At 43.5% G+C, this 60,185-nt stretch overlaps 6 protein-coding genes, 1 long non-coding RNA gene and 1 pseudogene across 10 annotated transcripts; 4 read left to right on the top strand and 4 right to left on the bottom strand.

The window, feature by feature from the left end:
• LOC101785835 overlaps nt 1-2,456 on the top strand; it is a 6,061-nt pseudogene extending 3,605 nt beyond the window's left edge.
• A 349-nt stretch (nt 2,457-2,805) lies between these two features.
• LOC101781926 (disease resistance protein RPP13) lies at nt 2,806-13,835 on the bottom strand. 2 transcript variants are annotated; one of them, XM_022827698.1, is made up of 3 exons: nt 13,656-13,835; nt 6,006-6,834; nt 2,806-5,309 (listed from the first exon to the last, which is right to left on the bottom strand). In XM_022827698.1, the coding sequence occupies exons 2-3, from the start codon at nt 6,827-6,829 to the stop codon at nt 3,245-3,247; spliced, it is 2,889 nt and encodes a 962-aa protein (XP_022683433.1). In that variant the 5' UTR covers nt 6,830-6,834; nt 13,656-13,835; the 3' UTR covers nt 2,806-3,244. The 2 variants fall into 2 exon arrangements, with proteins under 2 accessions (XP_022683433.1, XP_014660914.1); XM_014805428.2 differs by lacking the exon at nt 13,656-13,835 and having other exon boundaries at nt 6,006-7,005.
• Nucleotides 10,376-13,684, bottom strand: LOC106804109 (disease resistance protein RPP13). Of its 3 annotated transcripts, none has more exons than XM_014805426.2 (3): nt 13,432-13,684; nt 12,818-13,326; nt 10,376-12,619 (listed from the first exon to the last, which is right to left on the bottom strand). In XM_014805426.2, exons 1-3 carry the CDS (start codon nt 13,648-13,650, stop codon nt 10,564-10,566), a joined length of 2,784 nt encoding a protein of 927 aa, XP_014660912.1. In that variant the 5' UTR covers nt 13,651-13,684; the 3' UTR covers nt 10,376-10,563. The 3 variants fall into 3 exon arrangements, with proteins under 3 accessions (XP_014660912.1, XP_014660913.1, XP_014660911.1); XM_014805427.2 differs by having other exon boundaries at nt 12,818-13,337; nt 13,432-13,658; XM_014805425.2 differs by having other exon boundaries at nt 12,818-13,684.
• Nucleotides 13,836-28,445: 14,610 nt separating the features above from the next.
• Nucleotides 28,446-31,369, top strand: LOC101781519 (endo-1,3;1,4-beta-D-glucanase). Its single transcript, XM_004972436.3, has 7 exons — nt 28,446-28,704; nt 28,829-28,850; nt 30,189-30,306; nt 30,439-30,526; nt 30,656-30,745; nt 30,829-30,929; nt 31,044-31,369. Exons 1-7 carry the CDS (start codon nt 28,482-28,484, stop codon nt 31,179-31,181), a joined length of 780 nt encoding a protein of 259 aa, XP_004972493.1. The 5' UTR covers nt 28,446-28,481; the 3' UTR covers nt 31,182-31,369.
• Nucleotides 31,370-37,553: 6,184 nt separating this feature from the next.
• Nucleotides 37,554-40,331, top strand: LOC101781125 (endo-1,3;1,4-beta-D-glucanase). Its single transcript, XM_004972435.3, has 7 exons — nt 37,554-37,809; nt 37,931-37,952; nt 39,108-39,228; nt 39,367-39,454; nt 39,557-39,646; nt 39,756-39,856; nt 39,965-40,331. The coding sequence occupies exons 1-7, from the start codon at nt 37,590-37,592 to the stop codon at nt 40,103-40,105; spliced, it is 783 nt and encodes a 260-aa protein (XP_004972492.1). The 5' UTR covers nt 37,554-37,589; the 3' UTR covers nt 40,106-40,331.
• Nucleotides 40,332-51,528: 11,197 nt separating this feature from the next.
• On the bottom strand, nt 51,529-52,716 carry LOC111257614. Its single transcript, XR_002678133.1, has 3 exons — nt 52,575-52,716; nt 52,232-52,485; nt 51,529-52,110 (listed from the first exon to the last, which is right to left on the bottom strand). It is a non-coding gene; the product is annotated as an uncharacterized LOC111257614 (long non-coding RNA).
• LOC101780723 (xyloglucan endotransglucosylase/hydrolase protein 24) lies at nt 52,623-54,105 on the top strand. The gene is made up of 3 exons (XM_004972434.2): nt 52,623-53,042; nt 53,140-53,339; nt 53,634-54,105. Exons 1-3 carry the CDS (start codon nt 52,755-52,757, stop codon nt 54,013-54,015), a joined length of 870 nt encoding a protein of 289 aa, XP_004972491.1. The 5' UTR covers nt 52,623-52,754; the 3' UTR covers nt 54,016-54,105.
• Nucleotides 54,106-58,203: 4,098 nt separating this feature from the next.
• Nucleotides 58,204-58,710, bottom strand: LOC106804376 (uncharacterized mitochondrial protein AtMg00810-like). Its single transcript, XM_014805342.1, has one exon. It carries the CDS (start codon nt 58,708-58,710, stop codon nt 58,204-58,206), a length of 507 nt encoding a protein of 168 aa, XP_014660828.1.
• Between the last annotated feature and the right edge of the window lie 1,475 nt (nt 58,711-60,185).

Here is a 60,185-nt window from a genome sequence, read left to right as displayed (position 1 = left end):
GGCTAATTAATCCATCATTAGCAAATGTAGCACCACATTGTCAAATCATGGACTAATTAGACTTAATAGATTCGTCTCGTGAATTAGACTCCATCTGTGCAATTAGTTTTGTAATTAGACTATGTTTAATACTCCTAATTAGTATCCAAACATCCGATGTGATAGGTGTTAAAATTTAGCACGGTGTTCCCAAACACCCCCTAATTCAATATGAATATTGTTTTTAGATGCATTTAAGTATTTATTTGTAATATTTCATATATATATCAATATTATATTAAATGGTCCGAGTTTTACTTTCGTCCCGGGCCTCCCAAATCTCAAGACCGGCCCTGGGTAGTGCCTTCATGCCATGAAGAGTTGCTTTCTAGCTACAGTGATCAATGATTTGAGTAATCATTATTAGTTCTTGCACATGGCTGATAGCACTGTTCTAATCCATGGTTGTTCGGTGTTAAATTAGCTTTTCTAATCCTCTGTTAATCCTAAAACTTAGCCAACTAATACTTGTTCACTTGCTTGAGTACTTAATGTGTTTTATCTCTTGCTAATTATGCTTAGTTGAGTAAGTTTTTTGTGGGCTTGCTTGAATCTGATTGTGAGTCACTTTATGTTCTGCTTCCGCCATGTCATGCACGTATTCGGATCACTTTGAGCTTTGCTTTCGATACGTGTATCGTTCCTAGGGTGAGCTTGTCACGAGTTGACTTGCGTCATCTTGACGATACAACGTGTTGTGTGCTTTGGGGTTGCATTTGGGACATAGACCTTGTTCTTGTTGAGAATTTTTATAGGCTCCGATGTTTTCAGTTGGTGTTTCGACCGTAGTGCTACACTTCTGCAGTTTCTAGTCAATTTGGGCGTACGTTTTGATAGGAAATTTTTCTCCACTATTTGATTGATTTCCTCAGGGTTCGAGGCACCTTTACTCAGGTACATAAATATATCTACGGTCTTTTAATTCCCAAATTTTGTGTTCTTTCTTGCTCTACTCAGGCTTACTATCGTAGATCAAAATGCTGTGTTCTTGGTCAACTAGCATCTCTCCAGATTTTAGAGACTTTGAAGAACTAGATCATTCGGCTGGCATGCTTTCGATTTTTCCTGCTTAGTACTCCCTTATGATGTTTGTAGCAAGTAGCAACGCAATCATAACCATAGCAAAATGCTTTTAAATATCAACAAATGATTTTAGAGATTTTGAAGAACTAGAGCAAATTTTATTTGACTATATTTTTTTTGAAAAAATAACAATGCTTTGTGCTTCTGTACAGAGTAAAATACAGTACAGTTTTTTTTTCCAAAAAAGACAATCCGGTGAAAGTTAATTCTCATATGAGATAGATTGCATTTTGTTTGGAGTACAACGAAGCAAGAATCCCTTTCTGTACTAGCTATTGTTCATCCCTTTCTTGATCTTTTAATGATGCAGACAGATAGCCGATAAAGTTCGCGAGGCTGGATACTTTGATGTGGTGCCTGATTTCTTCAATGGAGATTATTTAGACTCAAGTAAAAACATTTCAGAGTGGATCATGAGTGCTTCACTCCCCGGTCTGTTCCATGTCCCTATCAAATTTCATCTAATGCTCATTGCATCATGAGTTGAAAATATATCGATCTGGCAGGTAAAAGCTGCCAAAGACGCCAAGCCACTCTTTGCTGCTTTAAAAAAGGAAGGAAAGTCCATCGGGGTGGGAGGTTATTGCTGGGGTGGTGATTGAAATTCCAGCTAGCATAAAATTCAGTGTGGAGATGGGGAAAAGCAGTGATGTTAAAGTAGTTTCCATTTCTCATCCTTACATTGTGACTACTGATGACATGAAAGGTTTGCTCCTTTTCTTTGTGTTTGCAACCTCCCAGACAGCATCGATTGAGATGTCTTTGGAACTGAACTTAAGTGCTTAATTTCGTATGCTAACTATATGACCATTCAAAACAGAGGTTAAATGTCCAATCGAGATCCTTGGAGCTCAATATGACGAAGTCGCACCGCCAAAACTAGTGTACCAGTATGTGAGTGTATTGCGTCATAGAACAGAGGTGAGTTCCTAGTGATTCCGTCATAGAGGATACTATATATCAGTTGGAAAAGCTCATTTTTGTGGCATTGGTTGTTTGCAGATTCCCTACTACGCCAAGGTCTTTCCAGGAGTTGCACATGGATTTGCTTGCAGATATAATACCACCGACCCTTTTGCTGTCAAAACTGCTGAGCAAGCTCTTGGTCTAATGATCGACTGGTTTGACAAGTACTTGAAGTGAAGACTTTCGGAAGTGCCTAGCCATGCACGGTTGTTCAAACTAACTAAATAAAAGAGATTATATGCAATTGCAACACCTAACGTATAGTGCACAACAAGACCAGTGCGTGCTTTCTTGTGGGTTATCTTTTGAAAGAACTTCCTGGCTCAAATACAAAAGATCATAAATGTAGTTTTGTGCAAGTTATACTACTACTATGTTTTGTGTCTAATATCCATCGTGCACGTTCATATGCATATGGTAGTCTATTGAACATTGGTCTAGAAATGGTGGGCATAGCTATATATGGTTTGCACAAGATTATTGTTGCATAGAACGTGGTTTGAAGGTATGTTGCCAAAAGTGTACCCACAGATTCCATGTTACTTATGTTGAGGTGCACATCCTCCTTCAAAACATCCCCTACCAATCAAAATCCCCATCCCCCCAATCCCAAGGAGATTAACCGCTCCCCTTTTGTTTCTTTCTGGTTGTTTTATATAATCTTCTTTTGGATGAAGAAAGCTTAGATTCCAGCCGCCTATGCAACAACACACAACCTTGTCAAAAGGAAATATAAAAGAAAGAAAGAAGAAAGAGATCCAGTAACATCTTAAACTCAACATACGTCTCAAAATTACCTAACAACCTACAATCCATATATGGAGGAAGAGCTTAACGTAGTCACTCCGTAGTAGTCAATAGAGAGGGATGTGGCACCAACAGGCGTCAGCATCGTTGGCCGGCGAAGGGCAAATGCCTTCGCTCCGAGCACTCATCCCAAACCCACCTCAACACAACACCATCATATCAAGCAACACATATCAGCACTCCATAGATCCGAGAGGCCAATCTGCATGCGCACACATGTTGTCATAAAGTAAAAACTAAGATGAAAACAAATCGAATTAACCTTGTTTAATTCCAACGTGCTCTTGAAATAGAAAAAAAAGATCATCATTGATAATGATATTTATTCTCCACACCATGCCTTTACTTGTCATTGTGCTTCTAGCATGGGATGGTCGCGTGGGCGCCTGCTGCACCCTTGAGCCATATAATCTTGATATATTTTTGCGACCAGCTGGAGCACGGGACGGTTGGGATGGGCGCCTGCTGCAACCCTGATGTCATCCTCCAAATCCTGCACCTCGTCAGGAGTAGCACGCGAACAGTGAATACGAAGAGCAACATATCTGAGGCCTGCCAGATTCTGCAGCCCAAGGACGAGGCCGCCTTGCTCAAAATTGAACTGACCCCGTGCCTCCAGGCACAGCATGAGCCTTTGGAGCTTTGGCATGGCTCCTGGCTCAAACTCCAACGCCCCCCCATGAAAACAGTCAAAATTAAACTTGACTAAACACTGGAATCCTTGACTGCTGATTGTATACCTGATTCCAGAATCACCCGAAACGCGAACAGTAACAGAGAGGAGCATGGGCAAACTTGCTAGGATATTTATCCCTTCCTGGCTTACTAGTCCAATACTGAGGCGGGTCAGGTTGACTAGCGAGCTGATGATTTGATGGGGGACGACACTTGGTCCACGACGTTCGTGAAAGACAAGCCTCCGAAGGGGTGGTGGAGTAGAGCCACACGAAGCCATGAATGAAAGTCTGTCATCACGAGCACTCTGCACGACGTGCAGTTCTCGAAGGGTTGTGACAAGCTTGGAGAGTGATGAGATACATGCTTCCTTGTGGCCTTCCACGTCCACGTGACGTACTACGACTGCATAAGGGTACCACCAATCAATTCCAAGTACCTTTAGATTGGTCAGATCGCCGAGCCCTTGGATAAACTTGATAGTTTGAAAACCCAAACTGATCAGTGATAGCTCTTCCAATGCCTGCAGATTTCCAATCCCATCAGGTAGTTTTACCTTAGCACCGACAAGAAGACGCACTAATCTCTGCAGTTGGGTAATGCTAGCCGGTAGTTTATCAATGCCGGTACACCACCTAACATCTAGTGTCTCTAGATGTTGCAGCTTTTCTATATCTTTTGGGAGTTTGCAGTGGCATGTTGATGACCAAATTTCTAACATCAAGTACTTCATTTGACCAAAACTTTTTACATGTCCAAGATAGCAATCTTCAAGTAACTCCACCCGAGTTTCTGTATTCAGCACTCGCAAGACTTGGCTACTTAAAAACATAGAGGTGTTTTTAATTAGCAGCACTGAATTAGGGTCAAAAATATTGATTGATCGAATATGAGCTGCATGTTCTTTTATCTTCACCATCTCTTCAGGCCGCCTAGAAATGTCATGTTGGATAGATAAACGGCGAATCTTGTTAGAAGAATAATTTTCAGAAAATCCATTACGATTCCATACAGTAACAAAATTGTCCTCCACAGCCTTTGATACAATAAACTCAAGTATGACATCATGAACTCTGCACTCTTTCACTGTTGCGCTATCTGCCCCAACCTTGATTGGCTGGACCAAGCTTCTATTGATCAGCTCATTCAAGTAACTCCTCCCAAGCTGCTCCATATTTTCTCTGCCTTGTCCAGGAATCAGTCCTTCGGCTACCCATAACAATATCAACCGTCTACAATCAATCAAATAATCCTCCGGGAACACGCTCAGATATAACATACAGCTCCTTAGATAAAGAGGAAGGTCAAAGTAACTAAGCAGAAAAATTCTTTTCATTTTATCAATGTGAGAATCTCTGTCAACTGCAGCAGAAATATACTTCAATGCATTGACCCAGACTTCCTTGGTTTTGCTTCTGTTTGCTAATAAACCAGCTATACTGATTATGGCTAATGGTAATCCCCCACATTTCCTCAAAATATCACTGGATACTGCCATCAAATCTTGGGGACAATGTTCAGTTGAGTGAAATAGCCTTTTAAAGAATAATCTGCGAGATTCGTCATCACCAAGTGGCTTTGCTTTGTACATTTGTGCGTCAATACCAGCACATGTTTCGGCTACTGTTTTACTGCGTGTTGTAGTAATTATTCTGCTTCCGTTGTCATTGCGAGGTAAGGCAGCTTCTACAAGCTCCCAATCTGATACATTCCAGATATCATCAATCAAGATGAAGTACCTGCATGCATTGTTTGAGGAATCATGTTACAAGGCCACCGTAACTATTCAACATATAGAGCATATCATGGTGAAAGATATTGGAGAAAAGTAAAGAGATGGATAGTGGTGGCTCATTTTTGCAGTCAGTTCGTATTACACGTGCTAGGAATAGAGGCTGGAAACTACTTCCTCTATTATCAGAAAAGAATCTGTACGTCTACAACCTCCAAAATAGTAGCTTCCTCCACATGAGGCCCACTGAAAATCAAGAAGCGTTCAGTTTGAAAACTTAATTTTTAAAGAAGAGTTTTATGGATATTTAGAATGGCTATACGAAAAAAACATGGTTGAAGTTATCAAGAAATAATTTTACTGAATCTGGAATTATTTGATGGTATAGAGTAAATAATTTTTCTACTCAAATATCATTCGCACACAATCATTTTATATAGTACAGTACAGGCCAACTCCAACCACATACGCCTACATTCATTAGCAGTTGACTTGACCTTGTTGTAGCGATGGCTTTTGGTAGATATGTTGAACAGCTGAAGTCATGGTTTTAGCTGTAACAAATGCATATGTGGCCGTAAAATACAATCGTAAAATGGCCGATAAATTAGGTGCGCTCATGTGATCGACAAAGACCTCACAACATTGCCATAGCTAGATGAACTGGCTAATTATTATAGTACAAGAAAGTAATTCTGGTTACCTCTTGTCAATTAAGTAGTCTCTCATTTTGCGCATGAGCTGCTCCGTCTCCCACCTTTCCGACTGCAACTGGTCAAACTCGCTCGTGCTTACTATTTGAGACAATATATCTCTGAGTAGCTTCTTCATATCCAGAGTCTGAGATACAGACACGAAAGCCCTGCAATCAAATGCTTGTGTTTGTGTGATTTTTCGGTATACCTCCATGGCTAGAGTAGTCTTCCCCTGCCCAGCGGTACCATAGATGGACACCACCTTGTGTCGATTTTCTTCAACTTGTAATAACTGGATGATTTCCTCGCGAGGACCATCAATTCCCACAGGATCCCTCGCCTCCTGAAAGAGGGCAGTTGCTCGAGGATCCAAGCGCACCGGCTGAGGTGAGGCGGCGAGATAGTGATGGATGCGGTAGCGTTTGGCCCGCTCACTCTGGTCTGTCACGAGTATCTTGAGTTTTTGGATCTCCTCTGCTATGCCCTGGTCCTTCCACAACATCTTCACCTTACGCATGGCTTCGCGAACAAAGTTAGCCTTGGAACCTCCATGGCTGTGATTGAGCATGAAGCGGTCGATGCAATCCTCAATATCGTAGGATACCTCACGCACCTTGTTCCTCCAATCTTTAGCCACTGGATCCATTTGGTCGTCTTCCTTGTCTGCGAGCTCCTGCAGCACGACATCCATGGTGCTCAGCTCATCCTTTAGGAAGCGGATCCCTTGCTCCACGTCTCTGGCGAGCTGGTACTTCTCGCCGAGCATGGCAGTCAGCTTGCCGATGACGGACCCCATCACGCTCGTGGCGGCGCTCGCCATCAGTTCGGCCATCTCGACTGGGAAGCTGGCTCTACCGCTCTGCTAGCTAACTTGTGGTGGTGTCAGAGAGGAAGGGCGCTTCAATTCTCAGGGCCTCACCGTCGCAGATGGGGATTCCATTTACGCGTGAGCGATGCGAACGACCCGAGAAAGTGCTTTGTAAGCACGGCCTCACCTCCCACGATGCTTCGTTCCACTTCCCCCATGAGCACTTTCCCTTTCCTATTCTCTTTGTCTCTCCACCAACCCCGATTTTCATTTTTTTATTTACTTTTACCATCTGGACTCGCAAGCGAAATGCTAGTTGGAAGATACAACGGTCAGTTGCTGGGCAAATAGTCTCTTCTAGATAAGGAAAGGAATGTTAGGCCAGTCCCAGTGCAAGGTTTCATTGCACTGTTTCTAAGAATGCTATATCATCCCATGAGGTGTATTCTCATGAATGAAACAGGGAGTCCCAGTGCACAGTTTCATTTCACGATTTCATAGGATGCCTATGACATTTAATTGTGAGGCATGTGATTGGATATGGTTACATGAAATGAAACTCTATAGCCCCCAATGTAAGTTTCAATAGGTTTCATAGTCTTGGAAACAGTGTATACACAGTTTCATCCTGATGAAACTCGTTCCCTCTCTCACTTCATAACTACCATGCCATGTCATCACATATGCTGATGTGTCACCGTATTTAATGTGCATGAAACCTCTATGAAACTCCCACTGAAACTAGCCTTATTGTAGACTAATAAGTAGACCAAGATTAAGACGAGCATACCTTGCAAGTATGGTCACCTTGCAAGAACTTTGCTATTATTTACACAGCTAATGTGAAAATTTCTGTGAAATTTCTGGTGTTTCTTTAGGAAATTGTGCCTAAAGTCTAAAATGACTCATGTTTGTTGAGGCTTTTCTTTGCCAGAGTGTCCATGCTATTAGACACTCGGCAAACGTGCCACGACCGTTTTCACACCGTCATGTTGCTTTTTTTTCCGAGCGTCAGTTTTAGCACTAGCAAAGTCTTTGCTGAGTGCCCGATAAAAAACACTCGGCAAAGAAATTTTTACCGGCACTGTGTACGCCCACTCAGCAAAGGTTTTGCTGAGGTTTCTTTGGAAAAAGCCGTGTGCCGTGGACACACGGCAAACTTGGACATTCTCGTAGTGCATCGTGCACGTTCATATGCATATGGTAATCTATTGAACATTGTTCTATAAATGGTGGGCATAGCTATATATGGTTTGCACAAGATTATTGTTGCATAGAATGTGGTTTGAAGGTATGTTGCCAAAAGTGTATCCATAGATTCCATGTTGAGGTGCACATTCTCCTGCAAAACATTCCCTACGAGTTAAAATTTTAGTCTGTTTAGATCCAAGGACTAAATTTTAGTCTTGCACTTTTAGCTCAAAATTTAGCTCTTGGGATCCAAACAGGAGGGCAAAAAGTGACAAATAGCTAAACTTTGGGCTAAAAATTTTAGCCCCCAAAGAGGCCCTAAAAGGGGCTAAAAGTGCTCCTCCTCACCAATTTCCACACGTTGCCCCCCTTCCTCTCTCCCGCCCCGCACTCCTGCCCGTGGCCGGACATCCCCTCTACCACCCGCGCCAAGACCGGCACCGCGAGTGCCTTCCTCCGCACCGCCGCGACGCCGCCGAGGGCCGTGCACAGGAGCTCCAGCGCGGCCAATGCGCGCTCCGCTGTGGGCCGCGCCGGCCCGGACGCCGCCACCGTCTCCACGGACGCTGACGCCGCGCCGGCTTCCACCGCGGTCTCCCTGTTCCCTTCCTCCAGACACACGAAGAGGAGGAGCGCGGTGGAGGTGGCCGAGCTCCACCACCGGCGGCGCCGCCAGTGCTGCTGCTGCTTCTGCAGGTGGTGGTGCCACCTCCGCCCGGGCCCCGCCTCCGGCCGGCGCCGCCGCCTCCACTCAGCCCCCCCCGCCTTCAGCCGCCCCGCCTCCTCCAGCCGGCCCGCCGCCTCCGCCCGACCCTGCTGCCTCCGGCCGGCCTAGCCACCTCCGCTCAGCCCCCCGCCTCCGGCCGCCCCGCCGCCTCCGCCCGGCTCCGCCTCCTTCGGCCGGCACCCCGCCTCCGCCCGCCCACCCCTCGTGGCCTCGGGTGTGGTCTAGTTGTGTGGTGGTGGTGCTGCTGCTGGTGGAGAGGAGGGGTAGGGAAGGAGGGTAATAGTATCTTTGTTGAACAACATTTATGGATTTTAGTCCATTTTAGTCATGAATTCAAACAGCCCAGCAGAACTAAATTTTAGGGGCTAAAGTTTAGGAGCTAAAATTTAGCTCATGAACTACTGATCCAAACACCATCGAAGAGTTGCTTTCTAGCTACAGTGATCAATGATTTGAGTAATCATTATTAGTTCTTGCACATGGCTGATAGCACTGTTCTAATCCATGGTTGTTCGGTGTTAAATTAGCTTTTCTAATCCTCTGTTAATCCTAACACTTAGCCAACTAATACTTGTTCACTCGCTTGAGTACTTAATGTGTTTTATCTCTTGCTAATTATGCTTAGTTGAGTAAGTTTTTCGTGGGCTTGCTTGAATCTGACTGTGAGTCACTTTATATTCTGCTTCCACCATGTCATGCATGTATTCGGATCACTTTGAGCTTTGCTTTTGATACGTGTATCGTTCCTAGGGTCAGCTTGTCACGAGTGGACTTGCATCATCTTGACGATACAACGTGTTGTGTGCTTTGGGGTTGCATTTGGAACACAGGCCTTGTTCTTGTTGAGAATTTTTATAGCCTCCTCTGGTCACCCTTTCGGTCCTTCAGCCGCAAGCTCAAGCCGCGCCTTCATCCTCGCCTCCGATGTTTTCGGTTGGTGTTTCGACCGTAGTACTACACTCTTGCAGTTTCTAGTCAATTTGGGCATACGTTTTGACAGGAAATTTTTCTCCACTTTTTGATTGATTTCCTCAGGGTTCGAGGCACCTTTACTCAGGTACATAAATATATCTACGGTCTTTTAATTCCCAAATTTTGTGTTCTTTCTTGCTCTACTCTGGCTTACTATCGTAGATCAAGATGCTCTGTTCTTGGTCAACTAGCATCTCTCCAGATTTTAGAGACTTTGAAGAACTAGAGCATTCGGCTGGCATGCTTTCGATTTTTCCTGCTTAGTACTCCCTTATGATGCTTGTAGCAAGTAGCAACGCAATCATAACCATAGCAAAATGCTTTTAAATATCAACAAATGATTTTAGAGACTTTGAAGAACTAGAGCAAATTTTATTTGACTATCTTTTTTAAAAAACATAACAATGCTTTGTGCTTCTGTACAGAGTAAAATACAGTACAGTTTTTTTTCCAAAAAAAAGACAATCCAGTGAAAGTTAATTCTCATATGAGATAGATTGCATTTTGTTTGGAGTACAACGACGCAAGAATCCCTTTCTGTACTAGCTATTGTTCATCGCCCTTGATTTAGTGGAATAATGATGGTACCAGTGGATCTTTTAATGATGCAGACAGATAGCCGATAAAGTTAGCGAGGCAGGATACTTCGTTGTGGTGCCTGATTTCTTCAATGGAGATTATTTAGACTCAAGTAAAAACATTTCAGAGTGGATAATGATATTTATTCTCCACACATGTTGTCATAAAGCAAAAACTAAGATGAAAACAAATCGAATTAACCTTGTTTAATTCCAACGTGCTCTTGAAACAGAAAAAAAAGATCATTATTGATAATGATATTTATTCTCCACACCATGCATTTACTTGGTCATTGTGCTTCTAGCATGGGATAGTCGCGTGGGCGCCTGCTGCACCCTTGAGCCATCCACTCTTGATTTATTTTTTTGACCTGCTGGACCACGGGACAGTTGGGATGGGCGCCTGCTGCAACCATGATGTCATCCTCCAAATCCTGCACCTCGTCAGGAGTAGCATACTTACAATTACTACAAAGAGCAACATGTCTGAGGCCTGCCAGATTCTGCAGCCCAAGGATGAGGCCGCCTTGCTCATAATTGAACTGACCCCATGCCACCAGGTACAGCTTGAGCCTTTGGAGCTTTGGCATGGCTCCTGGCTCAAACTCCAACGCCCCCATATAATAACAGTCGAAATTAAACTTGACTAAACACTGGAATCCTTGACTGCTGATTGTATACCTGATTCCAGAATTACCCAAAACGCGAACAGTAATAGAGAGGAGCATGGGCAAACTTGCTAGGATATTTATCCCTTCCTGGCTTACTAGTCCAATACTGAGGCGGGTCAGGTTGACTAGCGAGCTGATGATTTGATGGGGCACGACACTTGGTCCACAACTATCGTGAAAGACGAGCCTCCGAAGGGGTGGTGGAGTAGAGCCACACGAAGCCATGAATGAAAGTCTGTCATCACGAGCATCCTGCACGACGTGCAGTTCTCGAAGGGTTGTGACAAGCTTGGAGAGTGACGAGATACATGCTTCCTTGTGGCCTTCCACGTCCACGTGACGTAATAAATAATGATCGTACCTCCAATCAATTCCAAGTACCTTCAGATTGGTCAGATCGCCGAGCCCTTGGATAAACTTGATAGTTTGAAAACCCAAACTAATCGATGGTAGCTCTTCCAATGCCTGCAGATTTCCAATCCCATCAGGTAGTTTTACCCTAGCACCGACAAGAAGACGCACTAATCTATGCAGTTGGGTAATGCTAGCCGGTAGTATATCAATGCCGGCACAAACCGTAACATCTAGTGTCTCCAGATGTTGCAGCTTTTCTATATCTTTTGGGAGTTTGCAGCCAAATGATATTAATGGTCGAAATCCAAAGCTCAACCCCAACCTCAAGTACTTGATTTGACCAAAACTTTTGACATGTCCAAGATTGCAACCCACCCGAGTTTCTGTATTCAGCACTCGCAAGACTTGGCTACTTAAAAACATAGAGGTAATTAGCAGCATTGACATAGGGTCAAAAATATTAATTGATCGAATATGAGCTGCATGTTCTTTTATCGTCATCTCTTCAGCCTGCCTAGAAATGTTGTGTTGGATAGATAAACGGCGAATCTTGTTAGAAGAATAATTTTCAGAAAATCCATTACGATTCCATATAGTAACAAAATTGTGCTCCACAGCCTTTGAAACAATAAACTCAAGTATGACATCATGAACTCTGCACTGTTTCACTGTTGCGCCATCTGCCCCAACCTTGGTTGGCTGGACCAAGCTTCTATTGATCAGCTCATTCAAATAACTCCTCCCAAGCTGCTCCATATTTTCTCTGCCTTGTCCAGGAATCAGTCCTTCGGCTACCCATAACAATATCAACCGTCTACAATCAATCAAATAATCCTCCGGGAACACGCTCAGATATAACATACAGCTCTTTAGATGAAGAGGAAGGTCAAAGTAACTAAGCAGAAAAATTCTTTTCATTTTATCAATGTGAGAATCTTTGTCAACTGCAGCAGAAATATACTTCAATGCATTGACCCAAACTTCCTTGGTTTTGCTTCTGTTTGCTAATAAACCAGCTATACTGATTATGGCTAATGGTAATCCCCCACATTTCCTCAAAATATCACTGGATACTGCCATCAAATCTTGGGGACAATGTTCAGTTGAGTGAAATAGCCTTTTAAAGAATAATCTGCGAGATTCGTCATCACCAAGTGGCTTTGCTTTGTACATTTGTGCGTCAATACCAGCACATGTTTCGGCTACTGTTTTACTGCGTGTTGTAGTAATTATTCTGCTTCCGTTGTCATTGCGAGGTAAGGCAGCTTCTACAAGCTCCCAATCTGATACATTCCAGATATCATCAATCAAGATGAAGTACCTGCATGCATTATATTGGTTGAGGAATCATGTAACAAATGCATATGTGGTAGTTTTATGCTCGAATGGGTCCGTAAAATACAATCGTAAAATGGCCGATAAATTAGGTGAGCTCATGTGATCGACAAAGACCTCACAACATTGCCATAGCTAGATGAACTGGCTAATTATTATAGTACAAGAAAGTAATTCTGGTTACCTCTTGCCAATTAAGTAGTCTATCATTTTGCGCATGAGCTGCTCCGTCTCCCACCTTTCCGACTGCAACTGGTCAAACTCGCTCTTGCTTACTATTTGAGACAATATATCTCTGAGTAGCTTCTTCAGATCCAGAGTCTGAGATACAGACACGAAAGCCCTGCAATCAAATGCTTGTGTGATTTTTCGGTATACCTCCATGGCTAGAGTAGTCTTCCCCTGCCCAGCGGTACCATAGATGGACACCACCTTGTGTTGCTTTTCTTCAACTTGTAATAACTGGATGATTTCCTCGCGAGGACCATCAATTCCCACAGGATCCCTCGCCTCCTGAAAGAGGGCAGTTGCTCGAGGATCCAAGCGCACCGGCTGAGGTGAGGCGGCGAGATAGTGAGGCGGCGAGGATCCAAGCGCACGGTAGCGTTTGGCCCGCTCACTCTGCTCTGTCACGAGTATCTTGAGTTTTTGGATCTCCTCTGCTATGCCCTGGTCCTTCCACAACTTCTTCACCTTACGCATGGCTTTGCGAACAAAGTTAGCCTTGGAACCTCCATGGCTGTGATTGAGCATGAAGCGATCGACGCAATCCTCAATATCGAAGGATAGCTCACGCACCTTGTTCCTCCAATCTTTGTCCATTGGATCCATTTGGTCGTCGTCCTTGTCTGCGAGCTTCTGCAGCACGGCATCCATGGTGCTCAGCTCATCCTTCAGGAAGCGGATCCCTTGCTCCACGTCTCTGGCGAACTGGTACTTGTCGCCGAGCATGGCAGTCAGCTTGCCGATGACGGACCCCATCACGCTCGTGGCGGCGCTCGCCATCAGTTCGGCCATCTCACTCTACCGCTCTGCTAGCTTGTGGTGGTGTCAGAGAGGAAGGGCGCTTCAATTCTGAGGGCCTCACAGTCGCAGATGCGAACGACCCGAGAAAGTGCTTTGTAAAGCACGGCCTCACCTCCCACGATGCTCTTTGTCTCATGAGCACTTTCCCCCATGAGCACTTTCCCTTTCCTATTCTCTTCGTCTCTCCACCAACCCCGATTTTCATTTTTTTATTTACTTTTATCATCAGGACTCGCAAGCGAAATGCTAGTTGGAAAGATACAGTGCAAGAGACAATAATTGGTTTAGTTGGTCGAGACAATAATTGGTTTAGGTGGTGATCATATAGCTTGGGCCCTATGGCTATTTACGAGGGAATACGAACGGTTAGTTGTTGGGCAAATAGTCTCTTCTAGATAAGAAACGTTATTGCAGGTTAAGTAGTCTAAACATTTAAGTAGACCAAGATTAAGACGATTATGATAGTAGAAAAAATTAAAAGAGGTTTTGAGTTGCTATAAGATTTTAAAAAATAATGTTCAAAATATATGTACTAGATCATCAGTTAGAGCATCTTCAAGAGTGCCCGATATATGATTTCAATGACTAGTTTTTGGTAACCAAGGTGAAAAACCAAAGCTCCAACAGTTGTCCAACTTCGTTACCTACTTTTCCGCATATCCCAATAACAACTCCATAAACCCAATTTTTCCTTCTCTCTGTGCTCCCAAAACCTACAGATAAAAAAGGCTGAGGGCAAAATTCTCGCGAGTTGCTGTGCAGTGTTCACAGCCAAAAAATCATGTCTGAGGGACCCACATATGGATGATTGCATCGCTTAGGATTCCTTTCCCGCGTGGGGCCTCCAACTCGTGCTATGGGGTCGAGTTTCCCGGTGGTCAGTGGGCTTGTCTGGACCGCGTGGACTTGCACTTGGTCAAGTCTTTGGACACTATCGGAGTTGATTGCAAGGGAGGACAGAAAGCAGTAAAGAGTGAGCTCCCACCTCCCCTGGTGCTGTCGAGGCAAAAATCTTTTTGCTGTTCAGGTCATTATATGTTCGGACAGAACTGCAGATTTACAACAAATTTGAACACGTGCGAGCATACCTTGCAAGTATGGTCACCTTGCAAGAACTTTGCTATTATTTACATAGCTAATGTGAAAATTTCTGTGAAATTTCTTGTGTTCCTTTAGGAAATTGTGCCTAAAGTCTAAAATGACTCATGTTTGCCGAGGATTTTTTTTTTCCGTGGACATGCCGTTAGATGCTCAGCAATCGTGATGTGACCGTCTTCGCACCGTCACATTGCTTTTTTTTGTTTGCCGAGTGTCGGTTTTAGCACTCGACCAAAAAATTTTTGCCGGCACTATGTACGCCCACTCGGCAAAAGCTTTGCCAAGTATTTTTTTTTTGCTTCACCGTGTGCCATGGACACACGACAAACTTGGACATTCCGGTAGTGCATCGTGCACGTTCATATGCATATTGTAGTCTATTGAGCATTGTTCTATAAATGGTGGGCATAGCTATATATGGTTTGCACAAGATTATTGTTGCATAGAATGTGGTTTGAAGGTATGTTGCCAAAAGTGTACCCATAGATTCCATGTTACTTATGTTGAGGTGCACATCCTCCTGCAAAACATCCCCTACCAGTCAAAATCCCCCCCCCCCTCCTTCTGGTTGTTTTATATAATCTTCTTTTGGATGAAGAAAGCTTAGATTCCAGCCTATGTAACAAGATAGTACACACAACCTTGTCAAAAGGAAATATAAGAGAGAAAGAAGAAAGTGATTCAGTAAGTGATAAACAATAAAAGATCTTAAATTCAACATACGTCTCAAAATTACCTAGCAACCTACAATCCATATATGGAGGAAGAGCTTAAGGTAGTCACTCCTATTCTCTTACACCACAAAATCCCCAAAAATCCATCATCCTCATACGAAAGAAAGGTGGTGAACAGTGCATCTAAAGCATCTCACAAATATCTGAAGACCACATGGTCTTTGCCAACCAATCAACAGCATATGACTCGTAATCCCTAACAACATCCGACTCAAATGACATGTTGATCTGGCATGCATTCCCTTGAGTAGTTGCTGCCCTTCTCTTAAACCATGGAATTAGCAGTACGTTGTGAAGAAGCACGAGTTCTTTCAAAGTGTCACCACGAGGGAGGGACACGACGCCATGGGCTCGGCCATCACCTAATCAACAAAAGATAAGGTTTACACCTGCAAGAACTGATAACACAGGTGGTAGGGGAAGGGGTCGGGGCTGTCTAATTGTCCGGAGAGGGATGTGGCACCAACAGGCGTCATCATGGTTGGCCCGGCATGCGCACATCCCAAACCCACCTCGACACAACACCATTAAGCAACACATATTAGCACTCCATAGATCCGAGAGGCCAATCTGCATGCGCACACACTAGTAGAGAATTGGCATTTAATCCCGGTTGGTAGGGTGCAAATCTCCCGAAAATCCATCCGGGATAAACCAACCGGGACAAAAGGGGGGTCTTTTATCCCGGGTCACTCAATCAGGACAAAAGACCCCCCTTTTATCCTGGTTGGTATTACCAACTGGGATAAAACGGGTCACCACGGCCGGCGCTGAAAAAAAAAATCCCGAGCACAAGTCACGCGATTTTTCACGCGAAATATGCGCGTGCCTCTAGCTTCGCGCGTAGCTTCCTTGCCATCCCACCTACACACCACATATGACTATGTAGGGGATGCTATCCTTTTGTATTAACTCGTGGGGACCTTTTTATCCCGATTGGTAACCTTTTATTAACTAAGGGGGCTAGGCGCGCAGATGGAAACCTTTAGTACTGGGTGGAGGTTCGGGGGATTCCAAATTTGGACCCGGTACTAATGCTAACATGCTAACATTAGTACCGGATCCAAATGCACCGGTACTAAGGGAGTGGACGAAAGGTCCATTCCATAGTAGTGAAATAACACACACAAAATTAGTAACACATGCACACAAATAAAATGAAATTTGAGAGAAGGGAAATGATATTTTCTTAATTCTTACCTCAATGATATTTTCTTAATTATTACCTATTGATGGTCAAAATTAGCAGATCTGGACAAGTAGGTTTTTGAACCGGTCTTCCAATCGGTCAGACCAGTTTGATCAAAGTCCTACAAATACAAATTGGAGTTCACCATTGTGTATCTCTTCTTGAGTAGATCAAAATTCATATATAGAACGTCCAATTTGAAGTTCGGAAGAGAGGGTTATGACCTCGGGAATATCTGCCCCCGAGGAGATAGGTCGGACCGGTTTGGACCTGTAGAGTCCGAGTAGGAGTTATATTTTTGCATGAGATTTGTTAGGGTTTCGACTTCCAACGGGGCAAGACCTCCCCTCACTATAAATATAAAGGGCCACAACTGATCAAAAACTAATCTATCTTTTACTTTCACCTTTTTTCCTCTTTGCCCTACTTTTTCAACCCCATGTGTTGTTCTTGCTGAGCCTAGGGCAACCCAAGGTGCGCCTACTCTGACGGGGTTCCTCCCGGGTAGGAGTTCGTTAGATCTACACTGTGCTTGTTGTACATATATCTATGTGCCCACTAGAAGGTTTGGACAGTCCTAGATACAGGGCTATACACCAAGACGTGTCAGACATGGAGACTACGGTGCAGAACAGTGTGGTCTACGTGGAGGACAAGAACTAGTCAAGGATTGAGAAACTACATGTAGCAATTAGAGTAGGACTCACTAGTCAAATCCGACTAGTATTCTTGTAAACAAACGACCTGTAGCCCTGCCCTTGGCAATATAAGGTGAGGTGGAGACCCCCTCCAAAGCAATTCAATACAACTAACACATAGGACGTAGGGTATTACGCAATCTAGCGGCCCGAACCTGTCTAAATTGTGTGTTCAAGTTCACCTTCTAGTTCCTGATCTGGGTGAGCCCCACGCACTAAACACCACCTCAGGCACCCCCCTCGGTAGGTTACCGAGTCTAAACACCGATAGCTGGCACACGAAATAAGGGCTCTCGCTGAGAATCCACTAATGAACTCGATGGCCCAAGTCATCATCAAGTCCACCATCGCGTTCAAAGCAGGCGCGACGTTCGTCTTCAGCTCCTGGGTTTGCGTTGCAGATGGCGTTGGAAACTTCCACCACCACATTGCGTCAGTCGTAGAGAAGAAACAGCATACCATCAACCTCCAGCGCCAAGCTTTGGAGGATCTCATCGAGAAATTCAGCGAATTTTCAATTCTTGACTTAGTCAGAGGCTGGGGGGACTAGTCCGAGTACAACTCAACTTCTCCCACTAGCCGGACTGGTTTTCACGAGCCGGCGCTTAAGCCATCATGCGAATCGGTCTATGACTCAAGTCGATTCCCGTTCGGACTCCGAAACACGGGTATTGTCTATCAAGCTACCCTATCCAGATCAGAATTCAACATGGATTGGATCGAGCACCTTGACTACTACTCGAATCCGGATGAGAGGACTCCATTATCAGACCCACAACAAGGCCTTGTGATTACCTCAACTCCACAAGACAGATTCGTCTACTGGGCCAACATGAAGCCACCTGCTCTCGCAAAGAATGACGAGTCACACCTTGTTGCCTACCTTGATACCCTCCTGTACTAGAAGGGAACTTCTTTTGTCGTCCATCTACAAAAAAGATGGCTCCACAGAGGTCATCACGTTAAGTTCAGGAAGCTATTCTCCGGAGCGGGAACTCTTCACCCTTGTTGATGCGCAAGAAGAAGAAGATGAAGAGCAACCAGAAAGGAATCCATGACATGAACGTCACCGAGATGACATCTCGCAGGATAAGCTCACCACCAACATCGTCGGAGAAGAAACTGAAGCTCAAAAAACTCAACGGCGAGCAAGAAACACTGCAAGAGCAGAGCGTCGCTTTGGCGGTGCCGCCAGCCTAGCCTCCAGATCATCAGCCGCATGCTTTGGTGACCCGGAGGAAGACCCAGCCTTGTCTGATGGCCGGGCTTTGTGCATGAATTCTTTAGTAGCTTCAGAGTAGGAGCTGCTAAAAGACGCAATTTCCTTTGACTCCCCCTCGACTTCTCTCTATACACTTGCAGCCGTGTGTACGTGTGGAGCGGCATCAGAGTCATTTGATCCAGGAGGAGGAGGAGCAGAGCAAAACAAGTGTACATCTTCCTGCATAGGAAGACAAGTCAGAACATCAATAGATACAACAATTAGTACTTGAGGGCTGCGGCCACGGGTACTTACATTGCTTGGTGGGTTGGCAGCGCAATGATCCCGCACAATCGTTGGGTCTTGTTGGCATGCTTGAACAGGCACTTGCTGGCATGCTTGAACAAGCACCTGAACTGCTCCATGATCTCATCCATGGTGAGTTCTTTTGGTGACATCCGGGATGGATCATTGGGGCTCAAGTAGTCGTAGCCCCATGTGCACCGCAATTGCAGGGGCTTACCTCGCCTCTTCATGAAGCTAAAGGCTACCCTAACTCTCGTTAGACCTTATTGTTTCAATCTGGCAATTCTATCAAGAAGGTCAGGTAGTTGCAAATAGTCTCTGTGACTTGGCACATCTAGCCACCTATTGTTCCATGTCGGGCGGTGGCCTGTCATCTTAGGGAGCTTGGGCTCATAGTTGTCAATATAGCACCACCTCTCTTTCCACCCAGAATGCGAGTCAATCAACTCGTACTCCAAATAGAGGCCCTTCACCTTCTCCCTCATTTGGATTCCAACCCCTCCGACTACTGTGTGCTCCCTCTTAGGCTACGGCTTGACACAGAAGAACATGCAGAAGAGTTGGAAGTGGGGCTGGATCCCCAAGAATGCGGAAGAGTTCTTGGTGGTGGTGGTGGTGCTAAGTTTGAGTTGAGTGGTGTGATGACGTTGTGCGGCCTGTGTCGATATCCCAATCTGACTAGTTAGAGTTGTTGTGACTCGTGTCGATGCCTCAATCGAATCGGCATGAGTTGTTTCGTTAGTTGAGTTGAGTTCAATGTGTGTTGATGTCCCAATTCAACTCGTTATTTTTTTCCATTAGTTGTATTGCCCGGGTTTCATCTTCTTTTTAATATAATCGGCAGCTCTCCTGCCCAGTTTGTTTAAAAAATAACATGCTGATAGGCGCGCAGTGCTAATTAGCGCTCGCGCACTAGGAGCCCTCCTGGCGAGCGAATCTAGACAGCTCCTTCCTTCCCCCAAACATTCCATTTTGGGAAAGTTTTAAATCCCGCAACTTTCCATTTGTGGAAATCATAACTTATACACATAAATACGATGCATAACTCTATAATATAATTTTTTATGATATAACTTTTTAGCACAACTTCAATAGCGTGCAAAAATTAGGTGTACAACTTTTAGGTACAATTTGTAAGAATAACTTCGAATTTTCTCTACTCCTAAAAAACCAAACGGGCAACGTTTCTATGGTCTGTCAAATGACCATCGCCTGATGGCCCTCGCTCCATGCGACCTCGGCCCTCCGTTTCACGGTTCTCTATGCGGAACACAGCCTCCACCCTTGGATCAATCGGTCTTCTCTCCACGCACGGGAAAATTGCTCCCTCCCATCCGCTTTGCCCTACATTTGTACATCATCCTACCCAGAATCAAAATTGGCCCTTCAATTCCCTGCGCTCAACACACCCCCACGATGATGCCGCCGCCGCTCCTTCTCTGTGCGGCTCAACAAGGAGCTCCAAGTCGATGGCGGCCCCAAGGCAGCTCCGTTGTTGCCTGCTCCGATCGGTGGGTGTTCCTAAAACACAATGATTCTTTAGATCTGCTGGCACCAAGTATTTGGTTTTCGATTTTTCTAGACAATCTACAGCTAGCATGTGTAAATTCATAGCTCCTATTGTTCTGTGCTAGCATGCTCTAAATTTCTAACTAAATTTGATTGTATGATTAGTTTCTGGAGTGGCTGTCTGAAAGATAAGGAAATTATCTACTTCCACATAGAAAAAAATCATTATGATTCAATTGTCTTAGGTTTCATTTTTCTCCCTTTTGATATGTGATGTCCAACGAAATCATGAGAGGTTTATTTTTATGCATGTAGGAAGTAAATCTAAATAATTCAGGGTTACCATGTAAATAGTTGATGACTGACTTTTGTGTTCACGGATGATGCATAATTTCATGACCACAATTATAGATTGTCCTTACTTTTTTGACCTGTTGGTGACACTGCACATCATTTCTGAATTTTGCTTCTCTGACATGTTTGCTAAATGAAAAATATTTTTTTTCTATTTTGTACCGGGACAACCTGACACAAAGCAATGCATGGTGCTAAGTATTTTAATGGATGCCTTATTGGCTTGCAAAGAACTGCTTCTGAACATGTGTATGCTAGCAGCTAAGTCATGTAGGTGTAACCCTCGGAAGGTACTATTTTTTTCATATGCAGTCTTCATAAGAGCAGGTTACTGAACTGTATTTTCTAAACTGGTTTCATTAGAGTACTTAGACGTCATACCTTTGAAATTTTTGAATTTTAGGATATGATTAAAAAGAAATAATTAAATAATAATTTTTTATAATTATTTTTTTTCTAATATTTATTTTCTTCACAGGAAATTTAGTATAGGAAAAATAATTATTTGTTTTTGAATTAAATAAGGTTGTTGTTTTCTATCTGTGCATTCATGCCGTTTGCATCTTGATGTTTCTTGAGTAAAAAAGTTTCAAAAATACATTTAGACATTGTATAAACCCTTCTGAGAATTCAGCCATTACTGGAATTTATTCTCCTTTTTTCTTGAGCTTAATCCAATTTTTGGATAGTTCTAGAATCCTTTTTCATGAGCTCCAAATATTTTATTTACATTCCTCGTGTCCCAAATTGTCTGTGGGATTTTTTCTAAAATTTTTGGGATTTTCAGAACATTTTTCGTGGTTTACATTATTTATCTAGAATTTTCTGGATATATATTCCGACGTGAAATAATTTCTGAAAATAATCTATCTTTTCTTTTCCTTTTGGGCCGAGCCTTGGGCCCGACCCAAATCCGCCCAACCAGACCGCGGCCCACTTTTATTTTCCGTTCGCCCGGCCCATCTGGCCTTTCCCACAGGCCCACCTCCCTTTCCCTCTTTCCACCCTGCACCGGCCCAACTCCCATCTTTCTCCCCCGTGGCCCAGCTTCCGGCCCAGCTTGGCCCGCCATCTCTCCTCCTCTTTCCCTTCCACTGCCAGGTGGGCCCCACCTGCAGGTTTTTCTTCTTCCTCAGGCCAGGCGCTCATCCGACCGCTCCTGCTGCTCGATCTCTACCGGCCGCCGCCGCGTCGCGGCTCCTCCCCGGCGTCCTCTGCACCGCTCCATCTCCCGCGCTGCTCCACGTTCCGCACCCGCTCCCCTTCCCCCGCGCACGCGCCGCCTCGCCCCCTCGTTTCCTCTCCCCATCAGAAACGGCCGCCCGCACCAAATCGCCGCCATTTATGGCCGGCCGCCGCCTCAGCTCCCTCTTCCGCCCCTATAAAACGCCCCGCCGCCACCAGAGCCCCTTTCCCCACCCTTTTTCGCCTCCTCGCCCCACCAAGCGCCGCCGCCTCTCAAATCGCCGCCGCCGCCTTTTCTCGCCTCTGCTTAACCGCGCCCGCCGCCGCCTGTGTTGCCCCTGCGCCGAGCCGCCGAGCTGCCTGCGCTGCTGTCCTGGCCGCCTGCTGCGCCGGCGCGCCACCACCGCCGCAGCCGCGCGCGCCCTGCCCCCTTGGCCCGGCCAGCAACCGCCGCCGATAATCTGATCGGCCACACGAGCGGAGCGAGCAGGAGCTGGAAGAAGAAGATAAGGCTCCGTTTTGCGAAGAAGCCCATGAAAATCCTGTAATTCTTATGCTCCTTCTTGTGTCTTGCAGTTTCACAGAATAAACCTCAAACTTTCCAGATCCTTGCAATCTAATCCAAGCCTTGACCTTTTGCAGATCTAACCCCGAGTTTTCAGCTTTTCGCGGCTCTATTCTCTATGTCTTGGTAATCTTTCGTGCTAACCCTTGTAGTCTACGATTAATCGCGTTTAGGTCCCTATAATCTTGTTTAGCCCGTACCTTTCGCGTTTGAATATTTATAAATAAAATATAATCAAGTTTACCGTGTTTTCAATAATCTTGTTTAACACGAAATACAAAGTTATTGGATTGGATGTCTTATACTCTTTTTAAAGTTAATTGTTAAATTGACATAACTCGTACTTGAATATTTTAAAATAAAATATAATTAAGTTTACCGCATTTTCAATAATTGAATGTAACTTGCTTAATTCCAAATAGGATATTTCTCTAAAATAACCTATGTGCATATTTTATTTAATTAACATGAAACAAACATATAGTCTTTATTTCTTTTATGAATCAAGCGTCTCGATAGTTCCGTTCTTAGCGTTCCCTTAGATCAAGCCTTGTCCTTTAGTACGCTTTTTTAAAGTCTTTTTTTTTATTGTTTTAAGTTGTACTTGTTTGTTTGTTTGTTGTCGATGTTTGCTTAGAGTAGAAGGATCGTTGTTCAGAAGCTTTGAAGAGTAAGAGTTTCAAGAGAGCAAGAACCGAAGAGCAATAAGAGTAACTTGTCGTTGGAGAAAAGCAAGTGTGTTCTTGTGTTTTTGTCCCAATAACTTTATTAATCACTATTGCATATGCCTGCATTTAATTTGATAGGTCCTATTAAGGTTTGCCTAGTTTTTATAATCATTCCTTGTCAACCTAGGTTTATGATTCTGTTGAGTAGCTATGCTTAGCTGCTGTACTTGGTTATGGTGATCTTAACGAACTTAAATATTAATCATGACTTTTATTTATGCTATACGCGTATTAATACAAGATCACTTGATTTAATTGGAACATGGAGAACCACACAGGAAAACAGTACAACCACGAGAACTATCGTGGCTCTTATCTTGGCTAATTAATTAGAGACTCTAATCCGGGGTAATCTTACCGAAAGGGTAAAAGGGGTGGCGGTTGATGGTGTATAACCCGCCCCTCAGACTGATCTGCTTTATGGAAGCTTCGCAGTCCTGAGAGGGGTTTATGCACACTACTGATTCGGAAACTTTAGCGGGTTACCACTTACTTGAGAATCTTTGTAAAGACCTCGTAGCGTCCCTATGCAATCACACCTCGGAAGTGTAGTATTGTGCCTGATCAGCACAGCATGATTGGGTCTAAAGCTCTTTTGAACTTTTACATGACTTGTGGGTAAAGATGTGCAACCTCTGCAGAGTGTAAAACTGATATATCAGCCGTGCTCACAGTTAAGAACGGCCTGGACCCTCGCATGATAATTGAACTTAAAGATGAGAATAAATTATGGTTCCTTGGATAATGTTGGTGCTTTATGCTTAATTGTGGGTTGGTACATACTTATACCTTAGTAATCAGATGCTAAAAAATTTGACCAACTAAAAATGCTTAATGCAGTCAACCAATCAGCCTTTCCTTGTTTAAACCTTGCATTCATATCTTCCCCACACTTGTTAAGTACAACATGTGCTCACCCTTGCTATAACCAACGTTGCTTAGAAGATGAAGCTGCTATGAAGTCATTGTGAAGATGGTGCTGAGTTCTAGGCGTACGCAACCCCCAGTCGAGTGCCTGTGAAGTTTGGAGCCTACGTTTCCAATATTTAAGCTATGTGTCTCTGATAGTCTTGTAAGTCTTTTTTTATCTTTTTACGTGATACTGTTGCTGTTATTCACTAATGATGTCACTATATATATGAAACTAGATCCTGACATACATATAGATAGCACTTGGTTTTGTTTTAAAACCGGGTGTGACATCAGAGCCAATCATTTTTTTAAGAATTCAAGGAGTTTTGGCCACAATGAAAGATTACATGCATGTCTATTTACTTGCTGTTACTATGGTCTTATGGGGAAGTTTAACTATTAGGGCACAATGGTCAACTAACAGTACAATAGTATTTGGAAGAGCGATTGTTACCAAGATTGCTGAAATTTATCAATAGGAAGTTTTAAGTACTAAACTTTGTGAAAAATATTCTTAGTGCTTTCAATCTCTCCTAAAAAAACTAAGTGGCACGAGAATGTCTTCGATGAAGGCATGAGCATGTACTATAATTGTTTTTCATGTATTGTAACGCACAATTCCAAAGTGCTATAATTTTGTTTGGCTATCATACATGGGCTCCCTGCATTAGCCAAGCAAATCACTTGTACGTCAGTTACACATTTTTTATATAGACCTGCTTCTGACTCAATTTTATGGAAACATCATTTTTAAAGCTTGGGATTATGTTCGTGCAGGCAACAGGTATTGATCGCTAATTAGCATGGCCTCCACAAGTACCCATCCTGGGAAGTGCAGCAACCAGTATTGTGTTCAAACCTGAAGAAAATATATGGGGATGGCTGGGTGGCTACACAGCTCATGGCAGGGACCAATTTGGAGTCTGCATCCTTTTCCCCACATACATATGGTATTTCCATATCCTTTCAGTAATAATAAGGTTTCATGGTCTTTTGCTGCTTTTGCTTGGTAAAAAATCCCCTTATGTGAGTGAAATACGAGCTAGACTAATAAAATCGAGACTTGGAAATGCTTATGTATTGAACATGTCGACCATGATGAAAGTACATTGAAGGACATACATTATATTGTTCTGCTAAGAATTTCATCCGCTCCTTTTTCTTTTCTTCTTTTCTGACGATGTTTTGTTATTCACCAAGTTATTACTCTTTGCTTTTTTTTCCTTGTGCTAGACTCTGTTGATTGACTGGTTTCAGCCAGCAATGATGTGTAGCGATCTTGCTTCAGAGACACAGGCCTCGCATTCATAGTTTATGATTCAGTAACGAACTTGATCAGTCAGCGATGATGTTCAGTTGGGAAGTTTCAGATTATCATGTTCTTTATATATACTGAAGTTAGTGTGCAGTACTCCTTAATCTCCATTTTTATCAGTTTTATGACCCACTAATATTGATGGAGAACTATTATAAGCCTAATGCTACAAACTACATGTCAGAGTATGCCTGTAAAGTATCAGATTACCATTGTAATGTAATGACAACACCGATATATCTAATATATCTATTGATCTTTTTTACAGTCAGACCTAGATATTGAACATCAAGAGGTCAAGGCCTAGCGCGCTGGTCAAGAGGTCAACGCCTACGCCACCCTGTCGGCGTGCCGCCAGGAGCACGAGAACGGGGACGCTGTCACCCAGGGCTCCAGGTGAGTTTCATTCTTGTGGTCAGATGGACTAAAATACCTGACTGGTAGATGGACCTCTGCGGCATCTGAACAATTGGTAGTTGATCAGTTTACAATTACCTGAATTGCACAGTAGTTATCTCCAACCTGAGGATTGATCAGTTTACAATTACCTAAATCTACGGCATCTCAAATTTCCTAACTGAATTTACCTCCAACTTGTTAGCTTTATTTTCGTGTTGTAACCTTGATGTTAGGCCAAATAATCATTTTCTTTAAGCAGGTTCAACAAGTAATGATTGCTCAGTGGATCATTCAAGGAAGGTACTCTTATACAGTCCAGATTTCTTTGTGAATGCATGAGATATGCCAAGCCTATATATTGCCAATGGCAATAGATCTAAAATTTCGTTGTCGGATGGACTGAAGATCATCCCATCTGGCCACTTAGTCTGTCAGGTCGTCAAGAAGATATTTGATATTGACCATTACAAAGTAGCTAGGGAGTAATACATAATGCATATTTTTCATGGCAACAGTTATGTTTAACAGGATGGCCATGCTAAGTACATATATTAGCTCTATTCTTTTGAGTTGCATATCAAACAGATTAATTAAAATAATTTATAGGGACAATCACAGTTTGAGCAAAAGGTAGTCCAACTCAACTCGGTCTGAAATCCGTGAAACTTAAAAGAAAGCTTGATTTCTAGCTCATTAAATTCACAGCTGAGACTATAACAGAACAATATAATTGGAAAGGACGTTAAACCCATAAATGGAGTTTTGAATGTCTTGTTTTGGATTGATGTTGCAAGTTACTACAATATAAATATTTGTTGCCCGTAGTAACGCACTGGCACAATCCTAGTGTTTTTAGAAAGCTGTAACCTATATGCACAATTTGTACGCATAACTTTTTCCATAACAATAATTTAGGTGATAAATTTCGTAATACAACTTTCATGATATACATAACTTATACGCATAATATTTGTCATAACTTTTGAGAGAATGTTGTTAAAAAAATTATGCAAAATTTATATGTATATACAATATTTACTTGGTATAGAAAAAATAATTGAAAAGAAAAAAACGCGCGGGCCAGCACATGGCGGGGTTGTCGGTGTTTAGACCCGGCAACCCACCAAGGGGTGCCCGAGGTAGTGTTTTAGTTAACGGGGCTCGCCGAGATTAGGAACTCAAAGGTGAACACAGACACACGATTTAAATAGATTCGGACCGCTAGATTGCATAATACCCTACATCCTGTGTGTTGATTGGATTGAATTACTTTAGAGAGGGTCCCTACCTCACCTTATATTGCTGGGGGCAGGGTTAAGGTCAATTGTTTACATGAATACTAGTCGGATTCGACTAGGCGAGTCCTACTCTGATTGCTACGAGTACTTTTCCTGATCCTCGACAAGTTACTATCTTATTACGTAGATTATATTATCCTGTGATATAACTTTCATGTCAGATACATCTCAGTATCCAGCCCTGTAGGTTACATGGGACCCACCCTCCGCGTTGTGCGCCGTGGGGCGCTGCAGCGCGCGCCGTAGACTCAACATGGTGCTGATGGGCATCGGAAGTTGCCAAACAGAAGCTGCGCGAGAAATCGTTTCTTACGGCATGAATTCATTGGGACTGCACCTTTTGTGTAATTGTTTTCGAATAAATTTTACTTAATTTGGCTTCAGGAAAAAAATGAGAATTTGCATTGAAGGGTACTAAAACTAGCCACACAGATTGCGTCGGGCCATCTCCATCTTGCTGGTTATGTACGAAATATAAATGTCAATGTGCCTGGAAGGACAGCATTGCCACAAATGTCAACGAACGAACCATAAACTTCCGGGGTTTTTGGCTCCTCACCCTAAACTTCAGCCCCTGTCACATCAAATGTTTAGATACTAAAAGAAAGTATTAAACGTAAACTATTTACAAAACCCATTACATAAGTGGAGGCTAAACGGCGAGACGAATCTATTAAGCCTAATTAGTCCATGATTTGACAATGTGTTGCTACAGTAAACATTTGCTAATGATGGATTAATTAGGTTTAATAGATTCATCTCGTTGTTTAACCTCTATACGTGCAATTAGTTTTATAATTAACTTATATTTAGTTCTCCTAATTAGCCTTCGAATATTCGATGTGATACGGACTAAACTTTAGCTCGAGAAACCCAACGCCCCCTTCTTACAAAAATTCCTCATATTTTTTGTCAGACGACCTAAAGTCAGAACTCATATTGATGTCCTAATCACGGCCAAAGTTATAGCCTTCCATGTACTTTTGCCGTAGAAACAAGAGATAGATCGGCGAGGAGCTTCGCGTCCTAGGGCTCAAATCCTTTGCTTAATGGACCACCTAAGAGCAGAACTACAGGAGGGCTTATAAAGGCTAGTGGTAGTACATGAACTGTACACCAGAGATACCACATGGAGTATTTCACTCAAATTAATTCATCGAGCGCTTTCAGCTTCCGTTCCGCTCGCTTTCGTGTAGAAAAAGCAGCCGGCCGCCGGACGGCGACGTGGAGGCAACCTAGCCTACCATGCCGTCGGCCCTCGTGCTATATAAACAAACGCAACGCAGCAGCGGTGGAGACAACCTAGCAAGAGAACCTCCTGTCGAAGCGCCATGAGCTCCGCCGCACTGCTCTTCCTCTGCCTCGCCGTGGTGCTAGTCGCGGCGGCGACCGTTCACGACGAGCACTCGCAGTGCCTCGACAACCCGCCGGACCTGTCGTTGCGCGGCGTTGAAGCTGGCAAGGTTGTAGACGACCTTCCAGGGGGGTTCAGGGCCTATGTCACCGGCCCCTCCATGTCCATACGTGCCATCGTCCTCGCCTCGGATGTCTACGGTTGGTCCAGCCGGCCACCTTCACACTCCTCTAGTGCAAATTTACGTTCAGTTTGGTTGATGGTTATTTTTGTGGTTTGTCTGACTGAAATATATTCTCTGTTCTTTTGACAAATATTCTTCAGGGTTCGAGGCACCTATACTGAGGTATAAAAAATGGTTTTAAGTTCTTGAATTCAAGTTCCTTACGATTTCTAATACAGCACAAAAATATAGGAAACAACGCGATTCCCAAAGAAATGATGGAATCCTAGCCCTTGTTTACTTTGCGAATTTGGGAGGTGCTAAATTACTGTAGCAACACTGTAGCGTTTCGTTTGTATTTGTGAATTATTGTCCAAATATTGACTAATTAGGCTCAAAAGATTCGTCTCGCAAAGTACAACAAAACTGTGCAATTAGTTTTTAATTTCGTCTACATTTAGTACTCCATACATGTACCGCAAGTTTGATGTGATGGGGAATCTTCTTTTTGCATAGTGCCAAAGTTGGGAGTTTTGTAGGAAGTGAACAAGGGCCTAGTATGCTGATGAACGAAGTTGCTAAAAAATTAATTTGAGGGAGAGAGAGAGGTGGAAGAAGGGAAATTAGAGGATGTTATATTATATTGTCCCAGCAGTTATTGTATTTTGCTTGCTGTTTTGTACTGATCAGTGTACTACTTGTACACATGCATACACCAGCAGACAAAACCAGGCTACATCATCCAAAAGCACCATGGTTTTGTTCTGAGTTGAAGGTAGTCTTTTAGAAAGTTTTAAAGTTGGAGATTGAAAACCGGACAGGCACAATGAGATGAAAAACAGAGCATGGCAATAGTTAAGAGTTGATAAGTGAACGTTTCCTTTCTTGAAACATGGTAGAACATGAGATTTTTTATTTAAAAACAAGATGGAAATAGAATCAGATAGAAACATTAAGATGAAACTTTTGTGACTTAATAACAAGTATAAAGAGATTATACACAGGGATATCCTTGCTTCCCAAAAACTAGTAAAACACATAGGAAGCTCCATGGTGTAGTCAGCTGTTTTCAGCTTGATGAACTGGAGTTTTTTGTTTGGGCAATGTATGGTTTTTTTTTATATTTCTACTTACACTCACATTATTGAAACACTATATTGCACTAATGACTGGAAACATGAAGTTTTAGCCTTTTGGAAGACTTGATTGTAGTTCTGGTGTGGATAGGTCTGTCATCAAACATGGCAGCTTGCTTTGCCTCTCAGAAACACTTACAAACCGAGAAAATAGGCCCAATTTTATTTCAAAATGATTTCAGCTCAAACTTCTAGTAATTTAAACCAGTTACCAGTAAATAAATCCCTGACCAAAGCAGCAGAAAGGCCGTTACCGCGCCAATCTACTTTGATTTAGTTGTTTAAACGATGTTCGGCTCTGTTTTAGAAACTAAAATGACATGGCACTTCAGCCTTGTTCGCTAGTTAAAATATAATTAGTACCAGTGCTTGTGTAATAATGCAGAAACATAGCCGATAAAGTTGCCGCAACAGGATACTACGTTGTGGTGCCTGATTTCTTCCACGGCGATCCTTACAACGACAGTAAAATCCTTTCAGAATGGATCAAATCTCACTCCCCAGTAAGTTCATGTTCACCGGGGATAATTAATTTCAATTTCTAGTCAAATGATAACATAACGAATCTTTAACAAAATCTTGCATTGCATCATTAGTTGCAAATAAATTGATTGCAATGTCGATCGATCCTACAGGTCACAGCTGCTCAAGATGCCAAGCCACTCTTGGCTTCTTTGAGAAACGAAGGAAAATCTATTGGGGTTGGAGGTTACTGCTGGGGGGGTGAGTGAAATCGACAGCAATCACTACAATTCAGTAGCTTGGCCCTACTGGAATTTTATTTTTCAATATTCTTCTTCAGGCAAGACATAAAACATGCTAATTTCTACCTTTTTTCTGATTATTTGCCAGGAAAATTTGCCGCCGAGATAGCAAAAACTGACGATACAGAAGTAGTTGTCCTTTCTCATCCTGCATATGTGACTGTTGATGATATGAAAGGTGTGTGTTTCTTACCATACTTAGGCACACTGTGTATGACTAGTATTCTGTTCGTGTGCTAACCGCGCTCACTTAAAACTCAGAGGTCAAATGGCCAATTGAGATCCTTGGAGCTCAAAACGACACAATCACACCGCAGGAACAAGTGCGTCAGTTCGAGCAAGAATTGCGTGAAAGAATGGATGTGAGTTTCTTGGCTTCTTGCTGGGTTTAGTGGCACTCAATACCAATGCACCTGCACATGTGAATTTTGCTTGGCAGAACCTCACCCGTTTATATGACATTACCTCTCTTGCAGATTGAGTACTTTGTCAAGATCTTCCCAAGAGTTGCCCATGGATTTGCTTGCAGATACAATACCACCGACCCGTTCGCTGTTAAAAGCGCTGAAAAAGCTCTTGCTTACATGCTCGACTGGTTCCACAAATACTTGTAGTGAAGACATGTCTTATCTGCACATGACTGTTTCGAATAAATAAATAAGAATAATATTTTCGTACATCCAGATGGAAAAAATTTGCACAGCAGTGAATATCTGTCCTTGTCAAGTTGACCAATATTGGATCCCACACACTTTAAAATATGTCCTCTATTTAAGGTGAATACACACCCCGCTACATCGCATATGTGCTCGTTCTTTGTGCAAACTTGAACATTGCAGCTGGAGAATTATGCACCAAACCCTTAGGGTGAAGCAAAGCGCCCTTATAAACAGTGCAGCAACATGCTGAGGATCCTCTCGGAGATCGGAGGCGGCTAGGATCGCAGTAGGTTTTGTCGATTCGGATTTTCTTTGCATATGGGCTATTGGACTGCACACTTGGGCCGGATTTTCCCTAGGCATGAATGCATGATCAATGGTGGCCTCGGACGAGGAAGTGGCCAACTATGCGAATGAAAGAGACAAACTTTTAGATGCTCATGTTAAAAACTACTCAAAATAACTGTCATATTTCTGTTTCTTGATTTTCATTGATTGTTGCGTCATGATGCCTGATTTTGTAAACTACTCTTATTGGTTAAAAGGAAACTTTTAATTTATATATGAGAAACTTAGCTACCTTATGTTTGCACTCCTACTATATATGTTGAATTGATTCTTATGGAAATAGTGGAGAGGCTCATGATCATTTCTGGTGCACAGAATGAACTGGCTTTACCCGTAGATCTATTAGGGGGTGTTTGGCAGCACTCCACTCTAGGAAAAATTGCTCCACTCCACCAACTCCAAAAAATTCGCAGTCAAATGCGTCTAGCTCCAACAACTCCAGCTCTGGAAAAAAGGTGGAGCAGGGGTCAGATCCACGTTTTTTGTGGAGTATCTTAAGGGGTGCTCCAAAAACTCCCTTTTTAGACCTCCTCATGGAGTTGGTGGGTATTTACCCACCATTGCCATCGGTTACACATGCGTACCGGTTCATTCTATTTTTCCCCTCCCGTCTGCCCCTTCCCTCCCGATCTCTCCCCGATTCGCTTGGCAGGAGCGCTGCCGTCACTGCCCGTCGCCTCCCCACTCCACCCGCCCTTCGCCCACGTGCCGCCGCTATCTGGCAGGAGGGCAGGCCGGCTTCGCCGCCGTCAGCACGAGTCTCTTGCTCTTCCTGACGCCGCAGAGCACCCAGTACTCGTCCTCCTCCCTAGTGCTCCGCCGCTGCCCGGCACTGGCGCCGGCGCCGCTGGGGCCGCCCCGTGTGTAGAAGCAGAACTTGACCCGGCTCCACTGCACCACAACGCCGAGGTCTGTCAGGGACCGGCCGGTGCGGGTGGACCTGTGCATCGAGGCCCTCACCCCCGCCACGACGCGCCGCACGAAGGGATGCCGCCGCCCGCGCGCCGCAAAGAAGTGGCCCTGCTCCCACGAAAAATACTCGTCGGTGGCCTACTGGTCCTCTGCTTCCTCCGCCTCGGCACTCAGATTCGCCATTGTTTTCAACCTCAAGTCAAGATGAGTGAGGATGACGAGTTCTTGGGGAGGAGGGCATTCACACGGCCAGCGGAGGCTCCCGCGATGGCGCGCGAGCACCACTAGAGGAGCACCATGGAGCGCAAGCCCCTATGCGGCAAGCCCGAGCAAGACACACCATGGAGCACCATGGAGCTTGACGAGGCCGCAACAGAGCTTGTGCGGAGGAAGACGAGTTGTTGCCTTGTCGGGGAAAAGGGGATTCGCAGGCGGCGGAGTTCAATTTGGCTATGCTGGAACTCAATTCGACCTCCATGGTCGTTGATTTCCTCTCCTGAATTGAATCCAATCGAGCTTGAACTCCAATCGAATCAAACTCCTCCAACTTGAACCGAATCACGCCATGCACACCCGTGCGGAGGTACACAAACACAAGGCAAGGTGGCACGTCAAGCCCACGCCAGACAGCAAAACCGAAGGGGTGGGAGCATGATTGGATGGCGACCATGTGCTTGGATGGTGATGGCAAAATTACTTCGAGCGCTAGCAGAGGAAGAGAAGGCGAGGAAAGAGAAGAGACAGACACGTGGGCCCATCCACAAAGAGTAAAATAGACAATTCACAATAAGTGCTCATATTTTTGGAGCTGGAGCACTACCACCAGCCAAACACGTGTAGCAGCTATGTGTTTTTCTAGAGTTGGTGGAGTGGTGCTGGAAAAGTGTGGAGTTGGTGGAGTGGAGCTGATTTTTATGAGGTGGAGTGCTGCCAAACACCCCATAAATGTGTGCTTTGTTAGTGGAGCAAGAATTGCTACGAAGCATTCAAAGATAGTCGCCTCATGATGCCTGATTACAAAAACAGTCATGCAATTTAGCAAATAAGCCCTGTAAGTTCCGGATAGCGATGAGCCACGAATGTTATCCAAATTAATGTTTCAAATGAGGTGGATTGAGTCGCGTCCATAATCTTCAAAAAATTGAGTGCAGATATTTAAAGAGAATATCCGGGGGCAAAGTGGCCAACAATATGCACAGATTCAACAGAGAGAAGTTCAGCATCGTGGTTGGAGGGGATGGCCAGGGGCCAGGGTTAGGGAACGTATCAAGTTATCCTTAGTTCCTATCATGGATGAAAGTACAACCATCCATTTTCCAAACTTTTTCATATCTGTTGGGAAACCACCTTCGAAGTCCCCTTTGGAAAGAAAACACCTTCAAATCATTAACCCTAATGACTTGTTTGCTTTGTGACGAATTCTGGGTGCTGGAGGGAGGAAGATGTTGACGAAGAAACCTTAGGCGTACGAAGGGGTCTTCGGGACTGAACGAGGAAGGGACAGCCTTCAGCACTCCGGGAAAAAGGGCGTTGATCGCTTCGTCATCATTTTTGCTTGTCACCAGACGAAAGAACAAGGATGTCTGACGAAGAGTACCTCAACCTTCGAAGTCAAGCGCATGAAGAAGGCCTCGTTGTCCGCCGCGTGGATTGAAGGGGTTGTACGAGGAGCTAGCTGGAGGAGTTCATACAAGGGCTGTATTTCCCGTTGTACCTAGAATATTCTTGAAATCTTGGGTAACGGTAGAATGTAATTGTACTTTATAATGGTTGATGTCCTTATAAATAAAGGAGCCACTGTAACTGATGGGACGACTGGTCCGAAGTTAATGCAAATCGTTCGCTTTTATGCATTTATTGTTCATAGTTCGTTCTTAATTTCAGCCTGTTCGTTGGGAGTTTGGATAGACACCTACTCGATAGCCTTCATCTGAGGGGGATCCTTTCCCCTTTGGAACGAGAGTTACCAACTATTGTGACGAAATCCACTTCGGAGTCGTTATCTACCAATAATTTTGGCACCCACCTCGTGGTAGGCTCACGACCACATGGCTCCACCGAAGAAGGCCACAATAGGACCGGCGTCTGAGGGGGCGCTTGCCACTGTCCCAGGCGCTGAAGGGGTGCAAGACAAAGAGGTTGAAGTCGAGCACACAGCGGATGGGGAGTTGGAAGTAAGCCTAGAAGGCTTAGGGGTAGCAACGGAAGACATCGCAGCATTGAGGCGTATTGAAGCTGCGGTGGCTGAAGCAGCAAGCAGAGCACAGCAAGCCGCAGCAGCTCACCTGTCAACTTCATATGTGCGTACAAGGCAGTCAAAGGGCAAGACTATCGCAGCATCAGACATAGCCGAAGCAGAAGAGTTAAGGCAAATAGAGCAGCGATATTGAATGCTTCAAAATCAAATCGCCCACAAGAAAAAGCAATTGGCCGAAGCAGTGCAGTATGAAGAGGAGGAACCCTCAAAACCATCAACCGAAGCTCGATTGTGGCAATCTATACAAGAAATGCAAAACCGATTGAATGAGCTCCAGCACCACAATTATGCTCCTAAATCACGAGCGTAGGCGCAACGTCCTCGGTGAGCTACGCAATATCCCCGGCGAGCTGCACAACTTCTCTGGCGAGTCTCCGGCGAGATGCACAACTTCTTTGGCAGCCTCGGTTATCTGCGCCCATATACGTTCTTCGCCTCCGATTTGGATGCTTTTACCTTCATTTTTCCTCCTCATTTCTATTATATTTCACCTCGTTCCAGTTGAGGTCGTCTTTTGTTATGTTTGAGTTCCAATTGGGGTTTTGTTTGTTGATTCTATGCGTTCGTTGCGGGATGGTATCTCCGACGTAAGGAACGCACACGATGCATAGGTGCGGAGGACTCAAGAATGGCAGCTGGTGGGATGCTTAATTTTGGATTGCGGGTTGATTAATAAAAATGTGAGGGACGTTTTAGTAAGATTGGCTTACACCGTAGTTTAATATTTAATTAGCATAAATGCCTGTGCGTTGCTACGGTTTCTTACCTGCTCCCAAGTTATCATCCGCTAGCTCCTAGTTCACTTGCTTCACTTCCTAATTTGGTTTAGGATGTTTCATAATATTTGTATACGTCTCTGATAATAATAAGCAGACAACTCCTTTAAATTCTACCTGGCCTATTTGAATGGTGGAATCTCAATTTTTATACATATGTAATGTGTTCTACATCTAGTTCAAACATGTATTAAAACTTCTGGTAAGATTCAGTACTAATGCAATTCTTGTCTTAGCTTTTATGAATATGCAAGTTATTATGAACATAAGAGATTGTCCACAGAACATTCAGCCTATAAAAAGAAAAAAACTACAAGGCTAAAATAAATGCTCAGTCCTTGATTATAATATGCTCAACAATTTATGCCTGAGTGCATACACCCTGACAACCTAACATCATGGCCTAGTTGCTCCAAGAAATATGAGCAATCAACCAATGCAAGTATCGTTCTGCAATTTGCTCCTCATAATATAGTCAATGATGACCAAATGTTCTCCCTACAAATTAATTTTTAGATTCAGATAGTAAAGGCATACCAGTCGACCTACTATATTGAGCCTGAAAATTTTAAAATATAAGGACAAATCATATTTAAGATTTAATTGTCCATTAGTTGGGCTAAAATCCTTCATAAAAAAATATGATTATTGTTAGGTATCTGAGAGAGGGCGTTGTACTAAGAAGAACACAAATTGTAGAAGAGAAGGCACTGCACCTGAGTAACCATGAAGTGTGCCCCCAAGAAGTACCACAGTATTCGAGTGACCCACGGTAAGCTCCTCAATCATATTACAAAATAAGTGGAGGAAGAAAATCCCTCTTATCATTAATTTGCCTCTCTTGTCATTAATTCTTGTGACTTGTACCCATGCAGATCAGCAGCGATGTGCTCCAGTGGATTTTTCCTCATCATCCTACGCATATGGTTCCCAGTTGTGGATTGCCCTCTTGGTGATGCAGCAGTGAGCAGTGGAGCTTTTTGCTGAGGCCGAAGTGGCAGCCCTTCTGGTAGGTGGCAGTGAGTGTTGCTGACAAAGACGATATCAGCTAGTGCTGCCTCTAGTTGAGGATTATTGCTAGGCATGCGAGCGAATCCACACTGGTAGGTGGTGGCATAGTGATGGCCATGCAAGATCTGTTGCACGTCATGGGGGAGCTCCTCCACCTCTATGCTATGCTTGTGACGCCCCCCCCCCCCCCCCCCGCCGGGTTCTAGGAAAGGGTGACAACGATGCGGCGCGCCACTATGGGGAGTCCCAGTGCCAGTCCGCCCTCGTCGGAAGTCGCAGCACCCCTATCCCACGTGCGGTGGCGTAGCTGCGCCAGGACCACCGCCCGGGACCGGCACCGAACATGCCCACGTCAGCTGTCTGCTTTGCTAGACGCTCGACTGCTGCTCCATCCCCACCCTTGTGCTCAGCCGCCAATATGAAAAAGCTGAGGGTCATCAACGAACTACGGCAGTTTAACTCTCAGGACTGCGGGTTGATTACGAAAAAATTGAGGGACTTTTTTACAAAATAATCATGATGGTCGGAAGAAACAACCGTCACTTTAATATTATGTATAGATATAGATATTATATATAAGTCTTAATATATCCCAAGTGTGGCTATATTATATTTATAATCTTTCAGCGTGCTGTCGTCGTACAAACAAGAGATCAGCAAAGGGTTTTGCATCGAAGGGCTCAAATTCATTGCTTCATGGATCAAAGATATCAGGGCCTTACCATGCTAAGAAGGGAAAAAGTCTCAAAAACTGCAAATCCTAGCGATAGACTTTCATCCATGCTTGGAGAAGACCTCCATGGCTGTGGTCTCCAACATACGGCAGGCCCAACAGATGACTTCCTTGTCCTCCTTGTACATCAAAGATATATATAGACCATGGAGTATGCCACTCAAATTGTTCAAGACTTCGAGCGCTTCATGGCCGGCCGGTGACGTGGAAGCAGCCTGGCCTATCATGCTGGCAGCTATACTGCTATATGACCTAACTCAATGCAAGAGTGGTAATCAGAGTAAAGCTAGCTAGCCTTGTCCATAGCCGCCTCCTGTCCGACCGCAATGGGCTCCACCTCAATGTTCTTCCTTTGCCTTGCTATGGTGCACGTTGCGGCAGGGACCGTTCATGAGCACTCGCAGTGCATCGACAACCCGCCGGACCTGTCACTGCGCGGCGTCGAGGCTGGCAAGGTTATGGACGGCCTCCCACGGGGGTTTAGGGCCTACGTCACCGGGCCCTCCCACTCCAAACAAGCCATCGTCCTCGCCTCCGATGTCTACGGTTGGTCCAGCCACATCCACACCTTTCCATTACAAAATTCTAGTTCTCAGTTTGTTTGATGCTTACTTTGCGTTCGTCTGACTAAAATCTTTTCTCTGTTCTTTTACTAAATTTTTTCCAGGATTTGAGTCACCCATACTGAGGTACAAAAATTTGTTTTTGGTTCCTGAATTCATGTGTCCTTATGAATTTCGGTCCAGCACTATTACATAATGTAATTCACACTGTTTGCGAAAGGGCTCCATTGTTTTGCTTCCCTTACTTGGGAAACCACTACCACCAGAAAAAAATATATCTTGCTTCTAAGAACGAATAATAGGAAAATTTCTTTCAAAAAAGAGAAACAACTGGAAATTTAACCCAATGAATTGCGCGATAGGCAAGCTCTATATTTTCTTGGCCAAACTGAAAGGTGGTCCTATGAAAAGAGGTGCCGAGGATCGGAGAACCTTACATTTCCTTTCCAATTTCCCTGTTTCGCTCTTAAAGGGAAAAATCCACAACTCCCTTGTCTGAGTTTTTCAACCCTGTACTCTTACAACATTTAGTTTACAACCTCTGAATTCTCAAAACCGTTCTTAGGTGGTTGTCCCCCACGTGGCATCCTTGTTGGAAGGAAGTGACATGGCATGTTAATCTGCGGTTTATCAATTAAGTCATAAAAAGACTGTTGGCTCCACATGGGGAGCTAATTAACGTCAAGGAGAGAATAAGAGAAAGGTAGAAGAAGGAGAACTAGAAAATGGAATATTGTCGAGACTGTTATTTTATTTTTATTTGCTGATTTTTAGTGACTTGTGTTGCCACATCAGTAACCACTTGTACACCTGGACTAACAGCAGCGAAAAGCAGGACACGACAGAAAAACACACCCTGCTTTTGTTCTCATGGGTGGAGTCCCACGAGTCTACCACCACACCCTTGATGTTTTCTATGCTGAAGACTCCATCATAGTTCCAGTACAAAGAGATCTATAATCAAATTAAACAGGACAGCTTGCTTAGTTGAACAATGAATAGAAAATTGGCTCTTTTTATGTCTCCCAGAAAAATTTCGTACAGGATAAAATAGGCAAGATTTCATTTGTAATGAACTTTAGCTCAAAAGTTTTCAGTAATTTAAAATGGTTACCGGTAAATGAATTCATGGCTAAAGCAGAAGAAATAAATATTACCAGTTTACTTCTATCCAGTTGTTCGAATGATGCTCGGTTCTGTTTTTTGAATTAAAATGATTTGGAACTTCATCTTCCCTTTCTAGTTAAAAGATAACTAATACCAGAGCATGGGTAATTGCAGAAAAATAGCCGACGAAGTTGCTATGACAGGACACTACTATGTCGTGGTGCCTGATTTCTTCCACGGTGATCCTTACAACGACAGTAGAATCCTTTCAGAATGGCTCAAGTCTCACTCCCCGGCAAGTACTCACATTTCACATGTCATAATTAATTTCAGTATTGTTAAATTACAATGTTACAAATCCTTTAATACCTCTTAATTACACTGCATCACGAGTTACAAAATCAAATTATTGAGTTTCCAATCAATCTAACAGGTCGAAGCTGCCCAAGATGCCAAGGCACTCTTTGCTGCTTTAAAGAAGGATAGAAAATCCATCGGGGTTGGTGGTTATTGCTGGGGTGGTGAGTGAAATCCCCATCAATTACTATGGATACACAAGCAATTTCTAGAAAGACATTAAAATGAACTAATTATTAACTTGTTTCTTCTTATTTTATTTACAGGAAAAGTTGCTGCAGAGATCGCAAAAACTGAAGATGTAGAAGTCGTTGTCCTTTCTCATCCATCATTACTGACTAATGATGATATCAAAGGTGTGCTTCTTTTACACTACTGTTACGGTTGCAGCCTTACACTATACAGCATTATTTGGGTGATACGTTGTGTGTGTTCTTATGCTAACAATATTTGTCTGGAACTCAGAGGTGAAATGGCCAATTGAGATCCTTGGAGCTCAGAATGACACCATCACACCACCAGAGCAGGTGCTTCAGTTCAAGCAAATCTTGAAAGAAAGAATGGAGGTATGTTCCTGTCGGTTTCAGTGGCACTGATTACCATTGTACTTGGCTACTTGCATCTATGAAATTTCCCTGTTAGTACCACAAGTGCATTAACTTGCCCTCTTGCAGATTCCCTACTTTGTCAAGATCTTCCCAAAAGTTGCCCATGGATTTGCTTGCAGATATAATACTACTGACCCATTCGCTGTCAAAAGCGCTGAAAAAGCTCTTGCTTACATGCTCGACTGGTTCCACAAATACTTGAAGTGAAGACACGTCTTGTCCAGGGGCGAACTCAGACAAAAATATCGCCAGGGTCGATTTACTCAAACACTGGTGTCGTTAACTACTTACCAGGTGTCATTAACTACTTATTACAAGGATTAACATCAGGTCATCGGGGTCAGCTGACCCGGGTTGTATACCCGCTCCATCCCTGGTCTTGTCTGTACACGATTTCTTTCGAATGAATAAATAACAATAATATTTTCGGCCATCCAGAAGGTATAAACACCGGAACATTGTGTTCTGTCCATGGATGCATGTAGATGCATTGTGTTCTGTCCTTGTCAACTTGATCACTATTGAACCCCGGAACATTCAAAGAGATGTCCATCTAATTGAGGTGAATACACGGCCTGCTCGACAACAAGTGTGTACGTACTTTACGCATTCTTAAAAATTGTAGCTTGAGAATTATGCACCAAAGCCTCAAGGAGCTTGTGGTAGCTAGTCATGTGCTTACCCGATAATAATACAAGCGGCAAGTGCAAAATTATAACAAAAGGACCACCCGTAAACTTACGGAGCATATTGATCTTCCGGAAGGCTTTTACGAGTTCAGAGGTGAGCATGTGTCAGCACTCCAAGTGTTCGGAGAAGCTGAAAACGAATTTGTTCAATGAGTTGGTGGAGCTTTCTGTCCCTGAGATGTAATATAAGCTCGCTTATAAGACTGAGATTTACCTGGTATCAAGGTGATGTTAATGCCTCTGAGTGGTGCCCCAGCTCCTGGATGTAAGGCCACATCTGAGGGAGGACATGAATCCATTCAAATAGCCATATCAACAAAGAAATTGAGGGCAACTTGCATGTTGTCGGTTATATGGTTTTGTGAATTGATGATTTTTTTTAAAAAAATGATAGTATAGGGCCGGGTGTGTCAAATGAGCACATGGCATTCCTTTGGTACAGTGCCAAGAACTACTACGCACTACCAAGCTGAAGTTAAATTCAGATAACTGAGCATTGGAAAGAAACCAGCACTACTTCAGAACCACACGTCCCTACTGGCCTATTTGCGCCGGCAAAATCAAACCATCACGAATAGACTGTCGCTGACGACTATAGTCCCCATGGCCTCACATGACTGAGCATGAATATACTTGCTGGTTAGGCAACTGGCAAGGATACCTTCTGAGTATTACTTACTGTCATCTGTTAGTGTGTCAGCAGTGCAATTCCTTGGGAACATGGCATATAAATTGCATCAGTTATTGTCTGGCTTCAAGCATCTTGAATTCACAAAGCTAAACACAAAAACTACACTTTTTAAAACCAGTTTCAGAGAGCTAGACTTTTCTTTAAGTATGTTTCATAAAACTACACTCTTAAAAACAATTTTCAAAAAACTAAAAACCGTGCTCATTTTATAGCATAAAACTACAATTTTCATAGCTTAAAATTGTTTGTTTTTTGAGAGAGAAAGCTTAAAATTGTAGGTTGTGATACAAATGACAAAAATAATGCGTAATTTTGTGATATGATATGGCAATATAAATGTAGTTCCATGAAGTTGATTCACCACATGGTAGATTTGTGTTGAAGGATGTTAATACTGCAAAATAGAATCTGGAAAGTGTGTTTTTGTGATAGTTCGTTCCAGTGTTAGAGTAGTTTCGTGAAATTTACTCTACCAAAAATGTCAACCATCAACTCCGTGTCTATGTATTACAATTATGACTGCATAGCATCCAAAAATTAATTAGGGATCACCAATTTCTAGCAATAAATATGTGGTGACCTAATGATTCCAAGAAACAAAAGTGCTTCTTCCTCACCATGTAGATACATTTAATTGAGTTTGAGACCTGACTTCCAGATCTACAGGACTGAGGTTCCTTTGAGTTTTGGCTAGCTACCAGCCATGGAAAATGGCAAAGGCGATGTGAGTAACGTTATATGAATCTAGTTCACCATTATAAGGGATAATTTCATGCGACAATTGTGAAGTTCAGAAGTAGAGCATGGCCACCCTCTCCCGCCGGTGACCATCCCGGTCCCGGCGTCCACCCCCCTCGCCGGTGGTCACCCCGACCCCAGCGTACACCCCCCTTCCGCCGGTGACCATCCCGGTCCCGGCGTCCACCCCGCCCGCCGGCGGTCACCCCGACCCCGGCGTACACCTAGCACCGCAGGAGAGCTCTTCGGTCCCAGCGTTTCGCCCTGCTACGTCGACCTCTCTCATGGCTCCGGCTTTCTCTCTGCTCCATCGACCCCCTCCTCGGCTCAGGAGACGCTGATCACTGATCATCTTCCTGGTTCCGGCGTTATCTCCTGCTACGCCGGGCAAAAGCACAGGAGGAAGACATCTCCGCAGTTCGACTTGGAAGAGGTTACCCCTCAGCATCCTGTTACTTTCCTTTGCACTGGTCGTTCTTTGCTCTTCGCGTTGGATCTTAGAGATGGAACACACAAAATTCAACTTCAGCCTGGGACAAGACTTCAGTCGGCTGGTCATGAATAAGACTAGTTCTCAGGTTACTCTGGATGAAACAAAAGCAGGATATGGTTTTCACCTGCTAGTGGTGTTTAGCAGAAACAGATTTCGGTTGTCTGCAGAAACAGTAAACACCTGTCTCAACTCTGTATTGGGAGGGAAAAAGGGATCTTTCATGGCAGAAGAATTAGAAGAACAAATATTCAAATTCAGGGTTTCATCAAGGGAGGTTGGATTTCTGATAGTTAATCAAGGCCTAATTCGATGTGAGCTATTCAAGCTCTCCTTCTTCCTGCTGAATGATGATGGTTTTGCCAAGGCTTTGAAATTTGCAAAACAGGATTCTGGACCTTCATATTTCTGGCAACCTGTTAAAAAAAAGAAGAAATCCACTCTGTTGCCTCAGGTACAACACCCTAACTCTCATCTTTTATCTGGAGCCAATGCTACTCCCCTGGGTTGTAGAGGTCATGAGTTCAGGAATATTGCCACTAGGCTCATACGCCCTGTTACTTATGCTGACATGGTTAGAAATCACCCCAATTCTGTCCATGGGGAAAATGTTTCTCTTCATAGTAAAGAGAATTCATCTGATAACCCCTCTTCCCATATAGAGCAAAGGGGAAATTTCTATCCTGCATCTAGGAAATCTGTCTTCCAAAGATTGCAAAACCCCCCTAGACAATCTGTCTTCGAAAGATTACAAATCCCAAGACAGGCTGCTGCCAGTTTTAAACCTTGGCATTGGAACAGGAGCAAGAGACAGAAAATCTCTGATCCAAGATATCCTAGATACCTCAGGGCAGACATCCCGAAATATGTCCATGCTTGGACTGAAAAAGACCAGCTCCCATCTGCCAACCGCTCAAGGAGGTTCTCACCGCATTGGCTGACTTGCGAGCACTGTAATCAAGTAGGACACAACTTCCAAACCTGCTCTAGGAGGTTAAGCCTTCAAAAATTTACAGCAGCTTTCGCCACCAGGCCTGGCAGTAACTTCTCCTCGGTAATTGACGAAAACGGTTGGCCAAAGGAAACTGGGCTAAGTTGGTTTAAAGCGGGCCAAAAAATATTTACTGTGATAGCCCAGGAAAGCCCACCAGGCGCCATTCCCCTAAAATATTTGGGGAAAATTGAGTGGAGAATACGAGGAGACACTCCTTCTCCTTCCCCCTCGTCGCCGCACAGTACTCCACAGCAACAGTCTGACACAAACCAAGAACTCCTCCATCCTTCCTTTGCCGGCGACAGAGAGCAAGAACTTTCCACCACCAGCATGGCCTTCCTAAATGTGGATCCAGAACCACTTATGTTCCCTGGCTTCAATCGAGTTTTGATTCAAGGAAGACCCAAGTTCACCAGGGTGGTTACTCCAAGAAGCTCTCCGGTGAATGAGGATCTTGCGATCGTCACCGTCTCAAACTTCCCCCCTGGTGAGATTCCATTCATTGTTGTTCAACAAGCTATAGTGGGGTTGGTAGAGGATGATTATGAACTCCGTATCAAAGAAATCCAAAGAAGCCCTTTCCACAGTACTCAAGCTTTTGTCAGACTTAATCGAGTCACTGATAGGGATGCACTAGTGCAGCATAGTCCTCATCAAAGCAATGGTCTCTCTTTTGTTTTTGTTGGACACAATAGAGGCCCCAATGTCAGGAGAGTGCTTTTCAATAGGGAATGTTGGCTACTCTTGATTGGCTTCCCAGTCGATGCTAGAGATATTGAGGACATCCGAGATGCTATAAAATCTTTTGGGCGTTTGATTTGCTGGCAGAAGGACAATGTGATGGCCAGGGTAGTTGTTAAAGTAAGAGTCACCAAACTGGAAGATATACCACACTACCTGGTTTTTTCAGAAGGGGATGATTTTGAAGGAATTTCAACCACTGTTCAAGTAGAAATCATGCAGCAAAACATGCTTGGAGGGCAGTTACCAGATGAAGATATTCCCCCCCCCCAGGCTATGATGATGATTTTGTGTTCCCAGGACTACAGGCACCTCATGCAAATGACAATCATCAGATACCCCAGCAACAAATCCAAGCTGAGCATAATCCACCTATGGATGCACAGATGCACAATCCCCAGCAATAGGTAGTTCTCCCAGACTTAAATGATGATCCAGAAGAAGAGGTTCACTTACAAGAACAAATGCAGCAGCTTATGGAAGACCTGGAACACCAAGCACCAGAACAGATGGAAATACAACAGGAGCAGCAGCAAGAAGTTTTGGATCTCTAGCTTAGCCTGTCATTATCTCTGCCACCCAACTCAAGTAACAGCTCAGAAGGAGGAAGGAAAGGGTCAGACAAAAGTGTCGAAGGACCAGAGCACCAGGAAGGACAGTTGAATGAACAACCTGATATAGTGTTGGGTCTTCCCGCCATAATCAACATGAATATTCAAGGGGAACAGCATCTGGGCCCACAGCATGGAGAAGAGAATGTTGGAGCAAATTTCTTTCTACCAGAATTCCTTAACCCCATGCCACTTAACCAGGAAGAGGGGGAAGAACAAGGGGATCAGATAGACATGAACATTGATGTCAACATGCTCACCACCAGAACAGACTATAATAATAGGATGGACCCAGGATGGGCTGCAAGGATTGGCAAAGAAGAGGTAGACAAGGCAGGAAACCCGGACTGGCAGCATATCTGGGCACGTCTCTTCCCCATCGACGACAATCCTAAACAGGTGACAACAATACCTGCTGATTGGGCACCTTTTTTTATTAATAAGCTCTCTACACCTTCTAGATTTGATTGGGCCAGAGCCTTTCTTACATCAAATGCCACTGCTCTATTGTCTTCAAGTGCCACAAATTTCAATATGATATCCTTACAATTACCAACAGTTTGCTCTCAACATGAGCTACCTAAATGCTCCTTGTCAGAATTCAAAGATAATGAACCTAATGAGGACTCTCCTGCTGATAACCCCTGTCAACAGGAAAAGATGAGAAGAGAAGAGCCCCAAGTGGAAACCCAAGCTCGGCGCAGCCCAAAAATTCGACTACGTAATGCCGGCTTCAAACACTCAAACTGTACCTCCAAGAAATGCCTTGCATGTGCTGCAGTCCCGCCCACCCTGTCAAGCAAAGCCATGATGACGGTTGGAACAGATCATTGCAAGATCAGTAAAGGAAAGCTGACTGAGGAGGCCCTCAAAACAAAGAAGCAGAAACAGGCACCAATTGGGGCAGGAAGATCAGCTGAATCAAGCAACAAGGACCCCATAGAGGAGGGGCAAGGATCTACAATCTGAAGAAAATGTTCTCAAGTTATTGGGGTTATCTGTCAGCTTTTGTATTTGTTAATGTTAGCAAGTTGTAACAGAACTCGAAGGGTCAGGAGAGGAGATTTTTGTATCTTTCTAGACTTTATGTTGGTTTTTCGTGACCATAGTTATCGGCAGAACAAGAAACCTTTGGTGGTAACAACCTTTGTGATGGAAATGACAATCCATTTTATGACTACACCCTATGATAACACTCCTTGTTGGGTTTTTTCAATCCTTTTGTCCCTTGCTAAGACGGGTTTTTTCATCAGTCTCTGCAAAGGGGCTCCTGGAGGCTTCAGTTATGGACTTCCGACATCTGCCTCAGTGACCGAACATCTTTAGCATTTTTTCATGAATCTTATGAATCGTTCACAAAGGAAAAAGGAGTGGAAGATCTTGTCATGGAACATTAGAGGAATAAATTCAGATGCAAAATGGAATGCAATCAGGAGCAAAATTATGGAAACAAGGTGTGATGTGGTATGCCTACAGGAAACAAAAAGGGATTCTTTTGATCAGGCTTATATCAAAAAATTTTGTCCCCCACAGCTGAATGAATTCTTATATAACCCATCTGTTGGGTCCTCAGGGGGATCTATCATAATTTGGAATAACTCGAAATTTGACGGTATTCTGGAATTCCAAAACTCCTATGCTCAGTCTATTCTCCTCACCTGTAAAGGGACAGGGGACTCCTGGTATTTGTCCAATATCTATGCACCTTGTACTACTGAAGGAAAACGAGAATTCATACAATGGTTCAAAGAAGTGGAAATGGGAGAAGAAGACAAATGGCTAGTAGTAGGCGATTTTAATCTCATAAGAAGACCAGAAGACAGGAATAAGCCTGGAGCAAACTGTCAGGAGATGCTTGCCTTTAACAACGCAATAAGCAAGTTAAGATTGGTAGAATTACCTCTAAAAGGGTGCAGATTCACGTGGACGAACAAACAACATAACCCCTTGTTGGAAAGATTGGATTGGTTCTTTACCTCAAAAGCTTGGACGACCTGCTTCCCCAACTCCCTTGCAACAGGACTCTCTAGAGATATCTCAGACCACACGCCATGTGTAATAACAGCACAAACAAGCATGCCACAATCATCCTCCTTCAGATTCGAGAACTATTGGTTACAGCATGAAAGCTTTTTGCCTATTTTGCAGCATGCATGGAGTCTACAATCCCAACAAGAGGATCAGGCTATGAAGATTACTGGAAAATTAAAACAGCTGACAAGGATACTCAAAATGTGGAAATCACATTTACCAAATCTAGAGAAAACTATACAGAATAACAAGTCAACTCTACAATTCATGGACCTTATAGAGGAGTCAAGGGATCTTAGTATAGAGGAATGGAACTTTAGACATATGGTGGAACAGAATTTGGAACAGCTGTTACTTCAGCAGAGAACTTACTGGAAGCAAAGGGGGAAGGTTAGATGGATTAAAATGGGGGATGAATGCACAAGATTCTTCCATGCACAGGCAACTATCAAAAAAAGAAGAAACACGATAACCCACCTAAGAGATGAAGGGGGCATTCAAACAGCCCAACATGAAGCTAAAGCTGACATACTATGGAAATCATTTAAAGAAAGGTTGGGGGTGACAGAGTACACACACATGTATTTCCAGCTACAAGATTTACTCCAATAGGGGGATAACCTGGACACTCTGGATGAACCTTTTTCAAAGGAAGAAATAGATAAGGTAATTGCAGAACTCCCCAACGATAAGTCGCCGGGGCCGGACGGTTTCAATGGAGAATTTATCAAGAAAAGCTGGCAGGTCATAGCCGAAGATTTCTACAAACTCGTCCAAGACTTTTATGACAATAACATTTGCCTACGAAGTATTAACTCCTCATATATTACTCTCATCCCTAAGAAAGAAAGCCCAATGGAGGTGGGAGACTACAGACCTATTTCGTTGCTCAACTCGTCTCTTAAAATCATTACCAAGATTCTGGCGACAAGATTACAACAAGTGATCATGAATATGATTCATCAGAACCAATATGGCTTCATTAAATCCAGGAGTATCCAAGACTGCTTAGCATGGGCTTATGAGTACTTACACATCTGTAAAAAATCAAAAAGGGAACTGATCATTCTCAAATTGGACTTTGAAAAAGCGTTCGATAAAATTGAACACAAGGCCATTATAGAAGTTCTGAAGCACAAAGGGTTTGGACCCAGATGGTTAAATTGGATTCAAGATATCTTAGCAACAGGAACATCTTCAATTCTCCTAAATGGAGCTCCAGGGAAAGTAATTCACTGTAGAAGAGGAGTCCGGCAAGGAGATCCACTGTCTCCACTCTTATTTGTCCTGGCAGCTGATCTTCTTCAAACCATAATAAACCATGAAAAAGACTTAGGCAACCTCAACCTCCCCATTTCCCAAGGAGCAGGGACAGACTTTCTCATAGTTCAATATGCTGATGATACACTGTTATTTATGGAAGCCTGCCCTAGACAACTTTTGAAGTTGAAAGAAATCTTGCACATATTTGCTCTGTCGACTGGACTCAAGGTTAATTACGGAAAATCGACAATGATGCCACTGAATATCACAAATGACAACTTAGCCAGATTAGCGCAGGTTTTTGAATGTCAACACAGTTCATTGCCTTTCACATATTTGGGCTTGCCTCTGGGAACGACCAAGCCAAACATGGAACATTTCATGCCTCTCCTACAAAGAATTGAAAGGAGGCTAAATTCCATGTCCATGTTCTTAAGTCAAGGGGGAAAACTAGAAATGGTCAACTCAGTTTTGTCCTCATCAGCAGTGTTTTATATTTCTACCATCAGACTTCATAAAGGGGTGATAAAACAGATTGATAAGTTTAGAAAGCACTGTCTATGGAATGGAGCAGATCCAAGCTCCAAAAAACCTTCAAAAGCAGCATGGCCAATAGTATGTACACCCAAGGATTGTGGGGGCCTGGGAGTTATCAATATTTATGCACACAATGAAGCCCTTCTTATGAAGTTCTTACACAAATTCTATTCAAGAGCTGATACACCATGGGTCAACTTGATCTGGGGCAGCTATTATAACAATGGCACGCTACCTGGAACACAGTCCAAAGGATCTTTCTGGTGGAGGGATGTTATTAAGTCGCTTGACAGATACAAGGGCATAGTCTCAGCGGCGATAGCAGATGGTTCAACAGTCTTCTTCTGGCATGATCTCTGGAATGGAATAATTCCAAGTCAGATCTACCCAGAATTGTTCTCCTTTGCAAAAGAAACCAACCACACATACAAGATAGTATCCGGAAGGGACAACTTCATACAAAACTTCAGTCTTCCCCTTTCTGCCGAAGCACATAGGCAATACTTGGAACTACAACAATTCATTGAGAGAATCATACCAATAGCGGACAGAGATGTCTGGACTTACACTTGGGGAACAACGAAATACTCATCACAAAAAGCATATAAAACAATCATTGGTCACCGTACTGTCCATCCAAGCTTCAGATGGTTATGGAGGTCAAAATGTCAAAAAAAACATAAATTGTTTTTCTGGCTACTTCTCAGGGACCGACTAAATACAAGAGACCTTCTAGACCGAAGACACATGCAACTTGAGTCACAAACCTACGAGATGTGCATCTGGCAGAAAAGAGAAACAGTTAAACACCTCTTCTTCTGCTGCAGATTCGCCAAAACTTGCTGGAACAGTATAGGGATAACATATACCTCCACAAGGACGATCCAGAATATTATCCTACAAATCAAAAACAAGCTACAGGTTCCCTTCTATATGGAAATCATCATCTTGATGGCTTGGAGTATATGGACAACAAGGAATGGATGGTTTTTCAACAATTTGGCTCCAACACCTAGGGTTTGCCTACAAAAATTCAAGTCGGAATTCAAAGACATGTTACTAAGAGCAAAGCCAAGATTTTTGCAACAGATGGAAACATGGCTTCATCTGTTTGCCGTACTTTAACAAAGGGTCTTCGTCCTGTTTTCGTTACCGATTCCCTTGTTTTCCTTTTCCTGTTTTTTAGGTTCCTCTTTGTTCACTTTGTTTACCCTTTTCTCCTGACCCTTTTCCTCCTTGTTGACTCTTATAACTTGTAATGCTTATTTCTTTTTTTAATATAATCAGTAAGGGGCTTGCACCCTTCCTGTTCTCTCAAAAAAAAAGGGATAATTTCATGCATGCCATTACAATTCTTAACTTATGTAATGATGCATTTATATATAATGATACATTTATACCTAAAATTTATGTCTTCTTTATTTAATAGTGTATCATGCTTATCAATTAAACTGAAGATATGTTGAAAGTAGTTTATTTGGCAACTCCATATATGGTTAGTTCAGGATTGATTGTAATTCTGGATAACCATCCTTATCTCTAGGAGAAAGCTCCTTAACCTCCAAGCCATATACTCCTACAGTACATGGGGCTCAACTTATACAACCTACAATTATTGTAATTCTGGATAACCATCATTATCTTATCTTTTAAGGTTGAATCCAGATCTCTAATTGGGCCTAACGGGCTTCAAAGTCATTTACTTATCTAGCTTCCGTGTGCTATATAGGAGCCCCTGAAAAATATGGATCTACCTGACTACCTGCGTTGATCTTGCTGAAGAAATTGTCGATCATCTCTTCCTCAAATGCAGTTTTGCACACGAGAGTGCTAGTTGCTCTTATATATCAATGTAATGCTGCAAAGGGATCCCTTTGAAATTCTCGGTGCTTTCTGCCAACAGCTTCAGGTCCCATTCTTCATGGAGGTTATAATCTAGATGAGTTGGAGTATCATGAAATGATCCCATCTTCAGAGGTATTCAGCCGACAGTAGCCCTTTGCAAGGTCACCTTCAGAAATGAATTCGCTCTGCTTCTGCATAGGGTAAAGAAGTCATGCTTCCCAAATATTGTTACATGGATCGATCTCTTCTAGTAATAGTTTTTAGTATAATATTTTTTCTTGTTTCCTGAGTTTTCCTTTTATTTTGCTCTATACCTTTTTCTTTAATATATTAATATATGAACAGTAGGGACGAGGCAACCCCTCCTGATTCCTTAAAAAGGAATATGCACAGCCAGATTTCTGCACTGGTGTCAATGAGCTTGTCTATACTGCTAGGCAAAATCTAACGCTTGCTCAGTTAAACATGCCTGATATGTAGTTGCGGACCGATCCAAAGTTCCAGCCCAAAAGTTGCAATTGCAAGTCAGAAGCTGAACACCACTGCCTGGAATGAATCAGCAGGTTTAACAGTCAGATCACAGCGAGCATGCAAGTTACCGTACACTGACACTGGGAAGAATCTCCCATCCGCACCTTCTACAACAGTTCCGCATCGAGATTTCTGTACGTGTAGCAGGGGCATCAAAATTATGTTTCCCAGCGAGCATGAAGTCATAGAGTTTGGGAATCGATACCGAAGCTAAAAAAAACCTAAACAGAAGACGGCAGTACACATGCAATGCTCTGCTCTCTCAGCACCGCAATGGTGCGACAGAGTTGTCACAGAAAGATCTCAACACCTCCCATCATGTGCCTAGGCATTTGCAAAGCCAGAAACAAAGCCTAAACAATGTTACGCTAATCTAAATCACGACTGCATTGGTCGATGGCATCTCATGCATAAAAAAAATGTGGACATTAATTAGAGGTTAGACCAGGCATACGTACATCGAGAAATTACGGCCCATGTGAGGTGAAGTACAAGTCTACAGGCTTCAGTCTTCTGCAAAAACACGCAGTAAAAAATACTGGGAATCCAATAATCCATTGGTTGTACGTAAGTCAACCAAGACCTGTACGAGCTAGTAGTCACACCATGTGCACAAAAAATACTGGCAAGTTACAGTGAACAGTATGAATGAATGCTTGATCTGTAGACAGGGTGCAGAGAGATGTATGTAGCTGTCAGAGTAAAACTGGATGGAAGGAATTGCAGAATCACTCTGAGTCTCTGATCACTCATTCGGAGATTCATAACACAGCCGCTTAACATAAGTTCAGTGGTATATCTGTACCAATAGGTGCTGCTTTAAGATTCCCTTTACAAACAGGTTCCAAATCCTATGAGGAATTATTTTGTTGTAACAATACAGAAACAATTTGATTGCGCTTCTCAGAAAACTTTTATTCACACTTCCGAAAGAGTGAAACCTTCAGACTTATTTCGAGGAATTGCTGTTCTGAGCATGTAAGGAAATTCTAGCTCTGTCCCCAGGCGTTAACTGGAGCTTGCATCTAAAAACATGTAAGCATGAGAACCCCTGCAGTCAGAATGTCATGTAAATACAAGTTAGGAGCTTCAGACCATGTCATGGAAAGAATAGCACTGAACACTGGACACACACACATAAGTAGTAAATCAGAAACTTCTGGGCACATGACCTCGTGATCTACAAGTGACTGGCCAATTTTGACTTGAAGATCTACAGGCATATGGAAGAACAGGCAATCACCGCATTGGTAGTTTGATCAGCACGATGAAACCACAGTGCCCAAGGATACCATGCAAAACCATCTTCTAACAAAATAAAGGGACCAGAACTTCTCGACTTCCCACATAAACATCAAGTATTCAACTTGCAGAAGAATCAACTATCCCTGTCAGAAGCCACCGTGGGACGGCTCACAGATTGGTGCTGCATGAGAGACCTTGAACTTGTTAGTCAACTCTTTCTCTGCTCAAGCTTTAATTGAAGTCATGATCAACTTTTTTATAACCACTTACTGATCACCAGCTAGACGATTCTCTCCAATCTCTTAGATCTTCAGAGAATCAAAGTTGCTACTATGCTAGATCTTGATTAGACTTCAGCACCCTAATCTCCACTTCTATATCTCTATATAAGCCCACACCATGTAGAAGAAAGCACGCTCACACTGTACCTACCCAACAGCACCAGCAGCCATGGGGCAGGCTAGGACTCAACTCCTAGCCTCCCTAGCGGCTATCTACCTTATCCTAGCCATCACCCATGTCACTGGTGGCCAGACTGATGACCTAGATGACCTAGAGATAATGTGGGGCAACGCAAAGGTGGTCACTGACAGCTCTGGCCAAAAGGCCATCGCGCTGACACTCGACCGCTCGACTAGCTCTGCGTTCCGCTCTAAGAAGACATGCCAGTTCTGCAGGATCGACGTGGAGATCAAGCTCGTCCCACGGAACTCAGCTGGCACTGTGACCACGTTTTATGTAAGTAGCTAACAAAACAACTGATTATTGACATTCTAGTCTCTTGTGGATCCTTCAGAGTCAGACCAACCTAATATGTGTCGCAATCTGGTGACAGATGATAACAGAGGGGGCATGGCAGTACCATGATGAGATCGACATCGAGTTCTTGGGGAACAGCACTGGCCAGCCCTACACCATGCACACTAACATGTATGCCAGAGGACAAGGTGGCAGAGAGAAGCAGTACAAGTTTGATTTTGATCCCACTCAAGATTACCACAAGTACACCATCATCTGGAATAAAGACTGGATCTTGTAAGCTCCCCCCTTCCATCTAGCAAAAACTATAAGCTCATGTATAAGGCTCAGTTTTGCAGTGCCATATCATTCAGTAGTACATACTAAAGATTTTTCTTTCAGAGAGGGGTAGGAGAAGTAAGGTCTAAGGCGGTAAGGCTACAGGGTCTCCCCATGTCAATAGAAGAGATATTTTAGAAAAAGAAATGATCTTGTTCACCCTACTTATTTTTCTGCAAGCACTAAGCCTAATCATATTGCTATTTTTCCTTTTCTGCAAGTAATAATCATATCGCTATTTCTGAGCTGCAGATTCCTTGTCGATGACAAGCTGTACCGGCAGATCAAAAACAACCAGATGTATGGTGCCCCATACCCATACTATTATCCGATGAGGGTGTACGCCACCATCTGGAATGCAGATGACTGGGCAACGCAAGGCGGGCGGGTCAAGACCGACTGGTCACAGGAGCCATTCACAGCATACTTCCGGAACTACAGGGCCATCTCATGCCCCCAATTTGGGAACAACCCTATGTGTCTCCCAGGCTCCGGTTGGTTCAACCAGCAGCTGGATGAGTCACGGAAACAGCAAATGTCACAAGTGGACTCCAATAACAAGATATATGATTACTGCAAAGACCCCAAGAGGTACAAGAATGGGCCGCCTCCTAGGGAGTGTGGGTTACAGTAGAAGTGATTCAACCAGCGGATAGTGAGGGTGAGAGATGTATTTTATGCATGATTCAGCAATTCATCACTACCATTCTTTTCAAGATGAACAGTTCAATTAACGCTTTGTCCATGGCGTTTAAATCGTATCACGTATATCAGGTATTGATTATTGCGCGTATCATATCAATGTGATGTGCTTCAAAGATGATGCAGTGACCAAAATATTTACTCCCTCCGGTCAATAAAACAAGATGTTTAGGACAGCAAAAACAACTAGCTTTCTACTTGTTTTGTTTGTCTGAACAACTAACAGCTAATTTTGACCAGAGGTAGTAATATATAGCTAATAGTTTTGATTGAAAATGTAGTGGTCTAACCCTACATACACAAGGCTAGTAGGAAAAAAATGAGAATGAAAAAAATGAGAATGGAGTTTCACAAAAATTATAAGTTGAAAGCTAGCCAGCTCATAGAAATATGATCTTACTCCTTTAGGGCATCCAGAGTGTATAAGGTCCCAGTGAACCTTAAGGTGGGTCCCACATGAGTCAAGGTCAGATGCTATTATGTACATGTACAAGGACTGGTTGGACTTTAAGCATGGGCCCCATTTGTAAATATATAAAAAATAAAAATACCCATTATCCTTGGCTGTTGGCAGGCCTTCCCATCGCAGCAACGGGATGTAGAAATCAATACTTTAATGCTTGAGGCCGAGTTATACACATGAGGTCGTATATGTGGTCGGCTTAAGACCCCCTTTTGAACAATGGAGTTGGTGGTCATAGGCCAGTGGTGCATCCCCAGCCAAGGTCCCCGGTGGCCCCATTTTCAGTTCTACAGTTGCACACTTCTGCATCTCCCTCTCATAAGCCTCCAGAGCAGATGGAAACCATCTCAGTTTCTTATCTCTTATCCTCCCCTCTTTGCCCGAATCAAACCCAGATTTGGTCTCTTCAATGCGGGAAAGAAAAAACGGCAGTTCAATTGGGGGTTAGTCACGAGGAAGACAAGTTTTGCAGGTGCACGAGCCGTGGTAAAGAACGAAGACACCACTGAGTCCGAGTGCGACAGCCACCAAGCATGACTGGGTTCCATGAAGAGGCCCGTTCAGGCAAATTGGTTCAGGTATTACTTACTGTAGCCTCAAGGACACTTTACTTCTACGGCACATTCTGCTTTGAGAAACCGATGCTTATGTGACAGCAGACTGCTAAGCAGTTTCTGATTGGTCGTGTCCAGAGATAAGAAACATTGTTTATTAAACATTGCTAATAGCTTTCTAAGAGATTTCTGAGCTTTGAAATGATGAAGAGAACAAAGCTTCATCAGTATGAAGCTACAACTTCAACTGAAAAGCAGGCAACTACTTTATTCAACAGAACCCGTTGTTTTCTCCATGATTATATACGTTGCAAAGGAAGAATTTCATCAGCACCTTCCTATAAGGATGCATACTGTTTGTGTTGATTTATTCTCCCATTCTCCAGCATACAAATGACTGAACAGTCAACATCATTATCATTTATCTTACGATGAGGCTGCCGTGACATATATTATCTTTCAAAACAAGAATATTTATATAAGAAAATTAAGATATCTTGGTTACTTTATTCTCTTCCAGAAAAACACTGCCATAATCCTTTGGGTGCAATTCAAAACTGTACTAAGCTTCACTATAAGGAATGGATGCATTTTCTGGAATTTCGGCTCCTAAATTCCTAATATTTGCAAAGATTGTGACCGATAACATATATATATCATAGCTCAGTGACAGATTACTATAAAGTGATGGCAGAGTAACCCAATGATCAAGAAATAAAGATCACTGTGCATGCCTCTTATAATATTTTTTTAAAATCCCTAGCAGCGCATTGGCATTCTGCACACTTGTGAAACCAAGATGTATGGTGTGACACTTCAATTGCTGGATTATTAAGTCAATGTTGCCCTTATGTCATCACAGTTCTGTTCCTAGCTACTCCTCCGTTCCAAATTACTATTCGTTTTAACTTTTCTAGATATATAATTTTTGCTACGTATCTAGACATGCATACATCTAGATCCATAGCAAAGGCTATGTATCTAGAAAAGCCAAAACGACTAATAATTTAGGATGGAGGGAGTACTTACATACCTTGAGCGAGGTCGACCAGGAAAGGACAGTCATCCTTTCTCTTTCCAGTGCTTGAAGGGATAATCCTATATGAGCCTGCAAAGAGCAACACCTCACACATGATTATCTGAAAAAAGATAGGGTGGTACAGACATGTTGGTAGCCAGATCAAATATTAGCAGGTACTACCCTCTCTGATTCCCTTTTTTGTTACCAAAAGAAATAAGATACGACCAACATTCTTATCAATTCTGAACAAATTATTACCACTATTTCAATGTGGAGACTGAGCGTAGGCCATAGCAAAATAAGTTCCAAGTTTGTTGATCAGACATTCAACAGATCATCGCTCTAAGTCTCTCAAGGTTCTTATCTCTGAAGCCAAAACTTCAATAGAATTATTTACGCAAAACTTTCTTTTGCCAAGTTCCAGAGCTCTAGTTCTCACAGTGAAGGTTAGTTGATAAAATTTTAGCTAATTGAAATCGGCTCTTACTTGGTGTCATAATTTGAACACAGCGCGCATATCAAAATATAGTTTTCTGTATGCAGTTCGACCGTAATATAAAAAGCCAGCATTGGAAGAAAAAAATGCATCATGGATATACTAAACGTCAAATTTTCAACAAATCGTCACCACAAGTCTCACAAGCACTGGGCATAAAAAGTGACACAACCACAAGTGCCACTCTTGCCTTTTTTGTTCCTCTGATCTCCAAATGAAATTGAGAATGAAATGGATGACCTTTTTTTTCACATTGTCAGATGCACTTGATGTAAGATATGAACAAGGTGGGCAGCTACTCACGTCCCAAAGGTTCAGAAAATATGCTCTCATGGTGCATTTATGCAATGCAATATAATGAAACGTATTACTTTCCTAATACTTCCATATATTTCTACTATTCTTGCGAGATCAGGACCTTTTGAGATTCTACCAACAATATTTTTCATAAAACAGACAAAAAACGAAAGAACAGACTCAAAACTAACCGTGTTCCTTGCGCCATGCTTCTTCTGATCATCCACCCTTTACACTGCTGCACAAACTCCAAGTGCTGCTGTGCCTCACCTCTGCAGTCTGCACCCATTGATTGACTCTGTATGCCAATCATCTTCCCCTAAGCCAGAGCACTGGTGCAACTCACTGGGCACTCTTTCATGGCAAACATCTGATTGGCAAAGATGGCAACAACCATGACGAGCAGAATAGCGGTGAGATCCTCTCCTCCAGAGTCCACTGTAGCACAGAAGTGGCTGTAAATTTTCACAATCATTTGCTATGAGCCTATGAGGATACTATCCCAACATCTCGCCCATCCCCCATAAAACATATTGCCAATTAGGATCTGATGACTCGAATTGTAGTTTAACATCACTAGCAAATCAAGAGGTGATACGTGGAATAGTTAACAGGCTGAATAAATTATAGTATCATCTTTACCATCACCTATTACTAGTTGTTTACTCTCATTGTGGCCCCCATGCAATAACTGTCCTGTCCCCCTGATTCTTTTACACGACATTTTTCAGTGCATCCTCAGAATATTGTCAGGTTACTGCAATCCGATCACCCATGCCATGTTATCTAGAAATTCGAGAAGACAAAAATAAAGCCTGGATATTATTAATAGAAGTCATCCAAGAATTAAATTGAAGCATCTCTAGGTCAGTCCAGAGATATAAAAATATGAAACACAGGCAATATTAGTTAAGGCAGAAAGTAGTATATCCTGTTATGGGACCTGAAATTACAACATTGATACTTACGGAAAAATACACATATATCTTAGGAGAGTGATTACTCCACTCACCCATAAGTCAATGTAATTTAAATATCATAAGCTTCAATTTAAGTAAAACTGCCCAATCATTAGTAATAATATGAAAGAGTTGAGGAATATAAAGTGACCCTTGTAGAGAGATAGGAAAACATCACACACCCTTGGAGGGGGGTCACTTTTCATATATATAGCCATAGAGGCTTGGTGTATAGGAAATATAAGTACAACACATATACGACTATACATACTCTAATACCCGCCCGCAGTCGCAGGGGGAGTGAGGCGAATGCCAAGACTGATCCTAAAGTCAGTAAACAACCGGAAGATCTTTAGTCATGATGTCCGCATACTGATGTGCCGAGGGGACGTGGAGAAAACGGATCTGCCCGAGCGCAACCTTCTCACGGACGAAGTGGATATCAATCTCAATATACTTTGTGCGATGATGATGGACAGGATTGGCGGTCATATAGATAGCAGTCACATTGTCGCAGTAGACAACCGTAGCGGAAGCAATAGGAACATGAAGATTGTGGAGAAGCTGGCGCAGCCAGCAGCATTTAGCAACTGCACGAGCCACAGCGCGGTACTCCAACTCTGCACTGGAATGGGAGATGGTGGATTGGTGCTTGGAAGACCAAGACACCAAAGTGTCGCCGAGGTAGACACAGTAGCCAGAAGTGGAGCGCCGCGAGTCGGGGCAGCCTGCCCAATCCGCATCTGAATAGGCTGTGAGAGAATCAACCGGACCAGCACCAATATGAAGACCAACATCCCATGTGTCTTTCACATAGCGCAGGATGCGCTTGACCATCGCAAGATGAGGCTGACGCGGATCATGCATGAAGAGGCAGACTTGTTGAACAGCATAGGCCAAATCAGAGCAAGTCAAAGTAAGATACTGAAGCGCTCCGGCGAGACTCCTGTACTCCGAGGAATTAGTAATTAGGGCACCATCTACAATCGAGAGTTTGGACTTGCTATCGACTGGCGTCGAGGTGGGATGACAATCAGCCAAACCGGTGCGTTGGAGAAGATCAACTACATATTGTCGTTGGGACAAGAACAAGCCATCGGAGGTACGGGTGACTGAAATGCCAAGAAAGTGGTGTAGGGCACCAAGATCAGTCATGGCAAACTCCAAGTGAAGGCGAGTGATGATCCGGTGAAGCACCGCAGTAGATGAGGCAGTAAGAACAATGTCGTCGACATAAAGCAGCAAGTATACAATACTGGCACCATCCTTGTAGACAAACAGTGATGTGTCGAAAGGCGACATTACAAATCCCAGCTAGTGAATATAAGTGGCAAATCGCTGGTACCATGCGCGAGGAGCTTGCTTAAGCTCATAGAGCAACTTCTGCAGGAGGCACACATGATCTGGCGCTGAAGGATCAACAAATCCAGGAGGCTGGTGACAATAGACGGTCTCATGAAGATGGTCATGGAGAAAGGCATTCTTCATATCAAGCTGATGAATCGACCACTGACGAGAGACAACAATGCTTAGAATAGTGCGTATGGTGGCAGGCTTCATGACTGGATTGAATGTCTCATCATAGTCGATCCTATACTGCTGAGAGAATCCACGAACTACCCAACGAGCCTTGTGCCGAGCTAAAGTGCCATCAGAGTGAAATTTATGTTTAAAAATCCACTTGCCTGACACCACATTTGCACCAGATGGATGGGGAACGAGCTTCCATGTGCCATTATCAATGAGGGACTGGTACTCATCTGCCCATAGTTGCCCTCCAGTTAGGATCCGCTAGAGCACTGTGATAGTTAGCCGAAATAGGAGAGGCTGATACACTGATGGCGGATAGGTTCATGGGATGAACCGGCTTAAGAGAGCCCATCTTGGACCTGGTGACCATGGGACGAGGCGCTGGTGGCAGCCGTGGCACCCTCACGCGCGGTGGAGCCGACAGGGGGCGAGCACTGGGCAGTGGAGACGGCGTCGGGAGCATGGGCTGGCGATGGTGACGTACGGGCGCATGCAAGCACCGAGCGTACATGTGCTGAAAAGTCCGCCCAAGCGGCGATCCCGGCGGAGGCACGAAACCAGGCCCACCCGAAACAAGGGGAGTATCAGGCGGGGGTCCAGGCGGGGGCACGGGGCCATGCCCGCCTGGAGGCGCAGGGGATGGCGATCCTAGCACGGGCACGAAGCCACGCCCGCCCAAAAATGAGGAGGACGGAGATCCTAGCAGGGCACGGGGCCACGCCCGCCTGGAGATGAAGAGGGTGCTGGTCCTAGTGGGAGCATGACGCCACGCTTGCCCGGAG

Source organism: Setaria italica, chromosome VI (genome assembly GCF_000263155.2).
Source record: "Setaria italica strain Yugu1 chromosome VI, Setaria_italica_v2.0, whole genome shotgun sequence".
NCBI lineage: Eukaryota > Viridiplantae > Streptophyta > Magnoliopsida > Poales > Poaceae > Setaria > Setaria italica.
Note: the sequence above shows the minus strand (reverse complement) of the source record. Positions and strands in the feature narration are given on the sequence as shown.

What these genes read in the sequence shown, in the direction of transcription:
- LOC101781926 (XM_022827698.1), bottom strand. Translation starts at nt 6,829, where the DNA reads ATGGCCGAACTGATGGCGAGCGCCGCCACGAGCGTGATGGGGTCCGTC. An exon ending in GACTACTTAATTGACAAGAG is followed by an intron (nt 5,310 to 6,005) that starts GTAACCAGAATT and finishes CAATGCATGCAG; the next exon opens with GTACTTCATCTTGATTGATG.
- LOC106804109 (XM_014805425.2), bottom strand. Translation starts at nt 13,650, where the DNA reads ATGGCCGAACTGATGGCGAGCGCCGCCACGAGCGTGATGGGGTCCGTC. An exon ending in GACTACTTAATTGGCAAGAG is followed by an intron (nt 12,620 to 12,817) that starts GTAACCAGAATT and finishes TAATGCATGCAG; the next exon opens with GTACTTCATCTTGATTGATG.
- LOC101781519 (XM_004972436.3), top strand. Translation starts at nt 28,482, where the DNA reads ATGAGCTCCGCCGCACTGCTCTTCCTCTGCCTCGCCGTGGTGCTAGTC. An exon ending in TTCGAGGCACCTATACTGAG is followed by an intron (nt 28,851 to 30,188) that starts GTATAAAAAATG and finishes GTAATAATGCAG; the next exon opens with AAACATAGCCGATAAAGTTG. An exon ending in TGGAGGTTACTGCTGGGGGG is followed by an intron (nt 30,527 to 30,655) that starts GTGAGTGAAATC and finishes ATTATTTGCCAG; the next exon opens with GAAAATTTGCCGCCGAGATA.
- LOC101781125 (XM_004972435.3), top strand. Translation starts at nt 37,590, where the DNA reads ATGGGCTCCACCTCAATGTTCTTCCTTTGCCTTGCTATGGTGCACGTT. An exon ending in CCTCGCCTCCGATGTCTACG is followed by an intron (nt 37,810 to 37,930) that starts GTTGGTCCAGCC and finishes AATTTTTTCCAG; the next exon opens with GATTTGAGTCACCCATACTG. An exon ending in TGGTGGTTATTGCTGGGGTG is followed by an intron (nt 39,455 to 39,556) that starts GTGAGTGAAATC and finishes TTTTATTTACAG; the next exon opens with GAAAAGTTGCTGCAGAGATC.
- LOC101780723 (XM_004972434.2), top strand. Translation starts at nt 52,755, where the DNA reads ATGGGGCAGGCTAGGACTCAACTCCTAGCCTCCCTAGCGGCTATCTAC. An exon ending in GCACTGTGACCACGTTTTAT is followed by an intron (nt 53,043 to 53,139) that starts GTAAGTAGCTAA and finishes ATCTGGTGACAG; the next exon opens with ATGATAACAGAGGGGGCATG. An exon ending in TGGAATAAAGACTGGATCTT is followed by an intron (nt 53,340 to 53,633) that starts GTAAGCTCCCCC and finishes TCTGAGCTGCAG; the next exon opens with ATTCCTTGTCGATGACAAGC.
- LOC106804376 (XM_014805342.1), bottom strand. Translation starts at nt 58,710, where the DNA reads ATGGTCAAGCGCATCCTGCGCTATGTGAAAGACACATGGGATGTTGGT.